The following is a 72089-nucleotide window of genomic DNA, read 5'->3' on the forward strand; positions in this document are numbered from 1 at the left end:
GCAGCCTAGGACACCATTGGCCTTATTGGCCACAAGGACACACTGCTGGCTCATGGACAGCTTGTTGTCCACCAGGACCTCCAGGTCCTTCTCCACAGAGTGGCTTTCCAGCAGGTTGGCCTCCAGTCTGTAGTGATGCATGGAGTTATTCCTCCCCAGGTGCAGGACCCTGGATTTCTCTTTGTTGAATTTCAGAGAGATTTTCTCTGTCATCTCTCAAGCCTGCTGAGGTCCTTTCCAAGGGCTGCACCGCACCCTGGGGGATTGGCCACTCCTCCCAGCTTTGTGTCATCAGTGAACTTCCTAAGGAGACAATCTGTCCTTTTCATCCAAGTCATTGATGAACAAGGTAAATACTGGCCCCAGTATTGAGCTCTGGGCATCACCACTGGTGACAGTACTCCAGTTGTGCCACTGACCACAGCCCTCTGGCGTTTGCCATCCAGCCAGGTCTGAATCATGGAATTATTTAAGTTGGAAAACCCCCTTAGGGTCAGCAAGTCTAACCATTAACTCAGCACAGCCAAGTCCACCACCTAAACCACGTCCCTGAGCGCAGAGCCCTGGCAGCACAGCAGCCCCATCAGCTGAGACACACAGCTCATTAGCCCAGGTGGAATGCCTGGCTAGCATCTTTGACTGTTTCCTGGAGCTCAGAATGTTTCTTTGCTATGTTTCGCTGTGCTTCAGAGGTACCAGCTTGCTGAGATCTAGCATGAGACCCATCACAGAGTGCTGCACTGTGCAGTGCAGGCACACATGTGCCTACATCCTTAGATGTTGTCATGGCATGGGTAAAACAGAGTCTGAGCTGGAGCAAAAGGTCTCAGGGACATTCACTCACCCATGGTGAACATCCAACCCACATCCCAGCTTAGAGGAGCCCTGAATATCCAACCCACATCCCAGCTCAGAGGAGCCCTGAATATCAGTAATCTGTCCCTGGCTGACTTAAGTCAGTTGGTAGCTGAGTCTGGTGGCCTGCCTTTCACAACATCCTCCATTAGCTGCTGGAGGCACAGCACAGAGACAGCCGCAAAGTTCCATCACCACAAATTCTCTGTGTAAAAGCAAAAGGCTCAGTTTCTCAGCCTCAAGTTGCTCAGTAAAACAGATTGAATGGAGGGCAGAATCTGTCCCTAAAACACATGGTTATTTCCTCATCATTTGAACTAAATGTGGAGGCAGACAGATTTACATGAGAGTGAATTTGAAAAAGGGATAAAATGTTCAGAAAGGAAAATGTTGTTGTCATCTAGTTCTACTGCCTACAAAACAGATGAGAGATTTTGTTTTGTGTTTCTCCTCTGACACTCTGCAAGACATAGCAAATGTACTGGATTTGTTTAAAAGTTGCAAACGTGTGATTTGGAAGTATCTTTTAAAACTCTTTTTTAAAAAAGGGGATCCCATCTCACAACTAGCCTTTGCAGTGTGCTCTTGGGCACCTTTTTTGGAATTGTGCTGTCACTGCATTTGATTTGCTGTCTGCATGTGATGTTATGTGCCATATTGTCACAACTTAGGAAGAAGCAGTAAATTGAAGTCAAGTCCTCATTGGAATGAAACTCCCATTTTAAGGAGAAATTCAGATCTATTCAGTTTGACCTTGGAACTTGAATTAAATCTTTAGAAACTCAACTTTCTCAAGGGAAGTATGAGGTTTGTATGAGACTGGATATATTAAAAGCTTGTACAGCTCTGGTATAGTGCACATGCCGGGATGGTTAATTTTTAATTTAAAGGACAATGAGAAAATCAAAGGGTTTCACCTGAACTAATTTTCACAGAGCTAATTTGTTATACTCAAAGCTGGTTTATAAGCATTTAACAATCCATTAAAAGAAGTATTAAAAGCCCAGTTGTGATTTTTACTGAAATATTTTTCTATGTTTAACCTGATTTCTGAATGGATTTTTTATAGTTTGGGGTGGTATCATAAAAATGCACATAAGTCTAGGCTGGATTCCAATTTTGTATTGTAATAAGCAGAATTTTATGTATGGGTGGGTATGCACATTCAACAAATCATTCAGAAAGAAAAATCAAGTGGATGTGGTTATTGAAGATGAGGATGGCATTTACCTGCTTGAAATTTGATGCATATAATACATAAGGAGTTGTCCTTGCTTCAGTCATAAAACTAATCCATTTAGATTGTCACGTCAGGGAGTTGGGCACACTAGGTTTCTGCAAGACTGCAGCATGTCACCACCCAGAGCAGCAGAGCAGCACTCACAGGGGAAAGCAAAGCCAGGACACCTTCTCCTGTCCTGCCTGCACCAGGGCGCTAAATCCTCTCTCAGGACTGGGAAAGTGCACTTGCCCTGCTCCCACACAGAGAGGCAAACCCTGAGATTTCCACCATGGCCAAACGTTTTCCTCCTGCTCTCTATAATTGCTGAGTAAATGCTGACTTATCTTCATTAAATCTGCATGCAGCAAATCAATAAGAAGTTGGGGGGCTTGTTTGTAGAAGTATCGGAATCATTTTGGCATGCTGTTAACATGTTGATGACTCATTTTAGTGTGAATTCAAGAGTTGCCAGGAAATATCACTGAGGCTATCTAAGTCTGGCTAATGCAGAAATTATAGGTACACTGCAACCCATGTGTTAGAGTACAAGAGAAGGAAAATAAAAATCTCCCTGTGCTTACAATTCCTTGAATTGCAGTAAGACATGGGGCTTTGGGCTTAACTGCATTTTATGCCTGTGCTTTTCTAGAGGAAAAAAATGGACCAGTGTATTTTTCTCACAGTAAGGAATGTGGAAGTTTAACCCCAGAAGTTCCTCCAATTCTCCAAAGTAGCAGATGTACCATTTGTAATGTGTGATGCTCTGTGAGGGCTGCATTTTTGTCCCTTGGAGTGTAGGAATATGACAAGGAGAGAAGATACCCACAGGAATGAGGAGGTGGAACAAGATGGAAGTGGATGTGTTCGGTGCAGGATGCACAGTGCATGGTTTAACAAGCTGGGGTAAGTCACACAGTATGGCCAGCCTGAAAAAACACTTTCTAGAAGCATTTTGTCAGGCACTTTCTCTTTTTTTTCTTTTTTCTTTGGGCCTAATGCAAGGTAGATTATGAATTTCTCTGCTAATCTGCAGAAAAACACTATTTTCACCAGCATCAGTGGCCGTAGCTCATCAGCTCCATAATTAATAGAAACGTAACATGGTTTAGGATAGAAAGGACTTTAAATACTATCTAGTTCCAGACCCCCGCCATGGGCAGGGACACCTTCCAGCAGAGCAGGTTGCTCAAAGCCCTACCCAATCTGGCCCTGAATCCCCTTCCAGGGATGGGGAGTCCACAGCATCTCTGGGCAAAATGTTCCATAGCATCGCCACCCTTTCAGTGACAAATTTCTTCCTAACATCATCATTCAAACCTTCTTCTCACATTATTGCCTCTCCTGAGCATGGAAGGAGTTCAGCATTGGCAGTCCCTCTCCCTTGGATGTTCAAGACCATCTGTGCATGCTAATTGCAGTAGTGACTTTCTTCTGTGGATTTTCCAACAGGCTCAAAGATAAAGCATCAGAAGGGTGATACTGAACCAAGGACCCAAGAGCTGAAGTCTCTGAATGCCCTCTAACTAAGCTATCCTCCTGAGTTGTTTCCCTTTTACTGGAATGATAGAATATAAACAAATGTGCAACTTAACATATGTGGAGAACCCTGGGACAAAGGAATTGCTGTTTGAGACTTTGGAAGTTCGCAATTATAGCCACAGAACCAAAGTATTTCTAAAGGTCAACAGAACTCCAGTAATTTATGCAACTCTCTTCTGAGATGTTATTATTATATGATCATTTTCATATGTAATTACCTTTTTCCTTTTTGCTGATTCACCTCTTAAACCCTTCATGCCTGTGATTGAGAAGCATCACCTTACACATAGGGAGGAAGAAAAGATATAATCAAACTATATTTCTGATCTATAAGTCTGATCTTTTAGTCAATAGAGGCAGTTTCTGATCTTTGTCACTTGCAGAGGGAGAGGGAAATTTCACTGAAACAACCAGTGATGTTTTTTGATGGGAGAAAAGTCAGAAGGGGGTGGGGTAGGACACTGTGAGTAGGAGCCTTTGTTCAGTGAAACAAATGTTAACACCAGAATACAGATAAAACTTTATGTATTATTAAAGAATACATTTTGCTGTTGGAAAAATGTAATGCAACCTGGAATCATTTATTCAAACTGGTAATTCTTTTCATGTTGTCACATTACAAAAAAGTCTTGATGTGTCTTGTGTCTGACTGAAAATATAAAACACTGTGGTAAAGGCAACTAATAAGAAGGACTATATTTTCTTTAGCCTTAACACCAATGCAGAAAGACATTACCAGAAAAAAAAAATAAAAGGGAAAAAGCCCCACATAAATTGATGGGAAAGGAGAAGAGGGGGGGAAAAAAGCAAAGATATTCTGATAGGTCATTTTTTTTCAATACATGAGCATTTAGTCTACAGTAATCTACCAGGACTGTCAAATTTGATTGAAAGATAATGCAAGATTTTTTTTCTTGACACAATTTATAGCATGTATCCATTAGGAATAATTATGGTTGCATGATTTTGCTAGCTGTTATCTCTACAAGTGTTACTAATGGTTTTATCAATTACTCCCTGTCCAATAACTGCATGGTTGTAACCTAATTTAAAGACACTCTATCACCAGGCTGATTTGTGTAGTAGTAAATGACAGCATTTGAGACACCAGCCAAGCGACTCACTTCAGTGACTTAGTTAGTCTCTAATAATTAACAATTAGTAGGTACCTAGGAAAAGCTCAAGAGACTAGAGCTCCCATGCTTCCCTTTCTTATCTAAATACAAGAAGTTACCAAGATGATCTCCTGTAAACAGAAACCTTTAAATAAATTCTCCTTCTGTGGCTGATAAAAAATGTGCTTTAATAAAGGTGAAGAGCTGAGGAATAAAACAGAGCTGAACTTTAGGATCCATGGTTGTAAGACATAGTGACAACCTAAGGAGGAGATACAGGATTACACTTTGTGATTTTGCTGTTAGTGCTATAGTTCAAAAGCAAAGCCAGTGTGCTAAAAGGGGAATAGTGCTGGCAAAATTGTGCTATTTCCTTGAACTTTAGAGCAAAAATGCTGGATGTGCAGAAAGGAGCACTTCATTACAGATCATTAGTGAGGTTTTATGTACAGCTCAGAAAGGTATTGCCTGCTCAGAACAGACTGGAAAGAAGTCTATTTTAAATGAGTGTAAAAGATGGTATTCCTCCAAGGATGTTATCTCTGAGGATTTTAAAGAAATTTTCCATTAAAAAATCTCTCTTCCTAAATAAGACTTTGAACTTTAAGTTTAAAGCAGGATCTTGTACTCTGCAAGAAACTATTTCTATGTAGGCACAAAGATATTTAAAATCACAGTGAGTGTACAGGGGTTAAGGTTTTTACAGTGCACAGCCCTTTGCACAGTCCATTAGTATATATGAATCTAGCTTGATGGGCAAAATTGCCCAGAATAATTCATCATTTGGGTTATTGTGTCAGATCTTAGTACATCATCTCTTTCAGATTATCCAAGATCCCAACATAACAATCTTTCCCTAGGAGCCTTGAGGGTTGTATGTTTATAAAATGCTGCACTTTACCCACTCTGCAGTCTGATGACATTTCCAGCCTTACATGCAAAACCAATATCTGCTCTGAAGCTTGCACATTCTTCGTAGGAACATAGGAGCTGCCACACTGGATTAGATCAGTGATCCATCTAGCGTGGTCCCTGTCTCTGACAGATGCCAAATCCCAGCTGCTTTAGAGGAAGGTGTGAGAAACCTCATCAGAAAAAATCTCTGGAAGCACCTGCCTGTAAAGGGAGTTGCTTCTGAAGCCCTTAGTAAGTGACTGGTTTATGCCCTAAAGCATGGCTGCATATATGCTTTCAAAATTACAGGGTTTTTGTTATAATTACAGGAGCTGTCACTATCCTTATAATATTTGTATTATATTCTTGATCTCAAGGCTGTGTCTGGATTCAGCTGCACAGTCCCACTTGCCTGATCATTATCCAGGTTGAGGGCTGACCCAGACAGGCTGTAGCTTGCTTTTAGGCAATGCGGTCAAGTTTCTTTCTCCTGGGATCCAAGTCCTGCCCAGAGATGGGGGAGATAAAGAATGTCTAGTTCCCAACCTGACATGGGCTCTCAGATCACACAGTTCAAAATAGTCACAGAAACCAAGCTGCCAGTAATTAATTCAGTTGGTTTGGTTTGGATATTTTTTAAGTCTCTTCTGTTGCATTTAAATTTCTTTCTTTTTCGTTGACCCCATGCTTAGAATTCATAAAAACAGTAAGCAGCCAGTGTCCGTTTTTTCCACTAAATATTTTTTATCTTTATTGCTCTTACCATTTTCTGTTTATCACTCACAGTCTAAAGCAAGACATCTTCCTCCTCTTTTCTTTTTTCTTTTCTTAACTTATATTCATTCATCTAAGCATTTTATTCCCATTTTAGAAGCTCTTTATTTTCTCAGATGCACTACACAGTATGCTGAGTGTAATATTCATTTATCTAATGTCATGAAAATAATTTTAGTTCTGTTCTCTGCCTCCAAATGTATCCATAATGTAAATATGATTTAATAATGTTAAATGACAAAACTCATGCCTCTGATTTTAGCTTAATCTGATGACAATATTTATCTGATAGCAGAGCATTTGTCCATTCAGTGAGCTGATAAAATAGTCTCAAGTCTGGGTTGCCAAAGACAGAGATGGTCTTCAAAATGTAGTTTTAACCTCACCCACCCTTCCTGATTCATCTGCATATTCTTTTGAAAACCACTCATTGAGTATCTGTAGCCCAAATGATGTCATCAGGCACAGCATGCAGCCACTACAAGTGGGACAATTATAATTTTTGTAGCTGATTAATCATCATGAAAAAGTAACAGTCAATTGACTCAATCATACATCCATGGTGATTAATCACACTTCACTTGTGTTTTTTACAAGTATTTTACCGACAGTGCAGATGTTGGATGATTTTTCTCCTTGAGCCTTTTCCTTGGTCACAGATGTTAAGTAATCACCTTGTCCTGATACTTGACTTACCTAATTTTTTCTTCTTCAGGCCCTTAAAAACAAATGTGTTTCTTATATAGAAAGAAAATGTTAAATTAGTTATTAATTTTTTTACAGGTCAATCAATATCTGAAATCACCGCAATTGTCATTTGTAGTCATAGGTGTTTTCAACAAGCACATTTCTCTTAAATCTATTCTCTGTTATGCATGACAGCAGGAGTACTAATAAAACCCTGACAGCAGCAGGTAGCAGAGTCCATCTTATTTTTAGACGACAGTTAGAGCTTCTAATCCAAGTGTATGAAAAGTCTCACTTGATTGTAACTAACTGGCATCCAGGCACACAAACAAGCAAACAAGAATCCTGTGACACCAAAATATTGAGTTTCAGAGATACTGGCTGGTAGAATTTAGTCTTAACCTTGGTTAGAAAGGTAAGGGAAATTGCTGAAATGCCTTAGCAGATGAAAGTGTAACACACAGCTAAACCCCTACTAATGATATTTTCCATGGAATTACATCTATACTGATGAAGCCATGAGAATTTACAACCACTGTCTCTCTTATAACCATTATATTCTATTGGGACATGTCTCATGTGCATATAGAGAGATGATTTTGTTTTAGGGTGTGCAAGTCAATTTCTAGGTGATTTTCAAAGATTTATTTCAGAGGACCCCTTATAGATAAAATCAATATATTTCCCAGGCTGCCCTCAATACTGCAAATGGAAATGTGTAGGGCAAATAAGTTGTATACCTCAAACAATGGGAGCCTCAGTGACTCTAACCATGTTTCATCCTTCAGAAAAAGGCAAAGATGCTCATTCTATTTAGAAAAAGTATCGTACCAACCTCTTTGCCCAGCCTTAGATCACTGCTAAGATCAATGCATACACTGGAAATTGCTTCCACGAAAAGATGACACAGCTGCATCGAATTCTGTGCTAGACCCCAGCCTTGATACTGCTAATAAAGAGCCTAAGGTTGGGTATAATTGTTAATACACTAATTCTAAAAATCCACTCAAATGTCACTTATAATCAGGATTTTCTACTGTGCTAGGACCCCTGGGGAAACCTTTGAAGCTGTGAATGGTGTACACGATGACAGGGATGAACATAAGAAGGTAGAAGGCCACCGATGTTGTTTAGCTTAGTTGTATAAAACTATCACGTATATAGAAGCTTAGAAATACTGGCAGCTAGGAAGATGGGAAAGCAAAATGTGAGATGGAGGAAACACACAGATCCAGAAGGAAAAGCTTTACACTAAACCCAGTTATATCAAAGCATTAGGGGGAGAGATGAAGAAACTGTATGGCTTGTAATTTACAGCAGAAGTACTAAGGCAGAAAAGACATTATAAAAGCATTTCATCAAGAAGACATCCATGACAGAAAACTATTTAAAACAATGAATCAAAAAAAATTAGTCATTTTATTAGCAGTAGAGATGAACTGTACAGCAGATGTGAAAAAGTGGGATGGCTGTGAAACCTTGAAAAGTAAAATGAGAATAACAGAGTAAATGAATATGCAATATCAAAAAAACCTTTGAATGTAAATCAGTGATTATAAATTAATTGTGTCTTAATTTTATTAGAGCTGAACACACATTGTCTTGTTTTATCATATCTTTGATATTATTGTGTAACATTATTTATTATTATTATTATTATTATTATTATTATTATTATTATTATTATTATTATTATTAATTCATAACATTTTGAAATGCAATTTTGTGTACTTCCTCTCAGTTCTTGTTTCACTTTATTTATGATTACTGCTTGGACTGGTGTGAAGTGAATGCATCTCCCTCAATAATGAAGTACAGAAGAGTTGGACAGAGTTCTCAGAGTCACAAGGCCTGCTGTAAAAAAATCCCTCATGAATCTTTTACAGCCATAAGTAGCCTGGCACAGGTAATAGCTCTACCGCTATGAGAATTTTGGCTGAAAATATTTTTTAAAGCTCCTCAGAAAAAGAAGGTGTCAGGATATATGTGTGGTGGTGCTAGAAACAGTTGTTTTCATCAAGGGTACGTTTTCTCAGTTTTTGTTTGGAATAACTGACTGCCACAGATAATAGCTGATTCCTACCCATACAATCACAGAATGTTCTGGGTTGGAAAGGACCACAAAGACCCTCTAGCCCAACCCCCTGCTGTGGACAGGGAACTTTGAGTAGACCAGGTGGCTTAGAGCTCTATCCAATCTGACCTTAAACATTTCCAGGAATGAGGCATCCACAACATCTCTGGATAACCTGTTCCATTGCCTCACCACCCCCACAGAAAGACATTTTTCCTAATATCTAATCTAAACCTACTCTCTTTCAATTTGAAGGTCCTGTCACTACATGTCCCTGTAAATAGTCTCTCCCCCTCTTTCTTGTAGGTGCTGGAAGGACAACACAGGGTTTCCAACTTTTCCACCAATACTGTTGAATTTAAGGTGTAAGTTGCTCATTACTCCCTTGCATGGATTTCTGCAGAGAGAACAGGACCTGGGTTATGAGCTTCTCTCCCAAGATTTTTTTTAGTTTGAGTGCAGATCACATAGGATATTTCAAACCATTTAATTGATGGCAGAATATGGGAACAGCAAAGAGAGATATAAACTGATGCTGGAATAACAATTGGATGAGGAAGAGGACTTTTCCCACTGTACAAAACTGCATGAAGAAAAAAAGAGAGGAGATGAAGAAAAGCCAGGAGGATTGAGGTGGGACTTATGAGGACAGGAGATTAGGATAAGACACTCAGACAGTGGCAAAAGACTTTTTCTGAGGTCAAAATGCAAATGAGATTTTCTGGATGTCCCTGCCCCTCTAGTCTTGGTGAGTACATAGCTGTGAAACTCACTGCCAGTGTGACCAGTGCCCTTGTAGGATCAACGCTCTACTGACCCAGGCCATGGTCAGGGGCAATCCTTCAGCTCACAGGGTCTGAGCAGAGGGTCACTTTACAGCTCTCTAGACATCAGCACAATACCAGGGAATGAGACCTTTTGATGTAGACTGAAAGGGGAGCAGGATTCAGTTTGTGTCTAAGCAACAAAACAGGAGAAATTTATGCAACTAAATACAATCTTTCCAGAACCAAGTAAAACTTAATTAACTCTACTTTCTAGGTATGTCTCGTAACTTTGGTGCAGCTGTTAACATGCCTGAGGAGCCAGCCTGGAGCCTGGACCCCTGAGACTGTGTGAGAGACCCCAGCCCACCTTGTAAGGAGGTGAGTGAATCAGCAGGGCCCAGGCAGCCTGTGCAGCAACAGCCTCTTGGTTAAAATTCTCACGTCGATGCAGACTGTTTTCACTTTCAGCAGAACAGCATTTTCCAAAAATGTGCTGATCAGCTCTAATTATCAAGGTTACAAACTGAATCACTCAAAAGGTAAGAAATGCCAGAATCTGTGCTGCCTGGGTAACCTTGCTGCTCACATGCACACCCCTTGCACATGCCTTATGATATAGTCTATAATTATCTGATTGCTTGTTATTTTTGCTCCTGTATCATTGGAGGCATGGGATGCACCTGCAGCAGGGATGAATCAGAGTTAAGTAGTGAAGGTGGTTGCTCTCCTTAGACATCCTGTTTTGGTTGGTGTGAAGACATGTAGGCTGAAGACAGTGGGGAAAGAAAGTTTAAGGCACAAGTTTTGGCAAAAAATGCCGATCAGAAGACCTAACTCTAGCCAAACCTCCACCACAGGATTCCTCCAAGGTTCTGGTCAAATCACTTAAGCTAAATATTGGGCAAGTGATTCTTCAGAGGAGAGCCAAACTTCTCTGAAAAGCAATGCCTCAGAAGGAGAGGAAGGAGATTTATGAAGCCGAGGAATACCACCTTTATTTTGTGCTTTCTGTGTACCTCAGTTTAGACCTTGGGTTTTGATTTACAGAGCTTTGGAGCAGTCACATCTGCAACCAAAATCAATAACAGGAGCTGTACTTTGACGGCATAAAGCATTGTACAGTGCAATGCTAACATCTCTGGGGGGAAAAGCATCCAAGCACAGATCCTAAACATTTCTAGCTGGGAACATAAAGCTAATGGAAAACCTGGACCTTCATGTCCTGTACCCTGACTCTCCACCTAGACAGTTTCAATAATAAACATAGTCCTCACATACTAAGGACATAATGAAAATAAATATAATGTATATCTGAGAAGCATACAGACTGTAAAATAAAAAAGCCACAAGCAAATTAATAGCTTTGTCTTCAGAGCAGAAGAGGCAAGTGGTAACTAAGGCACAAAGCCAAGAAAAGCAATGAGGAGGTGCCAGATAGCTAAATAGCTCATTACACAGCACTGATGCACACTGTGCCCTGAAGGAGAAAGGGATCCCAGGGAAAAATAACAGTATCTTTTCATGTGACTGAAGATTGCATCAGAAGGCATGGATAGGAGAGGTGATGGCCAGTATTTGATGACGCAGTAAATCCAGTTTAAGGCTTCTTAGAACTGGGAAATAGGCACAGCACCACAATCAAAATGGTGGCTCTGTTTGAATTTTTTTCTGGGAAAACCAAAAAAATTTAACAAAATTTGGGGAATAGTCACAAATTTGAAGTTCATAAACTCAGGCTTTAGGTTTCAATTATTATACTTTTACAGAAGACAACAGTGGAAAGATAGGACTGACACAGGCTTGGCACTGCGTGTTCCACTCAGTTTAACATTAACAGTGCTTGATTTGGAATTTGAAGTGCTTGGTGTGCATACATTGCAATGCTAATGCTTCTGAAGGGAAAACCCAACACAGATTCTAAACCTTAGCTTGTCTTTGTTCACTTGATTTTGAAAACATATCAAACTTAACGGATCTTTCCTCTACTCTTCTGTCTGTTATATGGAGGCTGGGTAGGCTTGCTTGAAGCAGTTCCCAACACAAAAACAGCCAAATTTACCTACTTGCATCACTGTATTCAGCAGATAGCTTCAAATCCATTTTTACCCTACCTTTGAAACATTTGTATACTGAAAAATAGAATACAATATTCCAAAATAACTTCATTGTGCTACAAATTTAGTTAAATGATTACTATTCCCTAGTATAAGAAATTTTGAAAAGCTTGAAAGATAAAATTTTATTTTTCTTTGCTGATGATTCTTTGCAGAAATGGTTTTCTTTTGTTCCTTCTGAACATGTCCATTATTCTGAATAATCCTTTGGATCAGAAGAAAACTTGAGTGTAAGGGATTTTTCAGAAAACACTTTTCTTTTGCAGATATCTAGACTTAGAGCAGAAAAATTCTGAAAACAACATTCATTGTTATTTTTGCTCAAAATCTTCAGGTTTTTCTTTTTGCCAAGTTCAAAATTTTCAACAACAAAAATTCGTTTTGAAGCCTGAAATACTTTTTTGTCATTTCTTTCCTCATTCAGTACAGAAATGCTCTGTGCCAAAGATGAATTAAATCTCCCCAAAGCCAAAACTTCGAGTCAGTTTTTAACCACATTGCACATTCAATCCCTGAAACAGCAAAGACAGAAACAGAACAGCATTTCAGTAGGCAGTTACCATCAGGACGTTGTGGCACACTCTAGTTTGTTGAAAAAATATAATATAATATCAAACTGAGGCAAAATCTGTTCAGTTCCTTGGCTGCATGAATTGCTGGATTAGACAGTGCAGGAGGGATGAAGGCTTCTCTAACTCCTCTTGTCGCTCAGGTTGCTTCCCTTGTGCCTGTGAACCAGTACAAACTTAAAAACAATTAGCTAAGCTTTATCTTTTTCCCCACTAAAGCAGCTCTAATTTTGAGCTGCCAAAGGGTGTATCACAAGAAACAAGGTGGCCATTTGATCTTGCTGTAACACTGTAGTGCTCTTCAAATGAGACACAACTTTAATCTGCACCTGCTCTGCAGACATTTCCACTGCCAAGCAGCCAACAGAAGCTTTCATACCAAGGAGACCCAGGCCCAGAGTGTTTTTCTTCATTGAATTCAGAGGTATAAACTTATAATGCTTTTACTGTTCTTCCTAAACAGCACGAGCAGAGGGGACCCCTTGGCCAACAAAGCATGAAGTCCAAGCAGCACCCAGAGGGCTGCCAGTGGCTCCAGGGAAGCAGGGCAGGAGGACAAAAGCCATTCCCAGTGTGCAGGAAAAACAAGCTGGTCTCTAAAGAGCTAGAGCATGTCCACCCATGCTCCCAAAAATCCCTTCCTTTTCTCCTTCTGGGCACATTGAGCCAAAGATCACCACATGGGCCTTTCTTTTGAAAAATATCTTTGTAAGTAGTAATCTGTATAGCAGTTTGTTCTTATGGTGCTGTTGTTTTCAGTTTAAATCTTTATTTAGCTGAAAAGCATTTCAAAGTACTTGATGGTTGCACTGTTAAAGATCCTCCCACAACATGGTAGCATCATTCCTCTTCTAGATACAGGACTGTTCTCTCAAATAAATTGGTTTCTTGCAAAATATTTTCATACATGTTCAGCTAAAATAGTATCCCAGTGGAGGAATTTATCAATTTCACATTGCTCATACACTCAAAATCAAGCACAAATGTTTTTAGGGTCTATAAAATATTGGTTCTGTGAAACTCCCTCACCAAAAATGGAGAAATGGGGCTCTGACAGTGAAATTTAAAGACTTAATGTGCTCAGTGCACATAGTCAAGTTCAGGGACTGAAGTGAAGGAAGTCACATGAAATAAGCATAAACTATCTTGCAGATCATCATCATAAGTCCTTTCCAACTGAAGTTTCTATTCTATTCTATTCTATTCTATTCTATTCTATTCTATTCTATTCTTCTATTCTATTCCATTCTATTCTATTCTATTCCATTCTATTCCATTCCACTCCATTTTGTCTTTCTATCAGAAAAATCTTCATGGAGAAAATTCACAGAGGAATCTCAGATGTCAGTTAAGGAGGTTTCCTAGTTTACTTTTCATTGTCTCATGATCTGTACTATGAATTTTATTTGTACATCTTATATGCATTAAATTCTTATAATCAAGTGTTAATATGTGCCATAAATATGGATAAAGTCGTTTTTTCCTCCATTAGTTTTTTGGTTCTAGAAACTCAGCAAGAAAAAATTCAGAACTTTTAACAACTGTCTCATTTACTGCATTAATATTCCTTTGTATATATTTGGATTTATACTTTGTGTATTTCATTTTTGCTTTGTTGTTTTGCTGTGTTGGCTGGAAGGACTCTGCGAAAATTCACCTGCCATTCACTTTAATTTCTTGTGTTTAGGGCTGTACAACACTCCATGTAAAGTTAATCAATACAAGGATTTATGAAACATCGAAACAGAGCAGTCTAAAGGAGGAAATTATAGTCAGTTCCAGTTATTAAAGATTTCCTATACTAAATTTAGTATAAGAGAATCCTTATATATCTTCTTTTAGGGTATTTGTCAAGTGCATAGACTGAAGAAACAATTGTTGTTGATTCCACTGCAATGTGTCTTTATTTGTTGCTTGCTATTTAATGCTGGCTGGAAGGAAGCAAACCATGTCATGTGGAGGTGAAATACTGATTCGATTTTAGTCACTAACAGCTCCTCCATTAATTTCTTCTGAAATTTTACCTCATGTGCAAAACCCTGTGCAATGGAAAAAGAAACAGCAAATTTTATAAGATGAAAATAGGATGAAAGTATACATAACTCTGCATCCTTCCTATATTCAGCTGTCTCACATTGCAAGCTGCATTAGGTACATATATATATACATATTCATACACATAGGCATCTACAAGCATTTATATCAGGTATATACAAAAAGAAACAGCTTTGTATATAATTACCTAGTTTAAATGTAGGACTTGTAGTCAAATACATTTGTTTCTTTGCAAGATTAACAAAACATTTGCTAATCTTGTTTACCTTCAATATTTATCAAAGATTTTGCCTCTACTTTCATTCCTTCTCATGACTAATCAGAATACTTTATACAGCAAATTTTATGAAGATATTTGTGTCTCAGAACACTTTGACTACCTAAAACTTATTTTGGAGGAGTTGAAGATATTCACAATTTTGGTTTTTGTACTTCAGTTTACAGATAAAAAATTGCATTTTAAAACAAAAAAATAAAAATGTCACTCACAAGATGAATTGTCCATCTACACTATATATATATATATATATATATGCACATGCATATATATTTTTTTTCTGCACATATGCAAGCACACACTCACATGTGTACTCTATAAATTTGGTTACTTTGTAATACATTAGAAGTATTTATAACAAAACACTCACCTATCACAATGTACTTGATCTGTGTCTTTCATAAATCAACTTGTAAATAATATTTCAGTATAAGAACATGCAGATCTCTTAAGAACTTTAAAAAAGAAAATTATCTGCATATGTCAGTGCAAGTTGAATCACTTAGCTAACTTATCTATTTCTGTATGCACTGACCTGAAGTTAAAACACTTCATTTTTTTGTTCTCTCCAAGTTTAACCTGAAATCTCAATGAGTTACTCGTTTTGCTTTTGTGAACAATTCTCAGACCAAAAATTACTGTCTGGCTTCTATTGTTTCTCTCTCCATTGCCTAGCATGTCTCTGGTACTTCACAACATTTTAGTAAGCGAGTTACTAGAGTCATTCACAATTTAAAATATTTTCTTATGAAGTTCTGATTTGCAGGAAGCTCCTCTTTCCTCTTGTCCTTCCTTCACTTATAAACTGGAATATAATGGGACCTGTAAAGAGAAAATAATAAACCATAAAAAACTAATTTCATTGACCTACAGACCACACAAAAAACTAGCTTATGTAAAAGGCAGAGTGCTAAAATGATATGTTTTCTTTTCAACATGACAGCACTGTACACCATTATTTTTAACAAAATATTTAATGATGCTGAATAGGATAACAAACCACAAACAGGAAAACAAGATCTGGTTCAGTTTTTATTGTCACTTGTTTCTATCAGACAACTGGTCAGCAGGCAAAGGCAAGTTTTCAATTGCTCCAGTTTGTTCATGTTATTACTACTCTTGTTACTCCAAATTACTCTTTGTTTTACAAGAAGATTCTTTGGAAACAATTATCAACTGCATTGTGGAAATCAATTTGTACACAAAATAGCAAAACAGACATTTTGTCACTGCAATTCATATATATTTACAAGTGGTGGTGGTCTCCTGTTAATTGCACAAAACAGCTTAAGATAATAAAATACTTACTGTAGCCAAAGCTGGATTGCTTGTGAAAAGGAGTAATTTTGGGATCAAGCAACAATCTTTCTGCTTCGGTCCTCAATGAGAAAAAAAAAAAGTGCCATCTTTTTATCTTGCTAGATTTCTACTTTCAAATCTTTATATTTCCTCTTGGGACATATGATAGGGGAACCAGAGATAAAGAAAACAACAATAAAAAGAAAAATATTATATAGTGAACATTATCAGAGAGTGAAACTGCAGAATAAGTTGCATTGAAATCTGTTTCTGGTGACATAAGAAATAAGCTGAGAAGTACTTAAAAGTGTTAATAGGGATGAGACCCTGTCTTTAGAGCTGGATAGGATCAGGCTCCATTTTGGGCTCACTCAGTATGTGCTGTAAGTATTCATTGCCAATATTCAAGACACAATCCTGTAATGTCACTACAAGGTCCCATCACAGTCACTTGTACATTTCCTTTGGCACAGCAGATTTTTTTTGATGGGGGACAGGGTCAACAGTCAAGAAATCCCTGCCCTCTAATAAGACAGCAGGAGAAGAAAAACACTTGCTAAGCACTTCAGCTGTTCTCAGATTCATAAAAAACATCATGTTGTGGAGATGATAATGTTTCTTTTTCCTGTTGGTCAGCTGCTGGGAAACCTTTGGGAATTTTCTGGGTAAAAGCTCCAGAATCTCTGAGGCGCTTCTTTCACTCACCTTGGCACAGGAGCTGTGGCAAAACTTCTAGTGCCAGAGACACCATCACAGGCAACATTTCCCATTATGTGGGAGGGTGGGACAGGAGCAGCAGTCCTCTCCCCGACATTAAAACTTCTAAGAACAATAAGGAAGCTCTTCAGGTCTTCAGAATGCTGATGGAAATCACAAAAAGCCTGACAATGTAGACACTGCTGCCCCCAAGAAGGGGAAGAAATTTGGGACCAGAGGAGACAAGGCATCTGAATTATTCAGTTTGGAAGTTAGGTTTCGATTTGCGCTCACACTCAAACCTGCATCCCCTGGGAATCAAGACAGCACATTTCAGTTTGTGCGTTGTGCTAACAAAATCTCCCAGTTCTGCTCTTTCTCTAGTTTTGCACCTTTCACACTGCAGGAGAGTCTTTTTATCAATCTTAGTCTGTATCCCAACCTTCTTGCGTAAAGGTTAAAAAGAATGTATTGATTATACTGTGAAGTGTGCCAATGACATTTCTAAGGTTGTGTCGTACAAATCTATAGATAGCTAGGGAGTGTTCATGCTTGATCAAGTTCTTGTTATTACTGGGAGAAGCTCAAACCTTAACAGATGAAAGATGTTTTTCAAATTACCTAGCTCTGTAAAATATTTTTCCTGATTCAGAGCATTTTAACTTCCCCTTGCTCTTAATGTACAACAAATCACAGAGTCTACAGAAAGGAACTGTGATGAAATCCTGGTTATGGGAGATCTGTCACTAGCTTCAAAGTGGTCAGTATTTCACTTCAGGTTCTTGATATAAACAAGGAATATAAATCTTCGTTTCTAAGCAAACATTGATCAAGGCAGTTGTGTCAGGTCTGCTCCTGGGCCTTTTCTCTGCCTGTTTTGCAGCTGTCACATCACCCCGGAAGCTATTGTCCTCTCTGCTTCTGCAATGGGACAAGGAATTCTGGAGGTTAGCACCCTGCTGCTGTCTTACTGGGCATTAGTAGGTCCAGGAAAAGTAGCATTGGTGAAGCTTGGCTTGTCATGGATTTGCATGCTATGGTCAGATCTGCCAGTGCATCTCTGTGGAGGAGCTGTGACACTCTTCATGCCACTGAGGCATCACAGCACTTCTCCTCCCAGGCAAGATCTCCCATTTGACAAGGATTTCACTGCATTTGAAATTTTTCCCTCAGGTTGACAGAAGAAGGTCTCCCCTCTCCGAGCAGTCTATTTTTGTGAACTTTTTAGGAATCTTATGAGTATTAAAACAGCCAGACAGCTGAAAATCTTCTATAAAACTTGTCTGGTCAGATAGATACATGTACAGAGACTGGCAGACACAAACACTTAAGACTTGCTTCTGTAGAAAGACAAGTTACAGAGATTTAGACTTTTAGCACATTGTGACTGGATTCCTCAGCAGGCTTTAGTCACAGGAGCTCAGAAAATTTCATCAGCCCTATTCACCCTGGAACAGCTCTGTTTCAGGTTTTTGCTGCTGTTACAAGTCATCCTGAAGCCTACTGACAAAAGGAGAGAAAAAATGCAATAACCCTTCAAGGGAATAAACAAATCAACCTTCGAGTCTCAAATGAGTGCTGAGACACAGGTCTCAGGGCTGACACTTGAGCTCCAGAGTTTAAAATCTGCCTTGCCTGTGTGTCAGCCATGGCTGTGAATACCGAGAGGCGGAATGGCTTTCTTGCCGTCAGGAGCTGCGTACGAGAGCGGCTCAGTTCATGAGTCATTGGCTAAGCAGATGTCAGAAAGCATGATATCTAAAGTTGATTTCTGATGGAAATGTCAAAGGAGGTGTCTCTAATGCTGAAGTCACTTCTCAGTGATGGCTTGCTACTGGTTCATAACTGCTTTCTGCTCTGCTTCCATCTACCATGAAAGTGGCCGTGGAGCTACCTTGCATCTGTGCTCAGACAGAACTAGACTAGATCCTGTTAAATGAACTGGATAAGCCAGTCACCTAGCCAAAACTCATGCACACTTAGTGTACTGAAACTATCCATATTGCTATTCCTTCTTCATGGGATAAATATAAGAGCTTGGAAATACAGAGTATGCTTTACATATAGGAAGGAGAATTCATTATTTGTGATTATTTTCCTTGCAGTGATTCTCTCAAAATAAAAAATGAGGTTACAGATATAAATTTGGTCTTATTTCCACATCCCCATCTCAAAATATGTAACAGAGTCAAGTTCACTAAGAGCCTGCTATTAGTGAGGTGTACACCAAGCTTTGATCCAGGACAAGAAGATATCTACAAGATTTGCATATAAAGGAAGTGTTTTTTATTCCCATTTATTAAATCTGCTGGGCTTTTGTTGTCTAGTTTTAATTTTTTTCTATCAGATTACTAGGTACTACCACTAAAATATATCAATCAGTTCAAGTAATAATAATAATAAAAATAATAATGCTGTGGTTTGATTTCATGCCTGTAGTTTGGAGATCTTGAAAGACTTCATATAAGAAAATTTTTATCACCTTCTTTTTATACATTTGGAGACCAAAGCTTAGACAGTAACTCTTTCAAGCTAGTCTGCAGAGGTAAGAATGCAACTAAATTTTCTTTTATCCTCATTCCCCACACCATCCTAATTCCATAAAATATTGGCAAGTTATATGACAAAACATACATAGATCACATGTTCAAATATAGAAGGCAGGAGTAAACAAGCTGAAAGAATTGAGAAATGTTTCTCAGTAAATGATATGTCACATGCTAGGATCTGTGTCAGCTCTACTAGACTATTTTCTCAGCTGTCCACACAAATTTCCGTAGCTTGAGATCTTTCACATTTCTCTGTATTCAGATTCCTTTTTAAAAATTCACATATTTTTATCTGTTCTATCTAGAATTTAATACTGTGGAGTTTTTCCTCTTTCTGAATTTATCAGTTCATCACCTCTGAAAACAGCCACACTTGTGGTATAGTTATCACTTCATCTTGCAGAATGTGCAAAATGCAGACTTTGCTAGGTCCCTCATCAACTTATTCCCTACGGTCCAGAATTTTCTTTTTTTAAATTGTTTCAGGTTTTTATTCAAATAAGTTTATACATTTACCAGTATTTTTCCAAGCTTCATGACTCTCCCACAGAGACTAAACTTCATACACTTGATGTTCTTAGAGCTATGTCCTTTCATCTTTCTAGAACAAAGCCATTTTGAAAATCTCTCAGGCTTTTTGTAGCTTTTGGTAATAAATCCAGGGGGATTTTTTTTTCTTCCCAGAGGCTCTCAGAGGGGTTTCAACTTGTATGAGGGTCTCACATGCATTGAACAAACTGTCCCTCCCCTCTCAATTAGGGCTCACTTTACTGAGGCTCAGGCAGCATCTTCAGCTTGTTTTAAGGGAATCCTTAGTTCAGTGCTGTGCAGGGCAGCTGCTTGGAGCTCAGTTCATGTGCTCATCAGGCATTGCTTCAGGATAAGGTCTGCATGAGGTCTCCTGGAGTTGTTAATTAGACAAATATTTTATTACTTGCCTTCTTGTGAGGTAGCTGCATACCAAGGGATCAAGGTGGCCCACTGCTGGAGGAACAGCCTTGTAATATTTAAAATTCCCTGAAATGCTTTGGGGTAGATAGATCCCTTGTTGCCTTTCTGCCCCCACTGGTTTAGGGTCCTTTAACCCAAGATTGTATAGACAACACAACCAGGAAACTGAAGATATTTTGCATTTTTACATCCGCTGTTGTACAGGCATTTACATCCCTAGAAGGTACCTACCTCTGGCTTAAATGACAAGGGTATGTATTTGTGGGGTACACACACAAGTATGTAGTGAGATAATGAGGCCAGTGATGACTCTCAATACAAGTATGACTCAATATTCATGCCACAAAGTGGTGTTACCAGTAGACCTATTCCTGATGACCTTCACCAATGTGGCTTCTATGTTCTGTTTTACTGATTTTGTAACTCCTTTTTATTTTTCTACAAAATGGACTTAAAGGAAGATTCAAAATATGCAAAGTCTGAATTCAAACATGTACAGAGTTCAGGTCTGCATTTTGGTTGCATGAACTGTTTGTGGTCTTGTGTGCTGAGTTGTTCAGTTAACTGCTTACCTTTGCCCCATTAGTCTTCTTTTAATCTTGATTTATTTATGACGAGCTTAGTGCTCAATATCATGCAGCATTTATTGTGTTAAAGACTGAGTTTAGAATAGGTATATCATTATGGCCCAAAAATGGCTGGATCCCTCAAGAGGATGTCATTGGCAATATTAAGACTTTGCTTCATGCAAGAAGTAATTGAACTTGACAAAGTCCACTGGGGAGTTTGGGTTTGAAGTGACCATTAAAGGTTATCTAATCCAAAACCCTACAATAAGCAGGGACATATTCAACTGGATCAGGTTGCTCAGAGCCTTGTCAACCTGACCTTCAGTATATTCAGATAGATACCCTTCAGGGGTATCAATCTTTTTTCTGGGCATCCTGCTCCAGTGGTTCACCACTGAGTAAAAACTTCCTTCCTCATATCTAATCTAAATCAATGTCCTTTTAGTTTAAAGACATTATCCCTTGTCCTACCACAACAGGCTCTGATAAAAAGTTTGTCTCCATCTTTCTTATGAGCCACTTTTAGGTACTGAATGGCAGCAATATTGTCCTCCTGGAGCCTTCCCTTCTACAGGGTGAAAAATCCCAACTCCCTCAGCCTTTCCTCACAGGAAAGGCATTCCATCCCCCTGTCATTTTTGGGCCCCTCTTCTGGACTCACTCAGGCCAAGATTAATTAGGTGCAAATCTGGGTCTAAAGTCTGTCTGCTTCCAAAATCTCTGCATAAGTTTAATAATGCATGTATAAACTTTAAACCTCTTGGTACCTTACATGCTTTTAGCATACAACCAGGTTCTATGTCTTCTAAACCGAAAGTGTGACAAGATTAACAAATATCTAAAACTATATGTCATGGTAATAGAGGCCTTTTTGATAGAGTCTATTTTCAGGAAGTGAGTGATTTGAATGGTCATATGAATTCTATATATTTTTTTCCAGCTAAACTAAACATCTCTTGATATCTTGAGGACAGCAGATGATTTGAAGGAGAATATGAGATTTAAATGAGCATGAAAAGGATGAAAGAGTGTGACTTTCCCTACACAAGTGTGTGAGTAATGTTTTAATCAGGGGAACATTTTTTTATAAGACCAAGTACTTAGTGTTGCTAATTATATCATTTCAAGTTTAGCCAGCAAGGCACAGATAAAGGGGAACCACAGTTACCTAAAAGTCTTTTTTTTTCCCCATCCCATCAAGTCCTAATCAATATCACAGATTCAGTACAAGAAAAAAAATAAGCTCCCAAAAAGAGCACTGTAATTTCCCCAGAGGACTAAGGAAGGAGAAAGACTGCTGTGACTATATGGCACTGATTATTAGGGGACCCCTCCAACACAGCTGCAATTTGGTCTTCATGCATGGTTAGGGGGAAAAAAGCTGAGTCAGATAAATATTTTCCTAAAGTGTTAAGCATACAAAACCCCAGATCAGAAAAGGACATGATGGGCTGGAGCATTTTTTGCAGTGCAATGTATCTGACACATATCTAGGCCATTAATTAGAGAGAAACTCTTTCTATTACAGTTGATTATAGGGTCTGAACATTAATATACTTTGGAAGTTGGAGGTGGAAAAGATCTGGTGAATTGTCAGCTTCTTGCCAACATGGTGCTTCTGAGCTAAAGGATGTAACTGATAATGGATAACCTTTTCTGGGTTCCATTCTTATTTTCTTATATTCTATGAGGAATAGAAAATAAGACTTGAGATGACATTTGAGCCATGAGTCTTAAAAAAAAAAAAAAGAGATTATTAAAGACAACAACTGTGTTGTGTGGGAAAGGTCATGATTTAATTGCAAGATTGTGAAATCAGGATGCTAAGCACTAGGATAACAGGTTTGAGAGACATATTCAGTTAAATGGTTCAATAGAATAAAAGACATTATTTTTCATTTTCTGTGTAAAATAACCTTTCAAAACTCTTGATAAAAAAAAAACCAAACCTGATTTACCTGAGTAAATTTGATTTTTTTAAGTGATAAATTGCATCTATAAGACTCTTCAGAAGAAGATTCCTCTTATTAAAATTAACTCTTGCAATATGAAGCCTTCAAAATCTAATCCAGAAATAGTTGCCTTATCTTGATTTTATCAGACTCAATTGCATAAAGAGAGACCAGTGAAACCCAAGTAATTTCAGCACCAGTAGCTGAAGTGAAATAACTGATTAGCATGTACAGGGCCATTGTCGACAAACATGCTATTATTCAAAAAGACAATGCTATACCTGTAATTATGAAAGAATAATATATTCTGAAGAAAGTAATATTTACTGTATTTCAAAATGAAGATAAAGGAAAAGTCCTCAAGATACTCTCTGCATTTAGGTAGCTTAAAAATGTAAATGGCTTATATAGTATTAACTTGGTCCTTTACTGTAACTTATTGCAATGTATTTTAGTCTTCTAAAATTTATTTCAGACTTGTAGAAGCTGGATTGGCATCATATGGGACTGAGATCCTCAATTTATCCAAATTACATATATCTTGAAGGCAGTGCAGTTTTCCACAAGCTATTCTGTCAGCATGTCTCAACCCTGACCTACTTATGGCAGCCCCAGAGAGGAGCACACTTTTCAGCCTCCATGTCCACCCAACCCCTGGCTGAGCTCCCCAATTCGTGTCCCTGAAGAAGAGGGAAGGGGAGCTGTTTGATCTGAACACCCAAGTGTTGGACCACCAAGCCATGGCCCAGAGTTGTTTGCATTAACCAGCCAACACTTACTCACAGTTTCCTGCCGTGATGTCTGACATCAGTGTTGTCCCTTCAGCTATGATGACGATACGAAATCGCTGAGCTGTCTCACATTCTAACTCGTGAAAACTGTTGGCAAGTGTTGATGTATGTTTTCTTAATTATGACTGCCGTACACCTCCGATTAGTCATTACATAATACAATCTGTTCTGTATTTCATTCGGACTAACAGATTCTACTATTGTGGACATATATAAGCACCTAGAAAGATGGATAGGCCCAGTGCCATGGAGGTGATAGACTGCACAATCCAACAGCAATCCCTGTGTCATTCAGTCTCCTGTTGAGTGTGAATTTAAATCACTTAAATCCTGAATATTTCTGTCCTTTGAATATTATAAAATTTAAATCCTTTAAGAATTTTCCTTTAGAAAAAGTATATGAATCAAAAACAAATGATAGGATTAATAAACCAATTGTTCACTTGGTTTTAAAAATCCATCATGAATTTTCTAAATCTCAGACTGTTTAGTTAGGTTTTAGTTTTCACACTTGATGTGCTTGATCTTAAATCGTTCAGTAATAAAATAGAAAAATTACAAATCGTTCTGGTTAAATTAGAATATTCATAAAGTGAGGTGCCGTAAGAGAGTCATTTACTATCTTAGAAAGTTCACTTATGCAGTTCAAACAGATGAAAAATACTCCTTAATAAAATATAGTGTATATATCAGAATCAGCACCAAGCCTTTTCTACATCCAAGGGATTTTATGCATCTCTGGGTATTGAGAATAAGCCTCTACTAACACCAAGTTCCATGAAAGTCTCTTAAACTTCTGGACAGGATGACTGAGGGAATAGCTGTTCCTGGTCCAGTCCAAGCCAGAAGAGAGGCTGAGCAGGCGAGCTATCTGCAGTCCTAAAATTAGAGTGAAGCATGCCACTATCTGTCATTTCCACCTTACCTTATGGATGTTAGGATGATTGACTCTTAGAAAGCAAGTACTGGTCCTGAGTGGGACTAGATTTAGGAGTATTTTAGATATTTACACCTTTCAAAATTGTTGCCTTTTAAAATTAAATCTTGTAGTTCTCTAGATTCAGTTTTGCATAGCTAGATGTAGGATAGACTACAAAATAATATCAGAAAACATCAGGAAATGGATGGAAGAAATTGGTGGAAAGCTCAGAGGTTCAGAAGATCCATTACACCTGTTTGATGAGGAAGATTTGCCTCTAGGACTTGTTTACATTTAGTCTGTGAAAGGCCTTTCACATGAGTGAACATGTGGAGGATTTTGCACATCTCTGATCATTTTATAAAACCCTTATTTGGAAGGCAAGAGAGAAATAATCTTTGGTGCTCTTTGGCATTTCATTTTTTTTCACAATTGCAGTGATGTTAAACCTTTTTGAAGTATAAAATACACATAGGAAAAAATTAGTTTTTGAAACCGTGGAAGGAGCTCAATTAGTTCCAACAAATAGGGAATTCTTAGGCCAAAGGACATCACAATTCCTTTCAATTTTCATCATTTCCAAAGTGTTCATACACCCCAGACACTCTTTTATTAGAAGACCATCATCTGAGAACAGGAGGCTACAGGACTGTAATAACAGACTTAATTTATCCTCCAGAAACTTTGCTGTAAACAATAGTACAAAACCTGGTGGAACACAGACTGACCATAGTAGGTGAAAGTGAATATAGAGACCTTTTTTTTTTCATGTTCCCTCTAACATTCAGAATTTAGCTGAAATTTAAGATTCATCGACAGTGGAGTCAGGAGGAAGGCAACTTTTGCATCAAAATAACTTGAACTATGCTTTTAAGTGTTCACACTACAAAAGTTCAAGCTTCTAGTTATAGGCAAGACAAATCCTGAAGGTCTTGAATAGCTAAACTGAAAGTTACTTTTGAGTTCAAACGGTTCATAAATCAACCCCTTTTTTCTCAGCTCTTTTTCCAATCCATTATGGGTTGGCAAAACAAACCATCTACATCAGATTTTGTGAGAAGATATTTTTAAAGTCAGATCTCACCTGCTTCTTCAACCACTCTGTATCCCAATCACCAAACTTAGAGTATAAGGACAATGCAGTTTCATGAAAGAATATTTATCATGATTTCATAGGTTCCCATTTTGGACACCTTGGTAGCTTATTTAATATTCAGTTTGTCTAAACTTGTGTTTTCTTTTCAGCTTTCCCATTTTTAGAAGGCTGTTTAAAAAAATTAAAGCACTGGAAACAACTTTTCATCATTTCTTAAAAATGTCTTCATCCTGACATCACACAGTCCCTCCCTCTGTAAAACACCCCATTTCCATCCTATCTATAACTGTACATTTAATTATCATTCTGCAAATTTAGTTTTCATATGTCATACTTTTTGGGTCAGTCCACACATCGGTCCTAAAAGACTGATTTTGAGAAAGTTTGTTTTTTCTAGTAATCCAGTAGAAGAGGTAAGAATCAATGAGTTTGCACATTGGGGTTATTTAATCACTGACCCTCTAAGGTGTAGCAAGGAACATGCAGCTGGTGCTTAATGAAGGTAGTGTTGCCTTTTGGGTTATGGTTTTGTATTTGGAATTTAAACAAGACCTCATAAACAGGTAACTAAAAGAGAGGACAAATTTGTATCAGAATAGTCCACTTCTTCAAATCAACATTACATGAATCCAAATCTTAGTCTGTTTGCAGTAGGATATAGGCCAGAGCATTATATGAAATGAGGCATCACACCTTTTCTATGTAATGACTATATTTCACCAGTTTTTTACAATTATTGTTTTCATTGTCCAAGAGTACCCAGTTTAGGTCATTAGCATGTTTCCAGAAAGGAAGTGCTGTTATGTCTGAAAAGATATGTCTAATATTTTTATTGCACATCAGTCCACATATATCTGAATAGTATATACATAAAACTGCAATGGAAAAGGAGAATATCTCGCTTTTACTGTCTCTGCCTCACATACACACACACAGACATGCCTGTGCATACAGATACACACAAAAGGAACACTTTGGCCTCCAGCTTCCCAAATTATTCTTTTTTTTTTTTTTTAGCAGAAATGCCAATAAACTGAAAAACCCTACGGCCACAAAAGGATGCTATAGCAGGAAAAGGGAGAGGTGAAATCTGCACTGTGACACCTTACCTGGGAACTCTAGGGTGCAAAATTCAGTCTCACACTGTGAACAGCAGATCATCGAAGCAGACTCACTAAATCACCTTCCACTGGTAAGGACACAGGCCAGGCACCCTGGCCCCACGGCAGCCAATAAGCTCCTACCTATTTGTAATGCTGCAAACACAGTTAGCAACATATTTGTTAGCAGGTGTCACTGTGATGAGAAGAGCAGACGGCAGTCAGCCTGTAATTATTGTGTGAACCCAATAGGCGTTACACACTTCATTTTGGAACACATCACAGAATTCTTTAATAGCTGGCCTGATTATTAGGATCTTAAGTTAATTTGTGCAGAATGTTATAAAAGTTAAGCAAGAAGATATTAACATTATACAAATGAGCATGGTTCTGCCTTTTAGCTTGAACATACGGCAAGAAACAGAATGACACTATCCAACACTGCAAATTTACATTTAACAAAATCGCTAAGTAACAATTTTACAGTCATCTTAATTTGCATCACTAAAACCTGGCAGCATTTCACCCAAAATGAATTAACAGGAACTATTTATAAGATCAGTATCAAGGTTTTCATATAAAGCAGTGAATTAATATGATTGTTAGAACAGTGCTTACATGGGTGATGCCTAACTTCCCTAGAAAAGTACTGTTACGGATCACCATGAACACTTCAAACAATTCATATCAAAATGATTGTGAAAAGGTAAATTTTGGTAGAAGGTGACAAAATATAATCCAGCTTCTTAGGGCAATCAAATATCATCATTCTGTTTACTATCTAGGGTGTGAGCATAAGTACTTCACAGTGGGGATATTTTTAATCTATATTTGCCCAACATGGTACAAAGAGAAGCCACAACTTACATTGATCTTGTCATTGTGTTTTTGCAGCAGGTGTGAACTAACAGAGGCAGGGTCTTGATTCCTATTTCTCTCTTCATGGTAGGAATCAACCTCCCTTCCAGATCAGGTCCTGCTTTTCTCCCTGGAGCAATGGGAAAAGAAGGAAAGAGATGTTGCAGACCTAGGTCTGAGCATGGAGCCAGACCACTGCAGGAGAGAGGGCACCAAAACTTGGAGACAAGAAACTATTCCAGATTCTACAGTTTAAAAAATATATTAGTATCAATAATTGATTTAGTTAATGAAATTCAACTAACCTTGCTTTCCTTTGAAAGAGTGATATATTCCTACAAGGCCAAAATATCCTCTCAGATCTGCTCTATAGATTTTAATTACATTAATCTAGTAGATACTGACATACATATTTTCCTTTATAACAGTTGGGAATTCTACATACTTAAGAATACCAAAACAAACTGCTATAATGTGGATTTAAAGAGAATTTTGCCATCAGATTAAATAAAAAAAAACAAAACAAAACAAAAACCCCATGAAAAAAAAGGCTGAGTTTCTGACAGAGTACACCACTTGTATGCTGCTTTATATAATATGAATAATTTATATTGCTAAAAGTGCTTCCCCTGAAATATGGGTAGAAGTGGGTAATTGCCCATGGATAATACTTTATATATTTTGTAGGAGGAACATATCTCAACCCAAGAAAATACACTGGTGCTAGGGCACAACTTTCAGATATGAATGACTCAATGAATCATGAATGACTATGATTTTCTTGGGACCTAATGGTTTAACACACACTTAAATACATAACAAATGCATGAAAAACCCTAAACAATCGAAATTGCGTAGCACAGAGTGGACTGTGAGCTCTTCTGTGCACTTCAGCTGCTCGGGGTTTAAGCAATAAATGACTATATAGGTATGGGGGCGGCTTTTATCTGGTTGATGGTGGCATCCATCTCCACTAGAAGTTTATAAATCTTTCTGAAATCTTCCTCTATTGCTCTGTCTTAATAGTGACATGCAGTGGCTGCAAGGTGCAACAGAGGTTTAAGAGAACAGTAGTGCACAAATAAGAACATGGCAACTTATCAAATTGTTATACCACACAGCAAGTTTCTACAGACATTGTTTTTACAGGTATTTAAACAGACTTACTGCTCATTCCTGCTCATTACACCTCCATGCAATTGCACTGAGGGTTCTATAACAAAAAAACACATCTTAACTCTGAGGATTTTATGGACTATGGCATAGAGCTGCCTGTGTTCCAGGATCTGGTCTGGCACAGAACAGCACCAGAGAGAAAGCAGCAGTCAAGGAACATTCCAGGAAATATGTAATGGCTTTGCATACTGAATATTAGCCTTTGAATCAGGTGATCACTTTGCAGTTGGGCAGAGAGTGAAGTTAGCCCACTTCTCCCTTGTGCTGAAGGCTCCCCTCTCATCAGCTGTTCCTCTTCCACAGTGACTCCACCCATGCCTGCTGCTCTTGCTGGAGTTGCCATCTCATTGCCTCTGCTTTTTTTTTACATACTCATCTTGGTAAACCAGGTAGAATCTCATTTTGCAGAGACTTCTTAATCTCCTGTGGAATTAAGCCAACAAACCTACAAGTGTCTGAAAATTAAATTGATTGTGCTGGGACTAACCCCTTTAAAACAATGAATGCATTAGGCAAGCCTGTTTTCTTTGCTTTAAATACCAAACTCTGTCCAAAACATTGACCTTGATCAGTCTCTATTCTTCCTTTTCCTGTTACAGAAGATATTATTTCTCTCTATTTAATGATGGTTTGTATTGACTCCCAGTGCCTGGCATATAAACATGCGATTTTCCTCTGGACAGGTATTCCTTCTAATGTAAAATGATATTTAGTCATTATTGTAAAACTTCATGTCTATCTGGAGCAAGATAAGCTGCAAATAAAATAAATATTAAAAGCTTGAGGAAGATAGGTGTTAATGAGTTGATTATAGTCCTAAGGAATTTAGAGTAGCAAAAAAGACTTAATTAGGGGCACGCAGTCCAGCTCAGTCCATCTTCTAGCAACAAGAGAGAGCAAAAATAGAATATGCAAATTCATCTTTAGGAATTATTGTCCGTGTTACTGAGATTAGAAGTGTATTTTCTGATAGTCATATCTGAATGCACTGTGACACTATAAAACATGGTTAAGTTGTTGTTTTGCTTCTTAATTTTTTGTTACCATTTTAAAATACAAATATTAATTCTGAAATTCCTGTGGCTATAACAAAAATGCACTTTTTACTTTCCTGAACCTCTTATTTCTTCTGTGTATCTCCAGACTTAATTTTTCAGCTTAAACTGGGAAAAAGTTGGTTTTGCTTTCTGTGAAGAAAGTATATATTCCAGGAGCAGAACTGTCGTGATTGATACGTTATGCATCCATCAGCTGGGTTACATGGACTATGAGTCAGGGTATAATTCTGCCCTATGTCAGCATTTTCACTCCCAAGTGCTTGAGACTGTGCATTGCAGAAACATGCTTCTGGGGAGAATACTTCAGAAAATTCTGCTAACTCCTTGGTTCCTTCCATCACCACTATGTCATATTAGGAGGCACAAAGTGACATCTTGATATATTGCTTATAGCCTCATATAAGGTAAAGTCTTATTAGAAAGTAATAAAAGTGACCTCCTGCTTTTTTGTCCATAATCTTGTATTACGTTAGGATGGAAAATCAGAGCTGGTTATGTTTGCCATTATTTTGTTGTATTTAAAATAATATTGTGCAACACCAAGGTTGGAGTTTGAAGAATGCTAAGAAATAAATACTGTCTGGAGCAATGTATAAAATATTGATGAAAATAGAAATGACAAACATACTTCCCCATGGTTCCTTTTGGGTGTGTCTGATGAAGAAAGCAAATAAACTCTCTGCCTTCCTTTACAGTGTGTTTCAGCTTAAGTAGGCACAATGCTCAAAACACTGTAGTCTAAAAAAATACTGTAAAATATTGTAAAATTCAGTTTAGTTGAGAGTGAAATGTGGCATGCAACTTAATGTGCTTATTACCTGCATAACACCACTGACAGTAAAGGTATTATGTTAATACCTTTAACAAGTAGTTAAAGAAGTGGTAAAAACCCTGTGCCACCTTAAATAAGCTTTCTGTGCTACAGAAAACAAGTCATTTCTTTGAAGGAAGGGTTGGATTTGAAACCCATCAGGAAATATGACTTATAGTGAAACTTAAATGAAATATTTTTTACCTACTTAACTTCAGAAATGTCTATTATTATATCTATATAGGACAAAAAAATCTATTTAATTTAATGCAATTAAAGTTTAGCTTGTCCTATGTTAGGGATGTTACTCTAGGGGGAACAAAACTGGTAGCAATAGTGAAATTACAAAAGTTGTTTTATGTCACATTAGTTAACATATGCAAGCTTATTTAACATGTGGACCACAAATAAGTGTAATTATATTAAAACAAGGATCTGTAGCTCAGAAGCAATAAAAATAGACTAGGTTGTATTATTAATTCTTGTGTTAAGGGTTTTGAGCCATGTTGATTGGCCTGAATTTTTTGATTTTGTTATGGTACAAAGGGATTGTTTGAAGTAATTTGTCCCCGAGAGAGGCTCACAATCCCAAGCGGGTTTCAATTCAGCAAAGCAAATCTAATTTTGTTTGCTTTATGCAAACCAGAAGGGGCTGTGGTTCATTCTGTTTTCACTGGAGGGGAAAGGCGCACTAATGGGACCTGCTGAAATGCATGCATTGCAAACATCATACCCCTGCATATATTAAATTTAGCTATGTGATGCACTGTGTTCATCATCTTATTGTGTACACAGATATGCTTTAGAACAAAGCCTTTAATAGTACAGAACCTTACTACATTATGCCAACACACTATTGTATTTATATTTAATGCTACAACTGGAATTTCTTCCCTTGGATAAAGTGTATTGATATGTCGCCGTTTTTTTCCCTCTTGTTGCTTGTTATAGTAGACAGTATACTGAGGACATTACATGCTTGAGCTTCAAGCCATCTGAAGATTAATTATATGGAGGTCTCATAATGGTTTTTAATTTTCCTTTTTTTACAGCCCAGAGTTAAATAGGAGACATGTTCAGGATCTGATTGCCAAAAGAGCAATAATCCCCAATCCATCAGATCGGGGCTGGAAGATAAATGATGGGGAATAGCACCTGCAAGACAGGTAATGCTCCAGACAATAACCACTGCTTTGACAGATTGCTACCCTCTCCTCAGAGTGGCTCCTCTTTAGGCTTTTCAGATGTGGTATTTATATTGTGTAAAGAGTACACCAGATCTGAATAAATGCTGGCTACACAAGAAAATCCATTTCTCTAAGAGCCAAAGGAAATGTTGCCATTTATTTCACTGGGAGTCAAAGTGGGCCACTAAAAAAATTTTTGATGGCAAAGTTGAAGGATGGATACATTTATTTGCATATAAGTCACATTATTTATTTATTGAATTTTCATAATAGTGCTATGGTTCACGTGGTGTTGCTCAATTTTTTCCAGGGTGCTTCTGTTTTGAAAACAATTTCAATATTGCATAGAGACAGACACATCTCAAAACCCTTCAATTTGTCATTAGACATTTGGCTGCTTGCCTATTTTGCTGATAATATTGCAAAACTACATTAATTTATTGAATGATTTTTGTGAATCAGTTCACACAGAATTCAGAATGATACTTGTCATGCATCAGATGATTAACTATTAAAAGCATAGGTTTACTTGTTATGCTTATTGTGTGGTACAGTTCAAAGTTTGCTTAAGTGTGCAATTTAAATTCAAAGATGGGTGAGGAATAATGATTCTCTTCCTTTTAAAGTTCCTTCACAAAACACTCAGGAATATTCTTCCCAGTTGTGTTCTGTGTGGCCACTTACCATTTTTAACAGCTACTATTCTTCATTAGCTATTTGTGAGATTTGGAAACCTAGAGATTTTCAATACACTAACAGAAATATCTCATTCTGCATCCCCAGAACGCTGAGCACAGGCAGCCTGGATGGGTTGGAGGGTGTCCCTGGGCAGAAAGTCTCCTCATGAGCAAGTCCAGCTACAGTGGCCACAGTGCACAGGATCAGAGCTCTCCTCTGTGCCACTTGCACAATTCAAAAAGTGTGTGACTGTACCCTTGACAGAGAGAAAATACTTGCTAATATTTCCTAATCTTGTCAAGCCACTCAGAAATAATACAGACAAGTAAGATTTTGTTTGTGTGTTATCACAGAAGGGATATTTGGAAATAAATATATTCTCCATCACTGTATGTCTTCTGTACATTCCTTAACACCTAGATTAACACACACAAAGGTTTGATGCATTCTTTTCTGCTAAATTTAGGCAAAAATTGAGATGTTGATGTAGAATTAGGTTCTAGACAACATTTTATTGGGAGAGTTCCCTCTCTCAAAATGGCAATTGCTCAATTAACAAAGTAAATTTTCAAACTAAACTGAAACTTCTAAGAATGTAAGAAAATAAAATTTTAAAAGGACAAATAGCTGAGAGCACTTTTTAGAAGATAAATCCTTTTGAAACTGGAAGAAAGATAGTGTTGTGCTCTGCTCTTATGATAACAGTGAGGGACTGGGCCAAGATAATTCCATGGTGTAAAGCAAGACAGGAGATCTGAGCAGCATAAGTACCTGCAGGTCAATAATGCTACTCAGAGCTTCACACTTTGACAGAATGACTTTGAAACTACTTTTATTTACTCCAGATGAGGATCTGGCCTGCCAAAAGAATGAGTACAATTTAAATGGTTTAAAAAATAAGTGCTCTGATCAAAGTACTTTTATTACTAAGGTTATTGAGCAAATATTATCTGAAATAGAGCTTAGAATGAAGAAAGAATGTTTGTCAGAAGAGTTTAAATTGGGATAATTTTACAGAGGGGGACTGGAGAAATGTTGAAATTACCATCAATTGCAGTCATAAAGTATTTTCATTGCTAAATATGATTTATTACTTGCTTTTATTTTTTATCATTTCTCATTTATACTGGACTAACCACTTTACAAAAATTAATAAAATAGTGCATACTTTTAGAACCTTAAAGGCTAACTGAGATGAACATAAAGAGAAATGAAGGGAAGGGATGCAGTGTCACTTCAATAATGCAATACATATAGCAAGAGGCAATCCTTGCTCCAAGGGGTCTTCTGTATGAATAGACAAGGCAGATAAAAGAGCTAATATTAATTCCTCAGTTTATGGAGGGAGAACTGAGGCACTGAAAAATCGAGGGACTTACCCGAACTGACAAAGAAAGTCTGTCTGAGTAGACACTGAATCCATTTTCTTCATGCTCTACTTCAATACCTTTCCCTCCCCAAAGGCTGATGTATATTAAAATAACATAAACTTTATACAGTCTGAACTATTCATCAAGATCATGTGGGGCTGAACCTATTGCAGCTTATTCTTAGTTGAGGGTCTGGCAGAGTAAGATGCTCTATTAATCCCTGAAGTGAACTGATCTAGACTATAACAAGTGTTAGAGTCCAATTCTGCAAATGATAACATAGTCTAAGATATCTAGATAGTCTTGTTAATATTTTATCTATAAACAGGCTTACAATTAAGACTCATATATGTTTTATGTGTTAGCCATTTGTTGTTAAGAAATTATTATTTATTACCAGCATGGGTCACACACAGAATTCTGTCATATCTATAAAAATATATTTCAGTCTTTTAGAGGTGCCTGAAATACAGAAGGAGCAAAAGCTAAATTTCAAAGGTTTCTTATTTGTTAGAAAAGGAAGTTCAAAGGAAGGTTTTATTTGAATAACCAGGAAGACCAGGAAGATCTGTTCATCTAGAGGACTTCAGGAGCCTTAACCAACTTAAGGAATGGCTCAAAATAATAAGACGAACAGAATTAATTTCTTTTCAGTATATTTTCTCTTACAATGTGAATAAAAGTAAGTTGGAAAGTTATTGTAAGAAAAAAAAGTTCCAACTTGATCTCCATCTTGATAAATGGATTTCTGTCTTCTGGGTACATCTCAGGATTAATATTTTCCTATATTAATCTGTTAATATTAAATATTAACAGATATTTAGACAGTCTGTTAATTTTTTTCAATACTTTTAAAAATCCAAACAGCTCATCACAGAAACATAATAGAATCATAGAATGATTAGGCCTGGAAAGGTCCTTTAAGATCATCTAGTTCCACTGCCCCTGCCATGGACAGGGAACCTTTCATAGACCAGGGTGCACAGGGCCCCATCAGGTCTGGCCCTGAACATCCCCAAGGATGGACAGTCCATAACATCTCTGGGTAAGTGTTCCAGTGCCTCACTGCCCTCACAGCAAAGGATTTCTCCCTAATATTTCACCTACCATCCATCAACTTACAGCCATTTCCCAAAAAGATGAATAAAACCCAAATACAGATAAAGAATCTAATTAGGTAAAAACAACTGCTCATAAATATTTTTTTAAAATCCTGTGCATATGAGTTCTACTTGCTAGATCCTCTTTTTATGAAAAAAAAATATTTTTTGCTTTCTTTACGAGTAATAATACCTGCTTTGGGTCTATACAAAAAAAAAATATTTTGCTATTGATGCCAAAGCAAAACACAGAGCTTGTCTATATTAATATATTTTTCATGCTGTTCTTGCTGTTCTCATTGGGAACTCTGTTACAGAAAGTCCTTCAGAGTAAAACCTTCAGATTTTCAGGAGTAAAGCTTCTATGATGCCCTAACTATGAAATGGGAAAAAAAAATACAAATCCTCTAATACAGTATTGCATAAGGAATTGGATCAATATTTGGCTTTTTTTTCTCAGGCTTTTAATTTAAGAGCTTTTGGGTGATATTCAATGAAGTATTGCTTCTACAATACCTACATATTGAAAAAGATAAAATCATAAAAGTCAAAGAAAGAAAACAACCCAGTGTAAATACCTGCTTGCTCCCTGTCTTAGTTCCCACAGAACAGAGCATGAGCAATGCCATTAGCTGATGCAGCTAAATGCATATATATATGTGTGTGTATATGTGTATATGTATATATATATATCTGTATACAAAAAGCATGAAATAAACCATGGCTCTAGAAGATTGCCTCAGAGGCCTGGCATGTATCCAGTCAGGACTTGCTGAGCCATTGTCACAAAATTTACACCTTGAATAACATGAGCTCCTGACACAATGTCATCTGTTATATTTCTAAATAAATTTGATTTTTTGGAGATGTTTGTGCTTGGAGGTTTTTTGTTTGGTTTGGTTTGGTTTTTGGTGTTTTTTTGGTGGGGCTTTGTTGGGTTTTTTGCAGGGAGTTGGGGTTTTTTGTTGTTTTTTTCTTGTTTTGTTTTGTTGGTTTTTTTGTTTTATTTTTTTGGAGGAAAGATGCTGAAGTGTTTTCTGGAATATCTGCATGTTGTTAGCACTGCCCAAGGGCTAGTGGTGTTTGCACTCTATGTGCAATGCACTGCATGGGATTTTATTGTAGCAATTATTGTAGTTCATTAACTTTATTACAGCTGGATTAAAATAAAATTTGGTTTAACAAACTATAAACTAATAAAACCCATATTGTTTATTCAAAATGATAACTCTTAAAGAGTCAAACCCTGGGATCATTTCAAAGGACTGACAAGACTAGCAGAAGTTAAACTGATCTTCAAGAAATGCAAGAAAATGCCCTCCTCAAATGGAGGCTGCATTGCCTGACATTCCTTATAGCACACTACCTTGTTTATGCAAATATTCTGTTCCTGCCTTACCCCTGTCTTCAGCTCTGTGCCATCCACTTAAGGACTCCAGCTTCTGGAGATGATGTGAAGTGCTGCTGAGCCTCGTTCTGCAGGACCCCACAGAGATTTCCACGTCCCTGCCAGTTAGAACAGAGATGAGGAGATCAGACAGTGTGATGGTGAAGGCAGACTCGAGCAAGCACCAAGTGACTTGAAGACAGGCAGAATGCAGAACAGTAGCAAGGGACCTCACTGGAGTGATGGGGAAATCACACCTGCTTCTTTCTTTTCAAATGTGTCATTTCATCTCTTGGCTTTGATTGGTTTGAGAAATGGACTTGGAGGGTGATCAGACTCAACAGCACTTGTGCCAAGTTCCTCACTTGGCACTTGTCTCCTTAAGGCTGCCAACATTCTGCTGAGGCTCAGCTCTGTATGTGTACCCTGGAGCCCCATGGGGTCCTCTAGACCTAATCATTTCCACTTATGTTAAGCGTCTGGGCCAACTAAAACACTACCAATATCTTCTCCAGAGTCTTCTGTATGGGTGCACAGGAGCAACAGGAGATGGCAGCTGGGAATACTTGGAATGAGCACCCTGCATCACCCTGGAATATCTACAGAAAAGGCAGTCAGTTACTTTAAACAAATCTCAGAAACATCAAATCACATCTGGGAGTTCACCCAGCTGGAAACCAGAAAGATGTTCTGCATGTCAGAAATGCTGCCCTTCCAAGTGCTGGTGGTACACTGTGTGCAAGGTACTGCATGGGATTGGCATGAGAAAGGCAGGTGCAAAATTAGGATGATGAAGCCATATCTTTCTGATAGAGGCTCAAATATTTTTATATTTTTTATATTCCCTACCTGGAATATTTTTCAAAGATCTACTTGAACTCTGTTCATTTTGACTCCAATTTCAGTGTGTATACAATTGCTGCTATATTTGGAGTAGTGGCAGAAAAATACTATGGTGGTCAGGGACCTCGGGATCTGTCATATTAGAAGAAAATCTAAGATCTCGGTAAACTCAGCAAAACAAAACCCAGATGACTGGCTATATACACATCAGGCTGGAGCATATCTCAGAGAGTGAAAAGCTATTTACAGAGGTTTAAAGCTATTTTGAAAAGATTGATACAAGAACAAAGAGGTACAAACTGCTGGCAACTAGCTTCAGTCTGGAAACTAGGGGATTTATAACCAGGAATGAGGTAAACATCTGGAACAGCCATCTTCTGTTATGGGAAGAAAAAACATTATAACTACTTCTAAGCAGCAGCAGTTTGAAATATGTCCTGTCTTACCAGCAGATACAGGATGGATTTGAGAAGCAGCAAGTGTTGCTCACTGACCCTCAGATTTGACACTCTGCTGTTATCTGAATCTTGGAAGCACTGTGGCTGGTGGCATCACTGCTAGAGACGTTTTAGCATTTGTGGTCATTGGCAATGAATAGTATTTGATCTGAAACTTTTTTTAGAGTCAGTAGAGACTGTTTTGCTGACCAGTATGTCTACAGTGAGCATGTCTCACTAAAACCAAAAGATTCTCTAAATGTCTTTCCTGCATTGTGCAATTAAATCTGCATACAAGTTGCCCTTAATATAATTTGTTGTATGCAAATATCAGATCCAATTCTGCCAGCTTTACTTATGTTAAGTAACCCTCAAACAAATAGTTTCTATGAAGCCCCAGTGGGATAACTCCATAAGTGCTGCTGCATGCAACAAAAGGTGGCAAAGCTTGGCTAGAAATGAACAAACATGATGCTTCTCCATTATTTTCAGCCTCCAAAGGAATGTGACATAAACATCATTTTACAGCTGATTGTCAAAAAGATTTTTCCTTGGATTTGGGCTACCCCAATAGAAAGAAATGTCCCAAGTGCATGCATATCTTATTAAGCAAATTTAGATGCTTATTCCTTGATTTTCACTGGGCCAACTCTGGGACAAAGGCAGACCAAGCAACAAATTTTGGACATTGGTTAATAGTACTTTTCAAAACCTCTCAGGACCAACAGAGTAACTTCATTGCATTATATCCTCAAAGCCAGCTCTGGCACCACCAATCATCTGTGTGTTTTGAAAGGCATCATAGCCCTCTAGCAGTGAATTATGGATTGCACACCACCTTCCTCGGCAGCTTGTTGAACCAGAGTCATTTATTCAGTTGGTATTGAGAGTCTGGGGGCATGACAGTACATCTGACCCCTTTTGGGTAAAATTTGATCTGGCATTTCATTTCACGGGCTCAGCCACCAGTCTGTCAAATCTTCATTTTGCGGGTGCCCAGTAGAACTGCTGACGCTTGTCTCTAACTCCTGGTGCTTTCATCTTTCAGCGGCAATAAACATGTCACACTGCTGAGGTGAAACACAATCTGGAATTAAATTTACTGCATATAAAATATGGTGCCCTCTTTATTGGTTCAAATACTTGTCACTCATAATTTATTTGAAAGTGTATGGCATTCATGAGGCAAGAGTGCTGCTGGAAATGGAGGTGGGGGGAGCTGCAGAACTCCAAGCCACAGCAGTTTGCATGAGCCCTTCTTCTCCTTTAACACCCATTTCCCCATCCCTTGCCAGTCCTGACTGCTATAAACACATCAAATATGATATCAGTGCCTTGGCCAATGAACAGTATGTACCTCAGTAAAAACAAACTCGGGTAAATTTGGCTCTGCAGCTGCACATCAGTAGCAAAGTGGCTGGAGGAGGGTAACCACTGTTGCCCTCAGAAGAACAAGTGTGCAAATGTTCATACATGTACATCTAGGGGAGGAAGGGTGGGAAAGATGGGAAGGAGTCAGATTTAGTCCTAGTCCATTTCAAACTCACTCACCATGCTTTTTCTTTCTGGCACTCAACTTTTTCATGATTTATTCCAAATACTGTCGATCAGCTTTAACTAATACAGTTCTTGTATGAAGCACCTCTCTAATCTCTTCAAACACAGATGTGGAAGCGCGGCTTAGAGCATGGAGGCCAACAAAAGCACTTTGCCTGTACCAGTGATTAGCTTTGATTGACATAGTACACTTCTGCTTTCACAGGCATACTTTAACACCCATAAATGATTGTTTTAAAATGAGAAGCACTGGGTAGTGCAGCTCTGGCGTTAGTAAATATGCAGTACAAATGTGGTACTCTCTCAGCAGATAACTGAGAGAATACAAAACACTTGATATTCTTTTCTGGCTTTTCTTCTCCTTTTTCAGTTGTGTTCTTTTGGGTTGTTTTTAATCTAGCATTAGTTCCTAATTGTCGATGAAAAATTATGGTAATATGTATTCTGCTAAAACTTGGACTTTTGATCCTGCCCTACGTGCATTTCACAGTTTTTCATAATAATGTGCAATGGGAAAAGTAGTTTGGTTACGAAAAAAATAAGGCAATGCAGAATGTGAAGGGTTTTTCTTGTTGCAGTACGCAACTTTATTTGTAATAAACTGATGAAAATAAGGAAGGATTAGAAAGAGGCAGATTCAGGATGTGTAAAGACATCCAAACTACAAAGCACAGGGTGCCAGCAAAAGAATGTCAAATATGTGCAGCAAAAAGCAATTGCAGACACAAATTATGTTCTGTTGTAATTGCTTAATTGCTAATTTTTTCTAGAATCCTCTTGATGTATTTATGAATACAGTCATGTGATGATTGAATACACACTCAAAAATGAAGCACTAAATCAGAGATAATATCAAAAAACTAAAATAATTTCCACCTACCAAGCATTCATAGCCCCCTTATCAATCAATAATGCTCATGCTTTTCCCCTCAAAAAAAAGCCAAAGTTTGCTCTATGACCTATCAGCCAGACAGCCCACATTCTGATGGGACAGTCAGGGAAGCAAGTTACAGTTTTCATCCCCTTCTGCTATCTCAGCCTCTGGTCACACATGAAGAGAGAGGTGTTTTCTTTGGGTATCAACAAACTAAACCATTTAAAAGCACATAAATTTGAACCAGCACATAACACTACGCTTGAAAATGAACTGGACAGGAGGGCAGAAAATGGGCCACAGCTGTAATGAGATCCTGGTGAGAAACACCCATTAACAAGTGAATAGTCACTGTATGCAAGAGGTGAAATTTCCAAGTGATCTTAAGGTGTAGATTTGTATAAAGTGTGTTACCAGTAATCAGTAACCCAATAAGGGAGATACTACTGACAGAATGGACTCCCAAGCACTTCTGTGCTTATACTATGATATAAAGACCTGAATGTGCATTTTAGTTACATGGTTTCATGAAATGATGGCACACAGGCTTCTTTCCTTCCACTGAGTAGGATCTAGTATCAAACCCAATTGTGAGACTCCTAGTCTGGCCTGTGAGAGCCAACAGAGCCCTGCACATAAATACTGACACTATACATAGCCAGAGTGAAAAAAAAAGGAAAATGGAAAGATAGCTGATTGCAGTACCTCTGCGTTCAAAAGGATTTATTTTACCCTTATGAAGAAGAAATTTCAAGTAATGTACACAAGCTGGGAAGTCACACATTTGTGGTAATAATTTTATGAGTCTTTAAATGTTTTATACATAAAGCTGTCATTAGTTGGGTGATAAAATCTGCATTCCAAGTTTCCATCTGTGTGTGTGCATGTACATTCCAGCATTTTTGCAGGTATGTGCACATATGTATTCATGGCACAAGTGAAAAAAAATCAGACAAGTAATTTCTGCTTAATCCAGTGTTTTTTATCTCAGTGAAAAAAGGCTAAATAAATTCTGGAAGTGGGGATGTCTCACTCCCTTCTTTGTTGAACAGGTTTTTGGGTTTTGGTTTTTAAACAGGCAGTATTGCACACCAGGAGAAAAGGGAAGGTGCAACTGAATTAGTACAGATGCTGGATATTCATGGTCAAGTTAAACAGCTTTCATAGGAATTATCTACACCTTCACAAGCATCTAGACAGGTTTTATACAGATTTACATGCACTTTTCTTGTACTTAGAATACATTCTACAATTCAACAAAAACACAAAGAGGACCAAGCATCCACCCTGCAGAAAACAAACATGAGTACTGCACCTGCAAGGTTCACAGGAAAAAAATCACTATGGCAAATTTTGCTAGAATAAATGGCGACCTTTTTGCATTTGAAAATGTTTCCATTCATTCTCTAGCCTTCCTGTCAGACTCCAAGGATACTCTGGACTTGCTGCACTTTGCACTTTGTCCAGAAGCAGTTTGGTTACCAGTGCCCCTCAGAAAGTGAAGTCTTCTCGTGAAAACAACATACAATTTGGCTGGGGAGAGAACAGAGGCCTGAACAGCTCTTTCCTGAACAAAGGATTTCTTAAGTGGAAGAAATTCTCTTCGTCTCGCCTGAGTGGCTGGGCTGACATCCGGGGAAAAAGAAAATCCTATTGCCATTGTACGCTGCTGATGGAGAGCCTTGTGCAGTCTTAATTGTTCTCTGTCTGTCTGCTATCTGACACCTTATACAGAATGGTACATTTCAAGTCCTCTTCCAATTTTTGTATTCTGACAGGGACAAAAAATGCCTTTTTATATATACTCTTCCACATTTAAGATCCATGGCGACCCACTTTTCAGGAAAATCAGCAAGGTCCCTTCTTCAAAATCCCATGCAGAGGCCCACAGATCTGACTGTGTCCCAGCCAGACTCAAAATCGTTTCCCCTTGGGTCAGTGCTTTGTGTTGTCCATCACTGGAAAGAGTCCCTGGGTGGGTTTTCTCCAGTCATTTCTCTTGTATTTATAGCAGCCCATCCATTTTACGCCAGGTTTTTCTTTCATCATCTGTGCTTGTGCTCTTATCTTTCTTCCTTCTCCATTCATGGTCTCCATCCTGCAATTTCCCCTTTTTTGCATGCTTTTTGCTCTTGTCCCATCCCTTCATATCTCTCTCCCTTTTCTTCTGCACCTTTATTTGCTTCCTGTTCTTTTGCCCTTTTTCCTGCAACAGATTATTAAGAGCCATGAAACCTGTAGCCACAAGCTGTATCTGACTAGGCAACCTGAAATGATAGCTGATATGTGTTTTAAATAAAGCCATGATCCTCAGCTTTACTTTCTGTAAAGTTAACAGAAACTGGGTGTATTCACCAGCTGTCCCTATTAATGGGCCTGGGTATGTTTTAAGAAGTTAATCTTACTCCCTTGCCTTGAAAATTTTGATCATTGTCTCTCCTGCGTGAAGATATTATAGGTATGAAGTTTTATTGGCAGGGTCGGGGGGAGATAGATCTTTTATTTCAATTCTGTATGCTAACTAGTGCTAATTTACACCACACAGGATACATCAAAACATGACTGAGAAACAAAAGTGACTTCATTCACTTGTCCACCTCAATCTTCAGGAGACAGTGGAGGGAACTCTATGCTGCAAGCACAGAGATCTCCCAAAGTACTGTCCTAGTTGAACAAACACATAACTGAGGCAATAGGTTGAGAGCAAATCCTTACTCCAAGTCATTGTAACTCTCTCCAGCTGCCACACATTTGGCCATCACCCATGTTATTATGCATGACAGGCCTCTATGTCATAAAATGTCCTACCCTTGGTGTCAAGTCCGAAGTAAGCCGTGTAAAAGGACCCCATTCCTGTGGTACAAAAGAAGGAATGGTAAAATCTGCAGTGTAAACTGAGAGAAAGCTGAATATCGCCTTGTGAGGGTTTAGTTCTTTCAAGTTTTAGATTTGTTAAAAATTCTGTTATGTCACATATCATTTATTTCATCCTCTTTTCCAAACATTTTGCACCTTTTTTGAGGCTTGGGATTGATTTCTGCAGTCCTCCAGGAGAAGCAATCATCACGTTTCTGTTTCTTTTATTAGCATTTGTCTTAAAACCACTAGCACATGTCTAGTTCTCTCTCTTTTTTTTTTTTTTTCCAGATTCCCAGATGTCTATTTTTGGCTCCAGCAATCTGTGTTTCAGAGTGTTTGTCATGTGTCAAGTTAAGATTATAACTTCGTCCATCTAGAACAGAATAATTTGGATCCAGTATTTGCTAGAGAGGACAGGATACTTTTTTTAGGAGCAAAAAAGCTATCTGGTGCATCCCCTGCCCCATCAATTCCTATCTTCCCCACCAATAGGCCAACAGAAAGACTCTGTGCTGCAGTGGCAAAGAAAGGAGATCTGCTGGCATCGTGCTCAAATTTGATGTTTCACCCAAATCTGGCTTGGACATTCTGGAAGAAGTTTTGAGTTTAGACAGACCTGGCAAAAAATATTGTACCTCAGCAGCTCTGTGGTCAGTATGAAATGCAGAGTGTAAGGCAGACCACAACAAGAACTGTTGACAAAGCAGAGCAGGAGATTCATGAGCTGCCTTCAGTGAACATGGACTACTCAGTGTAGGCAGACATTCCCTATGTTTTAGGTGGTCCTTTATTATTTAATGTAAACCTCAGCATTAAAAGAACACACTATTGTTCTTCTAAAAAATATCTGGCAAATATCTTTTAACAAATACATGGCATTTTACAAGACTTTAGATCCTCTCAGCCTCATAATACCCTCATGGATGATACCAGAACATATAGAACAGCAGTGTGGATAGAAAGTCACATGGATACTATTACTCATATTGCCTTCAGTTTGGTTTGCACATGTAGTAGCATTCAATACATGGTTAAGCACACTTCACTCCAAACTAACATAAATTCCCACTGTGGTTTCCTATGGCACATGCTGGAGTATGTGCCATGCTGAAATACAGGCAAGCCTGCCTTCACTTGAGCCAACCTTAATTAACCAGTTTGAATCTAGCCAAATTAAGATTATGCTACTCAGTCATGAATCACATTACTTAACTGCAGCAGCTCATTAGCAATACTTAGGGTAGCAAACATTTATGTATGTCTGTAAGCATGTGTGTCTGTAGGGATGTGTATATTAATGCATGCACATGTGTGTCTGCATGTGTGTGTACAACACAGCAAGAATCCATTTTCCCCCAAGGGAAAGTACTGGAGTGACTGTGTTGAATCAGTTTCAGTACTGGTCACTAGGTTGAAGCTGTGTTTTAAAAGCCTGGTTGGTTTTATCATTCACCTCTGCCTGGATTTTAGTTTTTATTTTTGGATTTGCTCCATGGAGGAATGAGATGCATGTAGGGAAAAAAAAAAAAAAAGTCAATTTCAAAATTGTTGCTTTGCCTACAGTATTGTTATACCATTTGTGCACATTGATCAAATCTAAAGGTCCTATTAAAAAAAAAATGACAACAATTTTTTTTCTTTTTTTCAGAAAAGGGAATAAATCTTTAGAGAATATGATCACTTAAATAATCACAGGTGGGGGGAAAGTGAGACTAACACCACATCTAGGAGTTTGGTGATTTAAGACAGAACAGAATGGATGACCAGATAGCTTCAAACAGTGCTGGGCAGCTTTTGCCTTGATAGCAATGGAGAGCCTGTGGGGCTGAATGTCATGCCAGCCCATGCTTTCCCTGAATTAGCTGTCATCCTGTTGACTCCCACCTCTCACTTCTGGCACAACCAGTGTACACTCAGCAATACATAGTGCCTACACAGCATATAGCCCTAACTGGAATAATAAAAGCAGCTTAAAGCTGAGCCTTGAATCATAGAACCATATAATGTTAAGGGGTTGGAATAGACCTTAATGATCATCTAGTCTAACCCCCACTTCCCTGGACAGGAATACCTCCCACTAGACCACATTGCTCTGGGCCTTACCTTGCTTTGAACAATGTCAGTGTTGGGGGATCCCCAACCTCCCTGGGGTTCAGCGTCTCACCACCCTCACAGTTAGAATTTCTTCCTAATAGGTAACTTAAATTTCCCCTCTTTTAGTTTGTACCCACTCCTCCTCATCATATCACAACAGTTCCTGATGCAGAGTCCCTCTCTGGCTTCCCTGTCAGCCCCTTCAGATACTGGAAGGTTGCCATGAGGTCACCACACAACCTTCTCTTCTCCAGGCTGAACAGCCCCAACTTTCTCAGCCTCTCTTCATAGGGGAGGTGCTCCAGTCGTCTTGTGAACTTCAAGGCCTTCTCTGGACTTGCTCCAACAGTTCCATGTCCTTCTTATCCTTGGGGGCACCAGATCTGTGCACGGTACTGTGGGTGGATCTCATGAGACCAGAGTGGGAGAATCACACCCCTAACACTGCTGGCCACATCCATTTTGATGCAGCCCAGGACATCTTTGGCTTTCTGGGCTGTGAGCGCACGCTGCCGGCTCATGTTGAGTTCTTCTGTAACCATCACCCCAAAGTACATCTCCACAATGTGACACTCGGTCACTTCTCCGCTCAACATGCAGGCGCGTCTGGGATTGCCACAACTCTAGTGCAGGATCTTGCATTTCACATTGTTGGACTTCATGAGGTTCACACAGACCCACCTCTCAAGCATGTCAGAGCCTGTCTGGATGGCATCCCTTCCTTCCTAAGTGCCAGCTGCCTCACAGAGCACAGTGTTGCCAGCAAATCTGCTGAGACTACACTTGATCCCACTGTCCACATCACTGGTGACACCTTCACTTCTTCCAGTCCCACCCGTTAGTCATCCCCATGTTTTTCCCTATTATGACCTGTTTCAGCGACAAAACTACAGCTCTTTCTGGCAAAGAATGGAATCTACAGCAGGGTTTTCACAAGACAACTGTCACACTATTTACAGGCTGTGTATTAGTTAATATAATTAAGGCATTGGTGCTGTAAATTAAATAGTATGGAAGACATTTTGCTGGCACAAGATCTGCACAATATTTTCCATATGCTTGCTTATGAAGCATGAAAAATGAACAAAAATATACAAATTAGAAGTCAAGATGCTAAAACCTTCTGCAAGGCTTTACCAGTAGTCTGTTATTTCTGTTCTGAGGAACTTTCTGGAGATTTCCATAATGGATAGTGATGAACTTTTCTTCCTTCTTTTCCTTCCCTTTTTTTAAGTGATAACTGCCAAATTTCATAAATCCTATAATGTTCTGCGCTGTAATTTGTTTGGAAGCCTGTAATTGTTTAAGTTTAAGCCAGAAGATAAAGCCAAACCACTTGAGCAGAAAAGTTGTATTAATGGCTTTGTATTATCACTTGCTGATTTATTTAATCTCTTTTGATCAAATTGTGATTCTTAAACAAAAACAAGAAAAACTCAAGCAATTGTTTTTTTACCATGAGGAGGAAATGGGCACAATGGACACAGACACACACACACACACACAGACACACACACAGACAACACACTGAGACAAAAGGGCTTTTGTGGCTGAAAGGGTGCATCGACTGTCTTGAAGGTCAGTCATAATTCAGAGAAAAATATGCTGTGGGAAGAGTTATATTCGGTAATGACAGCTAAAAATTATACATTTGGTTACAACCAAAAGACTGGCCCTTGTGTTTCTGCACTGTGGTAACCCAGGACACCTTTCCCAGTGTTAGCAAAAACTAGTGCACTTGTTCTAGTAATCAGAAATACATCAATCTGCACCATTTACAGCTATGAACTGTTAATATCTCCCTTCATATACAGATTCTTCCTGTGCTTTCATAACTGGAGTAGCAAGCGTTTAGCATTAGATGTAAGAAAAGTTGGGAATTGTATTGGAAAAGTGTATTGTTGGGATTTTTTATAAGGGTTTTACAGCAAAGGTCCTTTTCCAAAAGAGTGAAGATAAAGTACTGGGGGGCTCATATGTTATTCATGGCCTACATGTTGGTGTGCACCATTTTGGAGGTGTCATTTGTATATTTATGGAGGTGCCATTTAGATATTGTGTTATCCTCTTGTATAAGATACTTCGGCAGTAAGCATTAACAGAGGACAGCTCAACACCACGATACAGGAAGCAGTCTATCTAGCTGCTGTTCATCTTCAAGGAGTCAACATTGCATGCTATGCATAAACTCACCTCAAATCCATATGTGAATAAAAAATTTTGCTAGTTTTAAACACACTCAATTTTCACAAGAGATACTATAGTTTTGTTTTATATTTTGTACCATATGTCCCTGAATGAAGGTTTTTTTTAGTTCCAGTGCCACTTTAGCCCATCTCTGAACTTTAAAAAATATGGGAGCAATTTCATTAATATTAGATTACTTTCTGCTCCTGAATTCATTACATTTTGAATTTCCTTAATGGATCAAGGCCTCTGTGAGAAGAAAGTTATACTAAAGGTTTGACGTAACTCACAAAGAGATGGTGCTATTTTTATTTCAGACAGCAAGAATTACACTCTCTTTGTATTCACTTTTTAGGGGTGGCTAATGTCAGCCATTGAAGGAAACATGCCCCTGGATTTGGTACCAAAGCTAAAGGAACATTTCCTTGTAATGGCAGCTCATGAGCTTTAATACTGTTTACATCATGGAAACTGAATTTTTGTAAAAACTGAAAGACAAGTAGGTATTATTTCAGATTTCTGGTGTTTAAGCCTTTCAGTCATTGATTTTCCATTGAAAAATGTTTTCACAAATATTCTTCTCTCCCCTCTATCCAGCTGACATTTGTAATCAGTACACTACCCTTTTGATAAAATGTGATTTCGTCTTCTACATTCCTATAATACATCTCTTAATCTATGAAAAGCATTTAGATATCAATGTCTTCAGTAGAATTCATATTGTACCTCTGGATAGGTAGAAGTATTATAGTATTTCATTTTAGTAACTCAGCTTAAGACTTCTATAATGTTGAAGTCCTACCAATAAGCTGATTTGAAGACTGATACACAGACCTTGCATAAGGTCTTCTGTCTCAGTAGACTGTCATTCTTTATAAAAAAAGTACATGGCTTTCACACGCAATTAGATAGTGCTTGGCAAACTATACCATATTGCTATCAGGAAGCAAAGCATTAAGTACATGTTATACAACATTTAATTTATGGCATGATATAGATGCAATAGAGAAAAAATTTAATTAGCTGGTATAAAATGTGAAAAAGGGCAGATGCAATATAACAGCACATCAGGAGATTTCAGTAGGCTTTGTAAATATTTTTGATATCTAATCATAAAGACATAATTATCTGCTGAGGGCCAAGGATCACAACATTGCATATTTTAGTGCATAGAAAGAGAGGGATGGGCTAGAACAGGGAGCCATGCTCCAAATAAAGTCACAAACATTGAGGCATGGGAGTCATACATTCCTTGGGCAAGAGGCTGTGAAGGTGGGTATGTCCAGCCAACATGCTTGCAAAGCATCAAAAGTAAGGATAAAGGTCTGATGGTTGGGCCAGGTCAGCAGCACCCAAAACCACACAATGCACAAAGGCACAGGAGCTTCTGCACACACAACACACTGTGGAAGTAGCAGGGCTGCCATTAACCCTCAGCCAAAAAAAAAAAAAGACAAAAAAGATACACAATTGATGAAGAAATCTTAGATTAAGGTTTGCATTGCAAGATGATTTGCTTTGTTGTGGTACCAGCCAGCACACCACATATGATTGCTCAGCCTGGGTAGCCACAACAGGAGTATCCTGTATAAAATGGATACAAAGCCTAGACCATCTCCAAGCACCAGTTCTGATTAATGTCTGTTGATTTAATTATGATTTAATGACATGTATCGACATTTACCTGATATTCTGAGGTTCCCCGTTCAAGGAAACTTTTTGACTAAATGACTAAATTAATTTGATAATGTGCAAACAAAGTACTCCAGTTGTAATTATGTGTGTGGGAAACTTTATTTCACTTGAGCAATTAATGCTTCTCCATATGATCCTGCTCTTAGCATTGATTTTTTTAGTACATTTTGTACTGAGCCATCTGAAGAAAACAAATTAAAGCAGAGGATTTATGAGAAAGCCACACAAAATCCCAAAGATGATATCGTCCTTACTGAAATCAGGTGGTATTCAAAAAAAAGAGGTGGGGAATGCAAAAAAAGAGAGAGCACAAGCTAAATTCTAGAAAAAATTAATTACTAAAATCTTACAAGCCTCAGGGGAGACATATGCCTGTAATCAAATTCTGGGAAACAAGCCCCTGCAAACTCTCGCATTTCAACTTCCAACTCACTACCGTTTCATGTTCATTTTGTGGCAAAATGTGACTCTTATAAAACAAACAAATAAACAAACAAAAATCCGTTTCAAAATTTCCACTTTTCCATGCAACTGAAAAATCTCCCAAGTTCAAAACAGCAGCGAGCTGCCATCTAAACTCCTCAGAAATGAGGTAATGGCTTTGCGATTTCACTCCTTTGGTTGGAGCAAAGAATAGAAGCTGGGAAAAGAGAGTCTCAAAAAGTGTACTCTTTATCCCTTCCCCGTTGGTTGCCTTCTGCAGCTTTCAGTCCCAGGAATGCAAGGGATGATGTAGTGCAGCCGGTATGTACCGAAGCACTTGCAAACCCATTGTACTTAATGAGACTTGGAAAGCAGTCAGGAGCAGGGCACTTCTCCTTGTGATGCTTTTCACCAAGACCACAAAGAGGGACAGAAGAGAGGCGTGAAATGTTCCATAGTTTTTGTAAATATTTAGGGCAGGATTTTTCAAAACTAGCCAGCTGATATCCAATCATCCTCAGCTCCCAGAAAGCTCCTGCTGAAGATCCCATTCCTTTCTAGTATTGTCTGTGCTCTGTTTCACATCTCAGCCTTGAGGACACTGCTACTGCAATACCAGACCAGCAATCAAGCAGTCAAGGAGGAGATGCAGAACAAAATTCTTTTCCACATAAAAGGAGAGTTAGTGGAAGAGTGTGCTATTTTGAAGGGTTTGGATGTTATTTTCTGTTTTACATTCAGCTCTCTGTGCTTGTCAATTCTACAAACATTTTAATATTCCTGACTTCACAGTTCTTCACAGTGTAAACTCTAACACTACCAACAAAATATGTAGCCTTAGATTACATCAAAAGCCTCTTGTTTGAAGAAAAATGGGTCAGGGGTGTTGTGTCAAGACCTTGCAAAAGTGTGAAGTAGCCTGAGCCAAGTCCAAGGTGAAACAGATATAGCCAAGATTTATGATAAGTACATAAGCTGCCCAAATAGTTGTCATCCAGCATTGTCCAAAAGCATATCTCCAAGGTCCACCAAAGAGATAATTCAGGCTTCAGGTGTGCTGCATTTCATTTAGTAAAGGGCACATTCATACCACTGTGGATGTGGATGTGTTTGTAAATATCTGCATCTATAATTTATGAAGCCACCTATTTAAGATTCTAGTCATTTATCAAGATGCTTTTGAGACTTGATTCCCTATTTTGAAGACCAAATGTTAATATTTGATTGAATTTATTAACTCAATTAAATAAGAAGTGTTCCACATTAGAAAGCATAATGTCAGAATTAATCCCCCAAAAATGTGGTGATGCTTTAACTAATATCCTGTGACCTCTTGATACTCCCCAACACTGTCCTGATGATCTCAGTATAAATAATCACATCAGAGGTTTCCCAGGGATCTCTCTCCAGAGGATATCAGATGTCTCCACAGGGCCATGTGTGCATCCCTCTTTTGGCCAGGAGAACTGCAGAATGCACCCCCTGCCTTTTCCTAGTCCCTCCTCCCCCCATCCCTCACAGTCATTCCTTAGCAGAACAAGATAGCAAGATGCCAAATCTGGCTGCAGTGATCTTCAGGAAAATACTCCCTTTGCTGACTTTGATCCCAAACAGAAGGAGGATGTGGACATTAGCAGAATATTTGACCGGGTATATGGCCACAAAAAGAATGAGTACCTGGGTATAGAAATCCAAGCACACCCATACAACCTGAAAATACTTCCTTGTTATTAGTGATCCAGAAAAAAATATATTTTTGCTTACTTGTAGCAATCAAGGTAAGTGTCTATTCCTTTGTCAATATTTGCCTGGTGCAGATCAATTTTGCACCATCACCAAAGAAGCAACAGCACCAAACATGAGGCCATATGTGGACAGATTGCCTCAGAATCCAGTCAAGGCTGTACAAACCCATCACTGACATCTCACCACCACACTGTCTGCTCTGCTCCTCACCTAGTAACTTGAAGTCAATTGGAAGTGGGACCTCCATCATCAAGCTGACCAAATCATCTCCCATCCCAAGCTCTCTTTGTAGTTAGGCTTGTAGGACAGTCCCATTCCAAGATCTCCTTGTAGTTAGGCTGCTCTAGTTTCAAAAGAACAGGAAACAAACTCATTAAAAGCAGTGCATGTAACAGATTTCCTCATAACCACTGCAACTTGCAATCTGGTATGACACCAAAGGCGAATTTTGCTGTGCAAGAAGAAATAATCAGCAACCTATTCTCAGACTAACAAAAAAGTTCTTGAACAGTCACACTGGGGAGTGATAGAGGTCTGGACATCATGCCAGTACAACAACAAACTGTTCCCCCCAATTCAATCACTGGATAACGTGAATGAATTTTCATTTTTTAATTAACATTTTCATAAATGAATTTTCATTTATGAAAATGTTCATAAATATAAGAGCAGAGAATATGAAGGATCTTTATTCTGTGCCTAGACAAGAAGATGAAACATGCAAACTCTGGACTTTAACCTTAACATACCCTCACTGAGCTAAAGAAGGCAATTACAAAGGTGACAGAGAACAGGACACAACCATAACAGAGCTCCTCAAGCACCCAAGGCAATCTAATCCCAAACATCCTAATTCCTATTTCGCATTATAAGTCCCAGAAATTCTTCTGGTCAGGAGTTGAGACACCATTGGTGGGAAGATGTATCCATACTATCCTTCGGAAAGATCCTGTCTCAGCTTCCTGAGCCTGAGCACCATGATGGGCAGGGGTTATCGGCCAGGTGCACGTAACTCTATGACACACTTCTCAGCCCAAACACACAAACTATCCACAAAATAATGATAAAACAGAGACATGCTGTAGGAAAGGGGTTTTTGTATAATCTTAAGGATTCACAAAGGCCTGGCTGTATTCTTGTTTCTTTCCGTGTTCTGTTATTCCACAGACATCTGATAAAGAATAAAAATATTTTATTAAAACTTTTTTATTTTGAAATTCTAACATAATTTGCCACACCAAAAATGTATTCTTTGATTCATAATTTGAGATTATTGTTAATTTCAGGTTTGCAATTTCTCATAAAAATACTGCATGCTTTATTGATGCTTCCACCACTCAAGATGAAAGTAAAAATTTCATATTCCACTTCACATTTTAACAGCAATGATTCTTACACTATATATACATACTCTTATATAAATTGTATCTATTTATATTACATATACTATATACATAAATCATTATTTTTACAATAATTTTTGTAGTTCATCTCACATAATCTACCTGCCTGATACAGCATTTTATAAGTCCTGAGAGACTACTATCTCCTTATGCACTGCTCCTGCTCAGACAGAAAGAAACAAGTATATGCACTATTGTCCTTTAACATGAAAAACCCTTAAAAGTGATAGTTAATTCTCTCCTAAAGACTCCTACTCAATTTTCACCACTGTCACTGTGGGTGACTTGGAGATGTTTAAGGGGAGCCACTGTTCTGCTGCAGAATGAGTCCCAAATGTAGCTAATGTGTTCTCTGACTGTCACGAGAAACACGAGAGCAGCTCCCATCAGCTTTTAGTGTGTATGTCCCTGTTTAGTTTAGGCCTAGCATACAGGGTAGCACTTAACCTGATTAGACTATATTTGCATGATAGGTGCTTATGATGCTTAAAACATCTTTCTATTGTCATGGCTATGCTCTGGTTAGTCTTTGACAGAATTGTCTCTTTTGTTGAAGAAAGCTCTCAACATTGCACAAATAAAATAGATCCTTCTGACACAATCCACAGAGTCCTTCATCTTGCTTACTTATTAAGCTTTCTTTTTTTCTCCTAGCCACCAACAGTGACTAAAAGTATCATTGACTTTTTAACTTTCCCCTGTTTTCTTGGGAGAACTATTTACTGGCTTTCATTGCCAGTGAAAAAACCTCTCATTTAACAAATGCATCATATTCTATAGTCAAATCACTACCAACTCTTTTTACTTTTATCATTCAGCCTAATTCAGAAAATGTCATGTTTTACATAAATCACTTTTTTTTTACTCAAAAGTATTCCTTATTGAATAAACTAGTGTCACTTTAGTCAACAAAAATAAAGTACAAAGACCCTAGCCCTCCTTTGGTAGTTTACATTATTTCTCCACTTGTAAAGTGGTATGATTCTGATGCAAATGAAATACATTTTTAACTTACATTTTCTCTTCTAATAGAAAATTACTCCAGAAGGCTAGAAATGTTCCTATTTGTGTAAGTGAACTTTCAATTACTGTAATCCCACAAGAACTGTACATGTATACATATGCCCATGTTCATTCAGAGCTCTAGCAAAATTGAACCCATTAGGCAGTGCTTCACTTTGTTCTTGTTGGCACTGCCATTCAGGTGCTTTGATAAAACAAGCATATCGAGCCCTTTTGGGATGACAATTCAGAAATGCTCACTCTCAGATTTTAGCTTGGATCCAGGCTGGAAATATGACACATTGCAAATCACACCGAGCCAGATTTATGGCATAATGTAATAGATGATTCCCCAATACTTTTGCTTGTGCCAGACTGAGACACAGACCCTAAATCAGCTGTCAGTGACAGGTTTGGAACTGCATTGTCTATCTTAAAAAAACAAAAAATGGAAACAAAACAAAATGTCTCCACAGGATATTACTGTGGTTGTGGAGATGCAGAAGTACCATGATACCAATACTGACATGGAAACCTTAATTTCCATATTTATGTAAATTATCTACTGTAGCTCTGGGAATGTTAACACATGAAGTTTCCTTGAGCTCCCACATGCAGCCTGAAATACAGACAAAAGGTATCAAATCCTACCTTATTTTATTTTTGAGGATCAAAGGAAAAGGTATTTTCCATGCAAAAACTGTAACTGCTAAACTGCAAACTAGATAAGTAGTCAGGGTTCACATTTTAAGCAACTGTGTGCTTAAGTTTGCCAATAATGTGTTCTGAATATGTTCTGAGATACTGGAAGTGTGGCTCTGTGTGTGTGTGTGTGTGTGTGTGTGTGTGTGCTGTCATAACCTATCTGCCCAAGCATGGACTGTCTTGAAAGATTAAGTGCACCTATTTTGAACTGGAGACTGCATGCCATAATTTTTAGCTAACCCGTTTCCTTCTTAGTGAAAACAGAAATAAAAATATATTGTGCACACTTCATTGCTAGAACCTTTGACCTCAGCTGCCTGTCTAGCTGAGACTGTGATGAATGCTTTGTGTCTCTTCATTTTTAATTGCTCATAAATTGTTATCCCATGAAACACAAAACTAGCCTTGTCCTCATTTTAGTAGGGGTTGGAGGTCAGCCTAACAGTAATACAATTAAGGAGTGTCTTTGTGTGGGGGTGTGGGAGTGAAGAGGGCAGGAGGGTTACAGAAGGTTGGGGTAGTGAAAGATGTATTCCTTTCCAAGGCAATACAAAGCAAATTCCACACATTCAAACAAAAGTCTTTAATGTTCAACAGTGTTGAGAAAAGCTTCTGGGAGGGCATTTAGAAGGGCAATAAAGTGCACATCATCTTCTATATCTGTATAAGCATTCTTAAACATACATGTACACATGGCTGCCTGTGCTAGTACTGATCTTGTCTTTGCAATGGCAGACTTAATCCTGATTTTACCCAGGCATGCATGTTCTCATTTGCTGGTTTCAGAAAAAATAATAGCCTACCTTTTACTCTTCTATAAAATAATCTAAACCACATCTGTGGAGATAACTCTGCAGTTACTCCCCCCTGTGTAATCTTCCTGTGGTTGTCACACACTTCCTTCCTGTTCTTGAAAAGCTGGACTACTCTTAATTCAAATAATATACAGTTTGCCACAACACAAAAATATCTTTCATTTTCAAAATGCCTGGTAATAAATAACAATAAACTCTTAGCTGAGTGAGATAAGGGATCTTTCTGTGCCCAGTAAGGGCATAAGGGATCTTATTTTTGATTTTGGTTGAATAAATATAAAAATAAAGCAAGCTTGCTGAGTTTGCTTTTCCCTCACAACACACCTAATTCTGTTTAACAAAAGATATTGAGCTTTTGGTAATCAAACAAGTCTTCAGATTCCTACAGATAAAACCATTCTGGTAATACTGGGTTCTTGTTGAGGTTACGACGGGCATTTTGTTCCAAAACCTATAACAATCTTTGTTTCTTATTTAGGTATAAGTGGTATCTGTTGCAAAGCCACCAAGTTGTCAGCAACCTGTCACGGAGCTAAGAAACAGTCTTCTCCTTTAGGCAGGCTAATTCCAACAGCTGTTTATAAAACACTGATAATATAGCATTTAGCACCCAGTCATGAATTCTTCCTGGAGGACAGAAAACTCCACCACTTACTCAAAGCACAATGGCTGCTACCCACTCATACAGATTCCAGTGGTCCAGACAGCAGAAAGTTTGAGTCTCAGTAAGTGACACACTGCTTTATCTGTAGCTCCTCACCTGCATGCTCACCAGTGACCTGCCATCACACTTTCACAAAACACCCTACAGTTTCATCAGATACTGCATAGAAAGAGATGCAACAAGTTACTATGGAAGGCTCCTAGGCCCACAAGATAAAAATGCGAACTGGATTTCCAGGATATTCAGTTTTGCCTCAGAACTAAGTCTGGGTCTTCTTTTTATCAATATTGAAAAGTATTTATTTTTCTGATACTAACATTTTATCATTTTACTTCATAGAATATTAATTACTCTCCCATGAACACTAATGCAGTGCTATTAGGAAAGAGAACAGAAGCTATTGCAGAATATTGCTCTCCCTCTAATGGGGGATTCTTTCTTGCTTTAGCTTGTTAGCAGTTAAAATTAAAAATGGTCCCACTAAGATTAAATTATACTTCAGGTCTTCTGTAAACTGAATTCTCACTTTAGCAGATGAAAAACATATTAGCATGTCTAGGATTTGGGGTGGAAAAATATGTATTTCTCTGATACATGGGGTCTATCACATTATGCTGTAATGTTTATCATGACTTCTGCAAGATTTATCCTTTTATTTTAAAAATCCATTCCTTAAGTCTGATGACTCTATGAGATTCGTACCTTCCTTGCTCAAAATGTAAAGGCATGGTACCATCCCTTGGCACCCAATATCAGTTGTGGCCCATGAAGTCCTTCCTCCTTGAGACGCTGGACAGCTTGCATGCTAAAACTGAGGAAAGCACTGTATTGATTTCCTCCACATCACATTCAGTGGAATTGCCAAGACTCAGTATCTTCAGAAATGCCCATCCTTCCTCATTCTTTGTGTACATATGCATTTTCAGAAGTTCTCTCAGGACTTCCTACCTAAAATTTAAGTATATCTTTGTCCCAGATGTTCTGGTCAGACATAAGCTGAAGCTCAACTTGAAAACTCAGGTAGGCCTTAACATTTACACAACCCTTCTATAGACTTAATTGCAAAAAGGTAAGTATCAGCCAGATTAAAAAATCAGGGTGTATGTTTCTGATGTTTTCTCTATTAAAACTTACCACAGGACAAATGAGAAATCTTGGTGTTCTTATTGAATCACAGCATTGCCTTACAGCATTCCCATTTAAAATGGCAGACCAATTACTTTTGTCTTAATAAAGTCTAATATTTCATTCTACTGATGGGGAAGGTTTCTTTCAACATTGTGTAGAAAATCTCTCAAAATAATTCAGTAGACTCTGGTCAAGTGGGTGTTGCTGCCAACATCAGCCACTCAGCGGGAGTTTGCATCAGTGGGCAATCTGAGTAATAGGAATTCAGTGGGTTCTCCCTCCTGATTTTTCTAAGAAAACAGTGATTTTGAGTAACTTTGATATTAAAGATATTTTTTTCTCCATAAATTTTCACATATTCAGTTGTTCAGTTAGTGTAAATGTTCAGAATGGAGACTGAATCCTTGCTCCATTTCTACTGGATAATAAAGGGCTATATGGTGTTTTGAGGCCGATTGTGAAAAGTGACCTGACATTCAAATCAGATTGAAAGCAAGCTAAATCCTAGAAATTATGTGGCCTGTGACTGGTTTTCCCAATGCTGCTGATAAAACCTTTTTCCCCTTGTGAGTCCCTTATGAGTGAAGGGTAAGGGACACAGCAGCAAAGTCAGTTTGTTACCCCAGTAGAGGTAGGGGATGGAGATCCACATGACAGCAAGGATACAAGGGTTATTGATGTGCAAGAAACCACAGAAGCACTGGAGAATGGTCATGCAGGGATTAAAGCTTCTCCCTCTGAAAAGGGAGCTGGATTGTTAACCCAGCTGAAGTGCATCTACACTAATGTACACAGCATGAGCAACAAAAAGAAGGAAGTGGAAGCTGCAGCAGGAAAACTGGGACATAGTTGCCATCACAGAGACTTGGTGAGACAAGTCACAGAATTGAAGTGCTACAGTGGATGGCTATAAATTCTTCAGAAGGGATAGGCAACGAGGCAGAGGCTGTGGGTCAGCCCTGTATGTTAGGGACTGTCATGACTATCTGGAATTTAATGATGGTGGCAGTAAGGTTGAGTGTTTATGGGTAAGCATCAGAGGGAACTTGTCAGTGCTAGGGTAACCACTGCATGATCTCTGGGGTCTTTTCCCATCTCACTCATTCTATGAAAGGCCAGCATGATAGGGTGACTGCTGATGACAGCACTCTGCCAAATATCACTGAGAGAAGGAAGATTAAAGTCTGTGTCTCCCTCAAGTAAAACAAATTGAACTAAAAAGACCAGCTCTAGATGAGTTCTTGAAAGATATGTTCCAGGTATGTAACTCCCAGGTATGTTAGTAAAGCCTCTGTTTGGCCAAACAATATTCCTGATGTGTCTATTCCTTTGGCCCTGGTAAGCCAAACTTTTTTTCTTTTTTTCAGAATATCTTTTAAAGAAAAAAGTCATCACCTTACAATGATGAGCATACTTCTGTACATCACAATTAATTTCCTTTTTAAATATATTTGAGCCTCTCATTTGCAGAACCTCAGGCCTAGAAATAGTGCGCCATGTGTTTTTAAAATGATTTAGCATTCTATATATTATATATATTCTATATACTATATACTACAAAGGTCCTGAGTTTATGAGCTATTTTCTTAGGATCATGGATTTTAGACAGGATGTTTCTCAAAGCAAAGGAGAAAATTAATTTGAGGCTTCAGGAAGTCAGTGCCAGGGCAAAGTTAACAACTGTCTTCTCCAGCATGTGGCAACTTCAGAAAACAATTCTGGACAAAATCTGTCCCCTTTGAGGCAGCAAATTAACTCTTTCAGAACAGAGAACTCTGAAAGAAGAGGTGTTTAGAAAGCAGGTTATGCTTGGTTAGGATGCCTATTTTACAGTCCTAGTGTCAGAGAGCAAGAGCAATCAGGATTCCAGGGCACCTGCCCTGCTTTGAGACAGAAGCGCGCTGCCGCCTTGAATTTTCTCACCAGCCTCACGATGAGAACCAGGAGAGCAGTGAAAGCTGTTAAATGTAGTTCATAATGCAGCCATATCTTTGGCCTTAGCTCCAGCAAGCCCAGATGGGAAATAAGGGTCATTTAGAAACAGAGCACTTCCCACAAACTAGAGAGAGAGATGTAAAACGTACTCACCTACTCATAATTTTCTTCCTCTGAAGTGGATACTGGGTCCTCTGTGACCCATTAGAGCTGGATTATTCTTCCACTCTAAACAAAGAAGCTGATTTTTTTTGCAAGCTTCTCAAACTAGTGCCAACTGCCCAAAATGGGAAGACAAACTGCAAATCCTAATGAATAAACATTTTGCAAGATTAGCCATCTCCAAGCAGGAGATGTTCACTTTTATCTATTTAATTTATCAAACAAAAAATGGAAATGAAGATGGTACAGCAAGATACCAAAATGATGGAATCGAAGGATTTCTCCCTTAGCTCTCAGCAGGAGTGCTTTCTGAGGGACAAAAGGATGATTAGAGACATGATGCAAATGAGACAGTGTTCTGGGTGGGGTCTCTCCACATCCACTGTGGAAAAGGAAAATTCCAAGCAGGAAAATACATTTTAGCTTGTTCCCTTGTGGGTGTCTGGTGCTCAGTGATGCATCACAGGTGGGACATATCAAACAGTAAAACAAATCTTCACAAGCATAAGAGACATTCAAGATATCAGGAAAATTGAACCCAGAGGAAAGAAGATCTTTATTTGAGAGCGGCTGTGTGTTTTATTATGTTGGGTTCTTTTATTTTTCTTTATTGCCTTTCCACAGCATGGGTAGAAAGCTTTCTTTAAAAATGAACAAACAAGTTCCTAAATACTGCAGAATTTTGTGCCTACAGGCCATGGTTGGTTTAAATAGTGCATAAGGGAAAGCATAAAAGAGCAGGTATGCATACAAGAAAAGAAGCACTGACCTGCTGTAGCCTTTTCCTTGGCAGCTGCCCAGATAAAGGCTGGTCTTAAGTAAACAACCTCATGGGCTAGAAAACTTCTGAATTTATACATCAGGAAATAAATATTAGATGTGCCTGTTTCCTACTCCTTCTTAAAGTTGCCCACATAATCTTAAAATTATATCTGATGTACTTCAGTGATTAATTTTTGCATGAACAGAATCTTTTGTGAGCAGAATCTTTAAGTTCCAACCACTTAAATTCCATCTTAAGTGCTAATGTGTATAAATAACTGATCTTCTGGAAATACTCAAGAGCACAGGAAAGGAAAGAAAGTTCAAATGACAACTTAAGCATCCTAATGTGAATTGAAAATCAGTCAGAGAAGATGCACACTATTAATGGAGCCAGAAAGTGGCTTTACATGTACCAGCTCTCCTAAAAGCCAATAAATAAAGCAATAATTCAGTGTAAGTGACTAGAAGAAATCTAAATAATAGAAAGTTTTATAAAAAGGTTGCCATTTTTCAGGCACCATTAACAGGATTTTCAGAACTACGTAACACCATGATACATGTGCTTGAATCCTGCATATTCAAGATGTGGAAGGCAGAAACTTATTTTGCTTTCAAATTTAAAATTATGAGAAAGTTGAATAATATCTAGAAATAAACACATCTATTGGCATTCAGGACTTTTAAATATTCTGACTGACTACAAAAAATCATGTGAAAGACTACTAGTTACTTCTACCGCATGATAAGGAAACCAGTTGACAATTGTCCGTGGAATTCACTTCATCTGATCCATGAGTCCAGAGTCCATGGGCAGGAGGACAAGAACTTCCAGAGGACAAGTGATTCCACACTTAATACTTCCTCTAGCACTGGATTCAGTATTGGGAGGTACTTGGCCATTTTCATGAGCTGCACAGGGGTCTCAGACACTAATCTGCACCACCCCCTTGCCTCCAGATGACTATAGTGTGGCAAAGTGAGCTTTAATAATGGGTAACTTGCGCTTTCAGTGAAATCACAGTCATATTAATCTGATTTATGTTTTGAGCTCATTAGAACAGAAACTATTCCAAGGCCCGAGAAAGAACTCAACACTCAGTATTTATTTACTAATATCCACTATCCCAAAAACAATTTTCCTTTTCTTCATACTAGATTGTTAATCGAAAACTTTAACTTCCAGCTTGTTTTATGAACAGCAACCAAATGCAGAGTAAAAATATTGGAGTAGATAACACTACCCTCTTCATTCTTAGAAAGATGAAGAAATTTTAGCTTTTGGAGTTTTCTATTATGTTATCTTCAATGACTGGATCCTTTTTATTTAAATTCCTCTGACAATTCTCTACGTAGTCATGTTGGTCCAAACAGAGTTGTGTTTCCACCATTTCAACATCTATGTATTTGATGTAAGAGAAAACGATCAAGGAATTCCTAAGAAGAACAACAGGAAAACAAAGACACAAGTGTGTAGAATGCCTCCTTGGTAGTAGAAATGGTTCCAGTGTTTAGTAGAGCAGCCAGGTACTTGGGCTCTCTAAAAATAGCTGGCAAAATTGCAGAGTGACAGCAGCTGAAAAGTCTGGTCAGCATACACAGATCTTCTACAATGAAGTGTGATGAACATCAGCCAGTGATCTTGCTGTCTTCTGACATGAAAAGAGCTTTGATCAAGACTAGAAATAGGCCCGCAACAGTGCAAAGCACCCGAGGCACTTCTAGCAAAGCCAGCAAATTGACACGAAGCTCTTTCGTTATACAACACCAGAGCTTCAAGATGGAATATCTGTCTAGTCCTCTGCACTGAAAAATGGAAAATCTCCTTTTCCTACCAAGAATTGTAAAGATGTACTAAGTGAGCAAGTTAATTTACTTGTTCTCAGTGAATTGAGAGGAGAGGAGAGGAGAGGAGAGGAGAGGAGAGGAGAGGAGAGGAGAGGAGAGGAGAGGAGAGGAGAGGAGAGGAGAGGAGGAGGAGGAGAGGAAACCAGCAGGGTATGTGGGAAGGCTCAATTCTTAGCACCTGACAGGAATTTCAAGGATATTTGGAGATCTGGAAATGCTTCAGAGAAAAGCGGTGGCTTGATGAGAGAAGTGGAACATATAAATATTTTTCTTTTTCTTCCACAAAAAAAAAAATTTAAAATATGAAAAAATGTCTTATTTCATCACCACATTTTAGTGAATCATCATTCATGTTCATTTAATATTTTCTCTTACCCTTCCAAAATACCCTTCTGAGTAGAGACATTGGAAAGTGCACAGTGCATTCAAGAAAGCATAAAGGGACCTTACTGTGACAAATTTGTGGGCACATATGTCCCCCTAGCAGATGGAAAGCAAGTATTTCAGTGAGATGTTACACATTTTTAGTTCTTATTTATTTGTTTGAATAATAAATTACCCTTAGCCAGTTACTAAAATGCCTTTTGGGTACTGTGCTGTTTCTATGTCAGCAAGACAGCCTGCATGGAATTTACTGAAAATCAGATCTGTCTCTGAAAGGCAGCCCCCCATTTGCTTGGACTGTCCTGCTCCACAGTTGTAAAGTTTGTGTTGTTGCTACATCTGCAACACTGCTGCTGCCTCAGCCTGAGAACTGTTCCTTGATGAGACAGGGAATTCCATTAAAAAAAAAATAAAATACAAAAGTATATTTATAGAAGCAAGGCTGACAAGGGGAGGGGGAGGGTATGGAGTGAAGTGGAGAACAGGGAACGAGCACTCATGCTTGAAACCCCTTGCTTGTGCAATAATGAGCTTGAAAGCCTTGCTGAAGTGGTTTTACAGCTGTGCAACAAAATGGTGCACTCTCCTCCCTTAATACTGACATTTTAATGTAGGATCACAGCTATTCAGATTGTCCATTGGAGCTGGCAGGCTGATGGTGTGAGCAACTACGCACTCTCATCAATGTCGCTCGGATGAAAGCTGCTGTCAGGCTCAATAAAATGGCAGGCTAGGCCAATCTGGCACACATGAAAGGAAACTGGAAGAAAGGCTTAATTGCACCTCCAGCAGATTCCAGTTATTCTGCTGGTCTGTTAACAACACACAGCCTGGCACGCCAATCCTGTCCAGTGCGCTGGTAGGAAAAACTCCTTGAAGGTATGGCACAAATGTGCTCTGGGTTAGAGCACCATAACCCAAGCCAAAGAGGTCACAAGTCTTCTCAGCTGGCTTAGCAGCAGCTGCTGCATCCAGCAAAACACTGAGAACAGAGAAAGGATCCCTAAAACAAAGGGTTAAGTTGATTCATGCTTGAGGGACCAGCACAGGATCCACCAGTACTGGGGAGATGTCAAGATGGGCTGGGCACTCTTCTGGGACATTTCAGGGAAGATCCAGTAGGGAGAGTCCACATTAAAGAGGGACACTAAGCCAAAAGAGAGGGAGAAGAGGCACAACTGCTGAAACTGAATACTGTGACATTCACTCTGAGCAAAGTGCTGGGTGGCATAAAGGATGGAGAAACTAAGCATTTGTGTCTTTCATCTGATGGTAGGAGATTGAGGAAGAGCAAGAGACTGGGTTTTATTAATTTTCTAATTTTTGTTCAGTGGTCATGGTGATCATGACCTACTGTTGGAATGTTTGCGAAAAAATGTTTTCTGCTCATGGGTGGAAGGAGACAAGGAAGAAAAATGTACTGGATACAAATATCTTTCCTAAAGATAGGGAGCAACAAGCCCTTGAAGCCATATTTTTCCTCTTAAATGGGACTGAGATAATGGGAAGTAATGAGATATCACTGGATATCTCCTTTTGCTAGCATCGCAATGTGAAACTAAGGAAAGAAATTCTATAATTAAAAAAAAAAATTAAAAAAGAAGGTTCATACTTGCAAGATGAGGCAGAATTAGTCCTTTTTTGTAGATCAACACCAGGTGGCCACAGGGTAAAAGATTTAGTCCATCCATTCAGTCTGTGTATGAGGATTACATGATTTCTTAGTATTTTTATTTCTTGCTATTTTTAAAATTTTACTTGCAGGCATGTTCAAGGACCTCATATAGCAGATTCAAGACCACAATTTTATTACTTTTTGAAGGATGATAAAAAGGAATTACGCTGAACAAATATTAACATTTTCTATAGAGTTATTCTTTTGTAGAGCAGTCTAGAATTACTCAAGAATATCATGTACTGTGATATGCGGAGGAAAAAGAATATATCCCTGTCTTGTGATAAATCCAATTTCAGTTGCACAAACCCTTACATTTCTAAGTCTGATTGGATCACAGCCCTCACTGTCACCTATACTTTGTGTTCTTTTACTATCTGGGAATGAATGGATCTTTTTACTGTTAGGCACCCAGTACCTACACAACCAGGTAGGAGAGACACTGTGGTCATCAGTATTGAAATTACCCCTATTTCCGGAATCCTCTGCATAGAAAATTTGAGCAAATGAACTCAGTAGCTCATCCATATAATGGCCTGCCAAAAATAGAGAGCACAGTAACTTCCCACAGGACATGGATAGCTAGAAAGCGGCAAATTCTCCTTCTGTCAACTTGACAAAAATAAGGAGGAATTCTTATTCCTTCCTTAAAGAGCAGCTCTCTGTTTAAGTTGGAGTCCCCATGCTCATATATTAAAGGGCCAAGTTGCCTCAGCTTAAGATCACAGTCATAAAAAAATTAGACCAAGGAGGCTGTGATTTTTCAGCCTTCAGAAGCAGAGTAGGCAGTTTATGAGAAATTTGTTTTGGATAAGTAATTCTTGTAGGGCACTAGTTATTCTGCCCTGCCTATTTACTTCTCCAAAGTCCATTATGGTTCCCCAGATCAAACAGTGAAGTCATGCATGTGTCTGGATCTGGGGATGCTGAAACAATACACTCATTGCCTTGAGAAGATGGAATAGAGGGTTCCACTGCTCCAAAGTGTATTTAGCACTTGGGATAATTTCCCAGACATTCAGGCTTGGAATCAGTTTTTGAGGGCTTGGAAGTACACATACCAGAATTTTTGCAGCATGCTTGAGTCTACTGAGGAGTTTAAAGCTTGGCAGCATTGCAACAGATATTAAAAATACATGAAGCTTCCTTTAATGTAAAGTCCTCTGATGGTAAAGTGGATGGGCATTGAAAGGGCCAAAGCCATTCCCTTCAGATGATTTCAGGAAAGAAATGCATCCTTAACTCAGTTGAATATGACACAAATATTCATCATCCTAAAAATGACACAGGGATCAATAAAAACTGGAAGAACTTCATAGACATATCCTTTCCTAATTGAAAAGCTTAACATGGCCATTTCAACAAGAATAATATACCCAGATTTGACCTACTCCAAAATTAAAAAAACAAAATTCATTTTATGGCTGCTTGCGTCACCATATATACTTGTTTCCTTGAAGATAGCTTTATAAAAAACATAAATATTCCTTGCCAGCATTCTGATCCAAGAGAAAAGTTTCATCCTTCAATAGTGCACATAATAGAATTGGTCAGATTTGAAGCATGGGAGCATTTTTTTATCTTGGATCTTTAATATTTTATAGTTCAGGCAACAGAATTTAACCAAACCATTGGAGATATAACTAATAAGCTCTCCCCACACACAAAATCTTATAGTATAGTCTTAACTTTGTTTCTTGCTTTCCCAATATATGTGTAGTAAAAACACAGTTTAAATAAGATATAAAATTTGCATTCTTATTTAATTATCTCCTGAGACAATTAATGTTCCCAAAAAATTTCAATATTTTGACCACAACACAGATTTAATAAGAACAAGAGTGGCAGCACTAAAGTCAAAAGAAAGGTCTATTAAATCAGTAACCCTACTGATTTAAATAGGACTAGGACTGCACCCTGTGACTTTACAGATACTTATCATGCAAATTTCCAGAACATCCTAGTAAGCTTTTCATCCTAAGGCACTTACAAGGTCCTGCCTCCAACAAACTGTTTCCTAGAGCTGCACATGTCGCTCACACTTAAACCTTTTCTCTATCCTAAACCTGCGGGGTTCTAGAACAGGATGAGTGCTTGGATCACATAACACCGCTCCCAAGCCTCTTAAAATTATGAAATTATGGTGCAAATTTTAGGAGAATGTGTTTGTTTAAAATATTTTAATGGTATCTTTCACCATTCCTGTAGCAAAATATTAATTTTCAATCTTAAGAAGTATCTCTTTTCAGAAAGTTATTATTCTGATTTTTTTATGCCAACGACATCACACATTTTTCTAACTCACAACACACCCTGAGGTTCAGTCTTCAGAGAGACATTGAGAACCATACATTGTTTTATTTCCTTTTGGTAGGCAAAACTCTCTTATAAATAGAGCCACCATGACTAAGAGGAAAGTCCTGCAAAGCCAGGTAATAATGAATATGATATTTTAATAGCTTAGTTTAAAATGTTCTGTGTTTTAAGATTTGTTTAAGATAATGCTAGGAACTGACCAGTCACCAAATGTAACAGGCAAGGTAAGGCAAATGAAATGCAGAATTCAAAGATGTACAATAATCACCAAGCTAAGACTCATTATACACAAAGTTAATGGCTGAAAAATTAGATGTACAGTTTAGTCTAACTTAGATTTCCTCTAAACAGAGAAACTAAATTTCAGCAGCCAATTCCCCTCACTATGAAATGGCTTCTGAAAATCAGATCAATTGCCTTCTGAAGGTACCACTGTCTAACCAGTGACTACTGCTGGCCTTGAGACATCTAAGTTAGAGTGGGCATCTACCTTCTGACCAGCTGCTGACACCTCCACTCACTAAACTGCAGAGCTAGTAGGAATACAGTGCATCAGCAGGAGTCTGGATGTCCTGGTTTCTGTTTAGAAATGTCTGCACCTCTAACAGAGACACAAATAGTGATGCTCATGCGCAGTTCTCAGGGAGTTTTGATGAGAGGCACTTGCAGTAGCTGGCATTTGGCCGACTCCAGTGAGTTGCATGTTAAGAAAGTATGTCATGCACAGGTGACAACAAAAGTGACCCAACAGGTAATCCCTGAGAAAACATATACATCCAGCAGGGAAACAGGACAGCAAGGAAAACTATTTTATTTTGGTACAGGATGAGCAAAGTACCTCAAAGTTGCGCTGTAGCCACTTCAGTTTGCTCCTGTTGCTCCTACCTGGAAAATCAGTTTCTTCTCCTGTAGTTTCCTGCCTCCTGATGACAATAGAGAGAACATATACTCCGTATTTAATGACGAGAAGCTGCAGCGCATACTAATGGTGCCATAGCTTCTAATATCATCCAATATCCCCTGCTGGCTTTGCAATTACATACACATGGAGCAGGGAAGTGGCATGTGGCACTCCCGGTGAGGATAAACAGGTGTCTAGAATTACCTACTGACATCTCTCAGAGGAAGAAGGTAAGTGTGAGTTAACTGACCCCACACACAGCTCTGAATGCCTTGGGGTCCCTGATGGCAAAGGCTGATGTTGGAATAAGGGGAGTCTGGTCTGTGTGTATGAGTGACTACCCAAAATTCCCTTCCCCCTCTCCTGGTCAGGAGGGCACTCCTTATACCCAAGCCAAAAACCAATGTTTTGTCACCCACTATTGCACCCAGTGTAAAGGTATTTAATCAGAGCATATTTAACAATAATAATCAAAGCATATGTAATCAGGGTCTTCATCTTCAGTTTGTGGTATTCCCTTCCACTGAATTATACATGTAGGAGTAAGTAGTTCAGGAGAAACAAAAGTGTTGTCACCTTGGGATTGGGAAGATAATTTTATTCCTCCTGTGTACTTTTCCCCCTAGACAGAAAAAAAACCAATAACAAATGGACAGAGGGCAACTTTTTTAAGAAGGTTTGAATTGTTTCTAGGGTTAACAAACCAACAGTATTTTGTGTCTCTGCTGTTATTTAATGCTGCAGCCTGTACTAGATTAAATTACACGGCAGGGTACTACAGTGTATTGGACAGCAGGCAAAGAACACACTATGCTCTACTCATTACTGGGTACTCGACTAAGTATGTGAATTTGAGTGCACCTCCATTCCATAGAATCCTATATCCTATAAAGAATATTGATCCCTGGTTAGAGACTCAGTTATCAAGACCAGGCTTCTCCCTTAATTGTATAAGGAAATACATAGCTGGGTCACATTTTTTCTTTTGGTTTTCACTGGAAGTCAAATGACCATGGGTGGTTTTTTGTACACTCTCAGGACCAAAACTGTTAGCTTTTTAGATTTCACAGAAAAAAACTTATCGACAAAATTAAGCTATTTTTTTAAAATCCCTGAGATTTTTTTAAAAATGGCTTTTATATCCATAACTGAAATGTGCTTATTTACATACATGCATGCCTATATGAGTGTGCCTATACAATAAGTGTTACTATTTGAGAGAGAGAGAAGAAAGAAAGGGAGAGAAAGATGACAGCATGCCTTTGGTAGCCATTACTTCTGCATTACTCTTTCTTCATATAGGCATCACTTTTTACTCCTGAAACTGTAAGTATAGTCAGGGAGCCTCAAATTTCATTAAATCCCATGTTTCTATTTTGGCATGAGAGCAGGAAAGCCAAATCGTGTATCCAAATACAATTTGTTTGGATATATCTCACCAAAGCAAGAGCTGGGGATCTGTCAAACCAGCGAGTGACCTGGTTGTTTTCTACTCTTCGAGCTACAAGATTCTCTAACTCTGTTAGCTTTTCAATTCCTTTATGTTTTGAGTCCAGGGAGGGAGGAGGGGGTTTGCAATTAAAATCGGCACAGGTCACTGCGCTGAGATGAAAGACGTTGTTGAAGGGAGGCACCTGCCCGGGTGTTGGCGAGGAGATGGATGATGAATTGAACACTGCCACCTTTTGGCTGTGGCCACGACCAGGGAGCTGTAAACGGGCGATTTTTGCCAAGTTCCTTCTAGAGCGGGCTGGGCATCTGGCAAAAGCACCCTTCGTGCCAACCCAACATTGGCTACACCTCCCAATACAGCCCACGTTAGCACACACCATGTTACCATCACTTAACTTAGATTTCGCCCCTTATCTGTGAGGTCCTCGGAACTGAGAAGATGGGCTAATAATGCGAAGAGCTGTTAGCTTTACTAAAGACTAAGTGCAATCAAGTTGATGTAAACAGTCACTTCAGCCTGACTGTGCTACACTCTTCCTGCCTCAGGAATACTTGAGAGTATCTCGCATTGTGTTGTGCTGAAATAGTGTTTTCTCAAGCGGTGAATTATATACAGTTTGTACTTCAACCTCTTTTGAGCACTTAGCTGTGAATGTTTGTATCAGTGCCAGTGAGTGTGAGGTGATCTCATTAGAAAGAAAATACTATCAGCCACAGAATTATTTCCCAGTGATTAAATGACAAACTCTTATCCACGTGCTACGTCTGCACTTCTTACATAGGTGTAACAAAAAACGAAAACAAAACAAACAAAAAACCCACAAAAAATTAAAACAAAAACACACAAAAAAAAAAAACCCAACAAAACAAACAAAAAAAAAAAAAAAACCAAAACTTTGCTTGTAAGAGCCCAGTGTCTGTCCTGCCGCCATGCCGAGGAGTCCGCGGCTGCCCGAGGTGCAGAGCGCTGCCTCGGTGCCTCATCGAGGTACGATCACCTCGTGTTCTCCCCAGTCAAACCTCAACCACACAAGGGTGTGAGCCCTCGCCTGGCACCCTCTCCCGCCCCGCTGTACTGTACGGGCAAAACCCCGTTTGCCCCCGGCGACCTTAACGGGGCCGGGCCTTCACCTCCACTTTCTCACCGAACTCTTCACCTTTGGGAACCCAACACACGCGGCTCCCAGGGGGGATGCCGGTGGAATGGAAGGGCATTCCCTGTGCGAACCCCGGGCTCTTTCTGAAGCCCAGCGCGGCCTGGCTCGCGTCCCGCCGCCCCTGTGGCCGCGCGCGTTGCCCGGCAACGGGGAGCTCCGGCCCGCCCGCTTCCCCCGGGGCGCGGCGGCGCCCGGTCGGCGGCAGGGCGGGAGGGAGCGAAGGAGGGAAGGAGCGCGGGCCCCGCTCCGGCTGCCGGCCGAGCTCCGCCGGTCCGAGCGCTGTCCCGGTGGGAGCGGCGGAGAGGCGCAGCACCCGCGGCCCCGGGGCGGCCGTCGGGCACGGCCGGCTGTTCCCAGCCCGCCCCGCAGGCTCCCCGGGCCCCGCCGGGCGGGGCGGGCGCGTTCCACCCGCGGCCGTGCGTGCGGGTTGGGCGGCGGGCCCGGGCGCCGCGGAGGGGTCCTGGACTCCGTCCATGGGCTGGTGTGCGAGGAGAGAAGACAAAGCCCCCTGGCTCCCCTGCCCCTCCTTGGCAGAGCCCAATGCCCCGCTGCTTTCATTTGTTTTTGATCTGCCTCATTAAAAGACTATTGATGGCTTTAACTATTGTCCTTGTTTAGGTGCTGATTTACAAGCGCTAATATCTGACTGTGCCGAGATTAATGGGAGCCCGTGAAGTTTACAATTATCCGCAGGTCCCTTGACCACACATGGAGGGGTTTGGGTTGGGGTCACGCACTCTTATGAAAAACTCCAAAGCAGGCTTAAACCTGGGAACATTTTAATAGGATTGAATTTGTAATAGGATTTGGCAGCTTGGCCTAAACTATAGGGTAGGGGGGTTTGCTCTGGGTTATTTTGGAGTTGAGTTTTGGGGTTCTTTAACCTGGTGTCATAGCTGTGGCACAACAAGGTGCAGGCTTCAACATTGTGGGTTTATTTTTTGTGAAAACCTAAGCACAAATATCTTTGATATGGAATATTAAAACAAGGAGCCCTCTATCTGAACATACAGCATATATAGCATGTATGTGATAGGCTCCAACGTTATTTATTATTTGATGCGTATCTGCATGCTTTATATGACCTTCAAGCCCCTGAAGTTATTGACAACGTATATGGCATCTATTAAAAAATACAAATTTGTTACTTAACTGGAGCAAGAGTTCTGTTGAATAACAAAACATTTCTGTGCCAACTCTTGCCTTACTCAAAAAAAAGCCACACTAGGAAGTAGTAACTGTGCAATAAATTAGATACATTGAAAGTAGTGCTACAATTAGAGGGGAAGTTCCATGGGAAGGTGGGAGAGAAGCTATAAGTGAATCATATGAGCAATTAGTTCTCACAAGTTAACAGCAGCGAATTTCAGTCAGTAGCACTGGCTCTATGGCTGCTAATTCATTCTACATCACTTTGTTCTAGGCAATAATGCTGGTATGCTTCTTATGCTACTTGGCTTGCTGTGAAACAGGATCTTATGAATCACCTCATAATTAGGCACTCTCGTTTAGTGGTTCTGGGTTTGTGGCTTACTCGGGCTTTTCGTAGGGTTTTGGTTTTTTAGTAACACAGCAAAACTGGAAATACATCATACTTGTCCTGGGTCATGGAAGTACTTCCTTTCGGGATATAAACTGGAAACCCCACAGCACCGAGGGAGATATACAGATACAGTTTGCTTGGTTTCAAAAGTTGTAGTATTACCAACCTTAGGGAGATGGGAGCTTATGAGAAAACATAAGCAGCAGCAAATCCTGCACTAATATATGTCCCATGAAATCTCAGAAAATGTCATTGGCTTTGCTGGAGTAGAATCAGGCAAAAGACAGGCAGAATTTCCCTTTGTTTAGAGCCTCAAAGCTCCATTTTTTGAACTTAAGACTGAGAGAGGAAAGTGCTTGTTCCAGGGGTCTGTATGTGTGTATTCTGGCTGCTTAGTCTTTTGCATTATTGTAATCCTGGATGCTGTGCATCTTTCCTGTCCTTATAAAATCAAGGACTTGAATATTCTGTGGCAAGGTTGTGGGCATCTTCCCCCCCTAGCCAGATTTATTCATTTCTATAGCACTCTGTAACTGCTCCTTGAAAACTCTGAGACAAAACAAGCAAACAAAAAATAATACTTCTATTATTTTACTATAATGATGATTCCAAAGCCTCTGTTATTTGCTAACTTTATTTTAGTGCTGATTTTCACCAGCACCTATTCATAACTGCAATGAGGGATTTGAAGATATATTGGATATAAGGGTTTCCTGACAAGTGGGTGGGCATTGTGTTTCACAAAGTAACCATTCCAGTCACCATATAGCTGTAGCCTTATTAGGAGGATTAACAGCCAAAGTAATTATGATTTGAAATGTGCAACATTTCTTTTAGCCTTCAGGAGTAAAATGTGAAAATGAGTGCAACAGTCCTCACCTTCCTAAGAAATGTTGTTTTATGCTATTTGCAGGTCCAAGAAAACAAATCTGATTCAGCTTCATTTATATTGGAAGGTTTAAAAATCTCATCAGGACTAATTATATTTTGAGTATTTTCAAGAAAACCTTGTAGAATCATAATTTTGAAGCTA

This window comes from Ammospiza caudacuta, chromosome 3, assembly GCF_027887145.1.
Source record: "Ammospiza caudacuta isolate bAmmCau1 chromosome 3, bAmmCau1.pri, whole genome shotgun sequence".
In the NCBI taxonomy this organism is placed as follows: domain Eukaryota; kingdom Metazoa; phylum Chordata; class Aves; order Passeriformes; family Passerellidae; genus Ammospiza; species Ammospiza caudacuta.